The sequence below is a fragment of the Mustela erminea genome, chromosome 10, assembly GCF_009829155.1.
Source record: "Mustela erminea isolate mMusErm1 chromosome 10, mMusErm1.Pri, whole genome shotgun sequence".
Taxonomy (NCBI): domain Eukaryota; kingdom Metazoa; phylum Chordata; class Mammalia; order Carnivora; family Mustelidae; genus Mustela; species Mustela erminea.
In genome coordinates, this window is record NC_045623.1 from 100534717 (window position 1) to 100588339 (window position 53623).

The following is a 53623-nucleotide window of genomic DNA, read 5'->3' on the forward strand; positions in this document are numbered from 1 at the left end:
CCCAGGCTCCCTTTGGCAATGGGGTTGGCGCACGGGGAGCGCTCTTTGGCACCAGGAGGGCGCTGGGGTGCGGGGCAAGGCCCCCAACACGCCCTCTGGAAATCGCTGGCGTGGGGGGCGCTCGGTAACCGAACTTAGTCGTCGAGCCCTCCTGGCCAAGTCCATGCGACAGGTCTTATTACCCGGTCTCAGAAAAAAGCTGCCCGGGTGGGGCCGCTTTGGCGCTGGCCACTCGGCCACCTCTATCGCTCCCCGCCTCTCCCTGGGATTTTCCAGCGGGTTAATTTCCTGTCCCGGTAAGTCCTTCGCGAGTCCTCGCCCCTCCCTCCCCGACTCTTCCGTCTCGGTCCCTGCTGCCCCGGACTCCCCGAGTCCGTGCGCCTTGCGCTCGGTCGCCCCCGCGCGCCCGGGCGCACGCCGTCCCCCGCCGCCCTCCAGCTCCCAGCGCCTGGCAGCCGGGACCCCGCGCGCCGCCCCGCGCCAGGGTTCGCTCCGAGAGCCCGGTCCGTGTCGCCGCGGCTCGCTCAGGTTCCCCCGGCCATGCGTCCCCGCGCCGCCCCCCGCTCCCCCGCCGGCCGCGCCGCCGCCGCCGCCACGCTCGAGCTCTGCAGCCTCCTCCTGCTGCTGCTGCTCCGACCCGGACACGCGTGCCCCGCGGGCTGCGCCTGCACCGACCCGCACACCGTGGACTGCCGCGATCGCGGGCTGCCCAGCGTGCCCGACCCTTTCCCCCTGGACGTGCGCAAGCTGCTGGTGGCAGGCAACCGCATCCAGCACATCCCCGAGGATTTCTTCATTTTCTACGGCGACCTGGTGTACCTGGACTTCAGAAATAACTCGCTGCGCTCGCTGGAGGAGGGCACGTTCAGCGGCTCCGCCAAGCTGGCTTTCCTGGACCTCAGCTACAACAACCTGACCCAGCTGGGCGCTGGCGCCTTCCGCTCGGCGGGGAGGCTGGTCAAGCTGAGCCTGGCCAACAACAAGCTGGCGGGCGTGCACGAGGACGCCTTCGAGACCCTGGAGTCGCTGCAGGTGCTGGAACTCAACGACAACAATCTGCGCAGCCTCAACGTGGCCGCCCTGGCCGCGCTGCCCGCGCTGCGCACCCTGCGCCTAGACGGGAACCCCTGGCTCTGCGACTGCGACTTTGCCCACCTCTTCTCCTGGATCCAGGACAACGCGTCCAAGCTGCCGAAAGGTGAGCCTGCAGGCAGGCTGGGCTACACACCGGGCTGGGGATGGGAGGGTACGGGGATCAGGGAGCATGGGGGGGGGGGCAGGGGTCTTGGGTCAGGTCTGGAAGGCCAGCTCGGGTGCATAGGAGAAACTGCCCCAGGACGGTTGCTCAGGTATAAGCCTGGCAGATTTCCAGCCTGAACTTTGCCTGGGAGTCCTCCAGGGAAAGTGGGTGGGGAGGCTCACATCTGGATTCTCTGGAGTTTCTGAGCCCTGATGCCATGCTTCTCCACCTGTTTCTCCAGCAGCTCAGTTTCCGAAGTTAGGGACCTCCCTTTTTCTGTTACCCATGTCTGAGACCAACTCACTGGGCTTTGGGTCCCAGGACTGGTGGGTGCAGGTTATTTATGGGCCCCTCCTAAGTGGAAGACACCCTCCCGTGTGGGAAAGGCTGAGCGCTATTCTTGCTACATGGAACATCGAAAGATCCAGCCAATTCTAGGGGCTCTCCAGTAGCTTCCAGAGCCCGAGCAGGTCTGTTTCTGAGCTCCCAGGTTTGTTCTTCCATCCAAAAGTGATGAGAAATATTCCTGGTGAAGAATACTGGCAGCCCGCTAAAAGCCGGTGATGCAGTAAAGATTTGCAGCTCTGTGGTTTTTCAGCCCAGATGTGAAAAGCTGAACGCGAAAACCTTAGCAGGCTGGTGCACCCTTTGCTTTCCTGGTTGCTTTTCCAGTGGTGACACGGATGGACATACACATCCCTTTGGCAGATGGAAACACAGAGGGCACATCTGTTAAGGGGCCGTGGAAAGCCCAGCGGAGGGAAGCAGAGGCAGAGCCGAGAAGAGGGTACCCCAGCATCCATAGAGATGAGCCCAGGACGGGGAGCAGGCAGAATGTCCGTACTGTCCCGTGGATCCCAGGCTTCCAGGGGTAGGCATGTGGGCCTCAGTCCCAAGTGATCTTGTCCCCAAGGGTTTGACAGAATAGGACCCAGAGCTGTAAGGCACATGTTATAAAAAGTGACATAGATGTGGATTGAACTTTGCTATATCTTTTTTTTCACTTCCTGGATCTTGAGGATGTTGCTCCTCTATGCCCTGAATTCCTGTGGTCCCTTCTTCACTCCGCACTTTACTAAGCACGAACCCCAGGCATCGGGGCCATCACGCCCCTGAACTGGCATCGTCAGCCCGGGCTGCCTCTACCAGGGGAGCAAGTCCTAAAAAGGTCTGACCTGCCCTCATTCACCTTCCCTGCCCCAGTAGAAGACTGTTCTGGAGACAAGAGTGTCCAGATAAACACCTCACCGTGGAAGGGAGTGTGCCTTGGTTCTGATCTCTCCTGTCTTTGCTTTTGGGTGGAATGGGCATCATTAACCTCTGTCGTTAGTTGAGTGGGTCTCATTAGTTCCATGTGTTCTCGCTTGAGGGCAAGGTGCTATAGGGTTCAAAGCTGCAGACTTCATTCTCAGTTCTGCTACGGATGGATGGCTATGACCTTGAACAGGCCATATGTCCTGTCTGGGATTCTGACTTCTCATTTCTAAAATGCTTTGGTTGACTTCTGAGATCCCTACACAGTCCTGGTCGTAGAGTCGGAAGACAGAGGTTTGTGTCCTGGTGGAAAGACTGGGTGAGTCTGGCCAGGACCCTTAACTTTTCTGAGCCCCATCTTCTTCCTGTATGAAAATAGGACATGGGTAACACCAGGTGGTCCGTCTGACCTGGTGGTCGTCAGGATCAAAACCAGCCAACCCGGGTGAATGCAAAGACCAGTGAGACTGTACGATGTTATTCCTCAGACGGCCGGCCCATGATAGAGGGAAGAAAAGCGGACACCAGGTGGGGATGTGTGGCTGGGGGAAAGAATGGACAGGCTCAGAGCAAGGACCAGTGTCCTGACCCTGGTTGAGGGTTGGTCCGGTTCCGTGGGGAGAGACGGAGGCAGCGAGAAGGGAGCACGAGGACTTCAGGCACCTCGAGGGTGGTTGGAGTCTGTGTGTGCCAAGAGCAGCTGCGGCCTCACTGCGGGCTGCCACGTGTGCGGCCAGAGCAGTGTCCAGAGAACCATGAACCAGAGCCAGGTGGGCAGCGAGGGGACAAGCACGGGCCTTGACGCAAGACAGCTGAGTTCTGATTGCCGCTTACGCTTCTCTTGGAGCCTCAGTTTCCCTCCGACTTCAGCATGCCGGAACAGGATCCCACACCTTGTTTGCGGCGAGGTGTGAGTGAGATCAGCCCCGTCGGGGGTGCGGGATTGCTTAGCACAGCCTCGGCGCTTGCTGGACACCCGTCCCGTCGCCTCTTCCCTCCTCGTCCTGCCTTGCGCTCCTTCTATCTTCCGAGAGGCGCCGCGCAAAGTGGGTGAGGGCCCAGCCTTGGTTCAGATCCTGCCTCGGCCTCTTGCTAGCTGTGTCACCCCCTCCACACCCCCATTTCCTCATCTGTGAAATGGAGAGGATGCTGGTGCCCCCCTCCTAGGGTTGCTGGGAGGGTTAAAAAGGTATTATTTATGAGGTTCTTAGAACAGTGTCTGACACACCGCAGCACGGTCTAAGTGTTAGTGCTGCTGTTACGATCTTCTTCTGACTGGCAGGCCCAGAGGGGTGACAGCACAGAGGGTTAACAACAGCTGGCGGACACAGGTTCCTCCCCCTACCATGTGGCCACCCACTTCCTGCCAAGGAACATGGGGTTCCATGAGGCCTAAGCCCCAGGGTTTTCTAGGCAAGGGCCCTGCCTCTCCCAGGAGAGGGGACTCAAAGGCAGAAGCAAAGGGATCCCGTCCTGGTGGCCTTGTTCTCGCCTCCCCGTTCCCTCCTCCCCCAGAGAAGCAGGACGGAGCAGAGCAAGTGACCTTGACTGGCTCGGACAGTTACAGAAATGCCTTCGTCTGCCAGGCGAGCCTCCTGTGCGGTCTCCATGCTGATGGGAGCACTCCGTCACGGAACACACCCCGGCGGGGAGGAAGGGATGCCTTGGAGGCAACAGACCCCCTCCATCCAGGCTCGTTCGGGGGTTAAGCAGGGCCGGGTCTGGGGACTCGGGAGGATCTGTCTCCCTGGCGCTGGGGCTGAAGGAAGAGGGCAAGGGAACGCCTGCCGAAATGCCCCTCCGCCGACTTAGCACCAAACAAAGCAAACAAACCTAAAATAAGAAAACAAACTAGAAACACCAACCCCCCCCCAAGATGCCCAGTTAACTCTGAATTTCAGATGAACATCAAATCCTATTTTAGTATAAGTATGTCCCATGCAACATTTGGGATATACTTACACACAAAATTATTTGCCGTTTTCTGAGATTCAGCATAAAATATGCCATCCTATATTTTACCTGGTGGCCTGACCTTGTGATGGATGTCACTTGGTAATGGACAGGTGCCATCCCCTTTCATTCAGCTGTGCCTGGCAGGTAACATAACCCACTGGCAGGCAACTTAACCCACCGTTTATCCACCAAGGTGCCAAGAAGGGAAGTGGTTTGCACAAGGTCATGGTGTCATGCAGTCCCTGGCTGAGACGAGTGCACTCAGCAGTGTCTGACCCTACACCTAATTCTTTCTGATAGATCAGGAGGGAGGGAGAGGCTGTCCCCAACCCTGCCCCCTCCCAATCTCCGAGTGCCCCGGGTCGCAGCTGGCGGACCTCCTCCCAGCCCCAGATCCTTCACCTGGGCTGGTGGTTCTCCCGTGAGATAGTGGATTCCAGGCAATTTGCAACAGCGACCATCTCTCTTTAAGTAGTTAGGACTCCAGACTTGGAAGCAAGGGTCCTTGGAAATCACTCAGGTGAGCCGTGGAGTAGAGGGGGGAGGGTGGGGAGTGTTTGGGGGAGATGGGGAGCAGCTGGCTAACACCCTTGGGCTTTAAAGCTTTTCCCTGCAGGCCTAGTACCCAGTTTCCTTATAGGAGCCCGGGGGGGTGGGGGTTGGGGAATGAAGACACACAGGAACTAGGGTGAAATGCAGATTCTTGTGCTCCCCTCAGGCCTATTGAATGGGTTCTTGGGGGGTGAGGCCCAGGGTCTGCATTTTTAATCTCGACCCCGTCCCCACCCCGGGCTTGCAGTGTACCCTGAAGCTTGAGAACCGCTTGGAGGTGAGAGGGCCTTTTGGTTCATCTCTAGAAACCCAAGGTCTTGTCTTGGTTCAGAAGCTGAACCAAGAGAAACATCTCTGAGATTTTTTTATTTTGGCAAGCAAAGGAGTGTGGGTAGGAGGATTTCAAGGCTCCTTCTAACTCTAAAATTGTCTGGTTTCAAGGGAAGGGAATATTGTCATCATATTAAGGATTGGGAAGTTGAGGGCCTGGGGAGACCAGGTCCCTCTAGAGACCCCTCTGCAGGAATGTAGGGGGCCGTGTCTCGGTGCAGCAGAGTGAGGGCAGAGTGCCCAAACCATTCGGGACTCTGGGGTCATGGGACATCTCACCCATCCCCAGTGTCGCTACGGGAGCTACAAGAAGGCATGGCTACTGGGTTTGAGAAACCATAGCAACAGGCAAGGTGGGGCTGCCTCTGTGATGGGCTTCAGAGGTGCACAGAGTGAGTAGATGACCCAGGTGACAGCCTGCACCACGCCCCAGAGTGGGTCACAGGGGAGGCGTGTGCCGGTCCCAGTGGGAGGCCCAACTGCCCAGGCACCTTCCTTCCCTTCTCTCTCTAACCACGATGCACGTGGCCTGCACGTCAAAGCCCGCAGTACCACCGAAGAGACCTGACCTCATCTTGCACCCCAAGATTTGACACACGTAGCTATGGGGAAGGCTGGGCTGGGGGCCAGGAAGGAGTAACCGGAGGCCACAGCTCATGCTTTGGGTCTGTAGCCCTGGCCCCTTAGGGGACAGCCTCCTGGAGAAGGTCCCCTAGAGGGCCTGGAGCATTCAAGCATTTGAAGGCTCAACCCCTGTGGGTTCCTAAACCCCTCACTAAGAAGGGGTGTCCTGGCAGCGAGGTCCTGAAAGGGTTCCATGATGAACCCCTTCTTCCCGGCCCGACTGACCGCTCCCTGGGGGAGCTGCCCACCCCCCCCCGCCAGTAACCCCACTTCCTTTTCTCATGTCCAACACCATGAGGGCCTGGCTTAGTCGGACAAGTGGGGTCGTCTTGTCATACCGCCAAGTAACCAGTATTTCAGCCGAACGGACCAGTGCTGATGCTTGCTGGAGGTAACACGGGTCCTTTCTCCCAGGTGACTCCAAGGTGACTCTATTTCTTTCCCTTTAGAAATCAAAGCAGTTTTATTTCCCTAACTACAACATAACAGTCTCCTTGTATATGTGGGAAATGTAGAGAAGTATCGTGAAGGGAACAGAAACCACCCCGAATCCCACCGCTATTAAAGCTTTGCTGTGTTTTATTCCGGTTTTATTCTTACGTGCATATACATTTTTAAACAAATTGCTGTGGTACTGTAGATCTTATTACTGTTTTTTTTTTCTCTTATTGAGCCGCAAGAACTTCCTTCCATTACAGTTCTTTGAAAACGTAACCTTTCATGGCCACGTAATACGTCATTTTATGGGTCTCTTAGTTGAACCCCTCCTGTTGTCAGAAATGGGGCTTGTTTTCCTTTATTTATTTATTTTTGTACATAAACAATGCTAAACCAAACCTCCCATATGCGTAAAGCTTGGGGGTGCCTCTTGGTATTTTATTTCTCTGGGATGAATTCTTTGAAGTGGACCTGCGGGGTGAGGGTTGATGGTTATTTTAAACCCCTAGTAATGTGTTTGCCTAACTGCGCCCCGGGCAGCTGGTGCCGTTGGCGAATGGGGAAGACCTGTCTCGCCATCTCTTTCCCGGTGTGGTGTGCTATTACTTGGAAACATGTTTTCTATTTGGGAGGCAAAACAGCGACATCGTATTGCTTTAATCTGACCAGTCGGGTGGATGTTTAGGGTGTGTTTATACGCCTGAGAAAATCATGTTCGCAGCAGAGGCAGACAGGGGTCTTACGCCCTCTTGCGCGTGACCTCTCTCGTGCCTCTGACAGGTCTGTACCTGTCCTGCGTGCATGAGCTAATGCGTTTTAACACGTCTCTTAATTAGAGTGGAGTCACGGGGTGTCACCTTTCCCATCATTACCGGTGTCCGGGTCGAGTGTCGGCTTTGGCGGGCCCCAGGCTCTGGAGTCCCGGTGGAAAGTGAGCCGTGAACGTGACCTAAGGCAACCTCGTCTTGTCTTGTTGGCTCCCAGGGAGCCCAGCCGAGTCCTGCGACTCCGTCCCAAACACTGGATCTCTCTGAAAATGTCACATGCTTGAGCCGTACTGTCAGTTAACCCGAAGGGCGGCCTCGTTGCTGGGTGACGGGGTCCAGTGGACTCACTTTCCTGCCCATCCAGGGCAGCCCCCGGGGGACACAGCCGGGGATCTGTTTTGGAGAGGCCCGTGTCACTGCTGCATGACTCAGCCCCAGAGCAGGAGGCCCCACAGCCCGGGGTGGACCAGTTTCCGTTCTCCCAGAATCCTGCGGAATTCCGTGTGGTGTGGAAGGCTGGGCTGGGCAGGCCTGGTCACCTCCGGGCTGGCAGTGTCGATGACCTGGCAGCAGGAGCCGTGGGTACATCTGTCGTGAGGACCTGGATCGGGTGCCTTTGCGGGGTACCGTGTCTGTCCCGGGGGCATGATGCGGTCCTGGGGCTCTGTCCTGGGCTCCTGCTCTCAGGCCTCTGCCCGGGCTGTCACAGGTGCCCGGATTCTTGCCTCCCGCTCTCCCTCCCCGTCCCTACTTTTCCTTCTTTACCTTCCTGGTTTCTACTTAGCCTTCCAGCCTCCAAACCTCTGGGCCCCCAAGGCCAGGTGGGGAGCCTTTCCTGAGTGACCTTACTGGATCCCATAATATCGCTGTGACTGTGGCATGACGTGGCCAGGTCCCGGGTCTGTCAAGCCTGTGTGGAGGGCACAGAATGTGTCTTTTTCATCCTTCAATGCCCAGAGGCTGGTACGGTGTATGGCACATTTGGAAGCCTTCTGATGGCTTCCGCAGCCCCCGCTCAGCCCCACAAGCCTCCCCCACTTCCTTGTCCGTCCCTGCTTCACACCCTCCCCTGGCCACACGGACCCCCGTCTGTCCCTGCAGCATGCCAAGGTCCAGTGTCAACCAGGACCTCCGAACCTGCAGCTCCCTCTCCCACTAGGACATTTCCTTCTCCAGTGGACAGCCACACAGTCTCCCTCAGGCCTCCACTCAGATGTCCCCACCTCCGAGAAGCCTTCCCTGACCACCCTGCCTGGGCCGTCCCGCACCACCCCGAACACATCTTGGTGGAATGTATGTCACAGCACTCCCTGAGGGCCACGTTCCCTTGTCCACAAGATATCTGTGTCCCTGCGGAAACACACGCTCCCAGAGATCAGTCCGCTCGCGGCTGTGTCCCCAGCCCCTGGGGCCACACCCAGTGCGGAAGGAGCTCGGTGAGGCTGCGGGCGCACCCCTCTCTCCTGCTCTCCTCTCTGCCTCTCACACTTCTTCGTTCTCTTCTTTCTCTACGTTCTCACGCACGTGGCAAAACCACGCTGCTCCAACCAGGAGACCCACTGAGGCCCGGAGCGCTATTGGTCCCAGGAGGAGGCTGCATCTGGCTCCGCTGCACCCCTCTCGGTGCCGGCAGGGGAGGGGATGGCTGCGGTGACGCGTACACAGGGGCCGGGGCATGGGGCAGAGTTTAGGGAGGGGGCTGGGCAGGCCACCGCGAGGCATCCGTGACCATGGCTTTGCTGCCAGTGCACTGTCTGATGGCAGATACGTCCCCTAACGTTCCCGGGGCCCCTGGGAACAGCCCAGCGATGCTCACAGCCTCACAGGTCCCACTGGGTTTCAGCACTGACGGTCAGACCCCAAGTGTCCGAAGATCCACATAGACGGGGACCGTGTGCTCGCTGCTGGCTCGCAGCCTGGTCCCTGCGCTTCAGAGGCTGCTGATCAGGGACGGCCTGGGGCCCCATCTCCCCTATCCTTGGGGCTGGTTATGGGATAAGTGCCCAGGGCACGAGTCAGGACCTTGAGGGAGCTGGGGGCCCCTTGAGATTAAAGGGAAGGTTCTCAGAGGTGAACCTAAACCAAAGAGGCAGGAATCGGGTTCCTCGTCCTGACTCCGTCCATAGCTAGCAGTGGGGCCTGCGGGTCTCGTCCCTCTGTCAGTTGCTCTAGATCACCCCAGATGCCCCTCGGGGCAACAAGTAGGAGCCATGGGAGAAGGGTGGGTGGGAATGGAACCGACAGCATGTTTTTATGCTCCTCTCTCTCGCTGTGTCGCTCTCTGTTAAATCAATCAATCAATCAATCTTTAAAAAAAAAAAAAAAAGAAAAATGGCTGGAGGGACGCCTGGGTGGCTCAGTTGGTTAAGCAGCTGCCTTCGGCTCAGGTCATGATCCCAGGGTCCTGGGATCGAGTCCCACATCGGGCTCCTTGCTCGGCAGGGAGCCTGCTTCTCCCTCTGCCTCTGCCTGCCTCTCTGCCTGCCTGTGCTCGCTCATGCTCTCTCCCTCTGTCTCTGAAAAATAAATAAAATCTTTAAAAAAAAAAAATGGCTGGAAAGAGTAGGTAGTCAAGTGCCACTGGTGATTTTCTCTGGCTGAAAGAGTGGTTTTATTTTATTTTAAAAAATAGGCTACTTTTTATTTTTATTTTTTTTCAAGATTATATTTATTTATTTGACAGAACAATCACAAGTAGTCAGAGAGGCAGGCAGAGAGAGAGTAGGAGGCAGGCTCCCTGCTGAGCAGAGAATCCGATGCAGGGCCCGATCCCAGGATCCTGGGATCATGACCCGAGCCAAAGGCAGAGGCTTAATCCACTGAGCCACCCAGGCGCCTCAATAGGCTACTTTTTAGAGCAGTGTTAGGTTTCTGGAAAATTAAGCAGACAATGCAGAGAGTGCCCATAGGCCCCCTCACCCTCAGTTTCCCTATTACTGACCCTTGCCTTAGTGTGGTCCCTATGTTACAATTGAGGAGCTAGGATTGATAGTATTACGTTAGTATTAATGGAAGCCCACAGTTTATGCTTGACTTTCCTCTTGGTGATGTACAGATAGGTTTGGACAGGCGGTTAGTGTTGGGCATCCACCACCATGGTATCATACAGGTAATCTTACTGTTCTAAGAATGTCCTGCGCTCCACCTGTCTATTCCCCTCCCGTCCCTCCTGAGCCCCCTCTCTTGGAAGCTCTAACCTTTTTACTGCCTCCATGGTTGGCCTTTTCCAGAATGGCATAGAGTTTTTCACTTCTTCCTTTTCTTCCCTGTGCTCTTCTGTGTTGGTACAATGCCCAAGTATTATGTTCCTCCTCCCCGACCTTACCTCTATTAATATGACCCGCGACAGACAAACAGGTGCACACATCTACATTAGCCACACCTCTGTCTTCCTGCTTCTCCAGGTTCGGATAACTGCCCACTCCACTTATACCTTCAGGGAAGGCTGCCCCTCCCCAGTGGGAGAGCTCTGGGGACTGCACGCACTTTGTTGACTTCTGAAGGCCAGTCCACGCCTTTGTAAATAGCCCCTTTGTTGGACTCCCTTCAAATAACTGGGTTTGGGTGGGCTTGGGTGGGCCGTGCTCGCCGGCTGGGACCCGGACTTGAGGAGCTCTTAAAGACTCTTGAGCAAGGAATGATGGCAGGGGATGCTACGGGTTAAATGGTGTCTCCCCAAAATCATATGTACTCAGATCTGATTACTTCATATCTCAAGCCCTCGTATTTCAGATTACGACCTTATTTGGCGATAGGGTTATTTTAAATGTAGCTGGGGCTTGTTTTAATCAGATGTGGTGAGACATGCAGACACAGAAATGACTGTATGAAGGAAGATGTTTAATACAGATCTCTAGAAACAGGAAGTGTGCAAGCCAAGCAGGGAGACACCAAGGACCGTCAGGGGACAGAGGGACCGACGGGAAAGTGCAATCAAGAATCTTTATTGTGGGTTTTGCAGGAGGAAGGGGCAGGGTTGGCTTGTTTGAATAATTTGGGCAGGCTGTGGGTTGGGGTGGGGGGTCCCCTAGTGTCTAGTCCCTGGCCCTGGCGAGAATTCCAGACTGCAAGAATCTGACAAAAAAATGTGGATGGGGGTGTGGACTGGGACTGGATGGATTGCTTAGCAAAAATGTGCTTTCAGGCTGGTTGATTACTGTCTCTAGGAAGTGGCAGACCCTGGGAGGGGCCCAAAGATGTCAAAGCTAAATAAAACACAGAAAGTCAAAAACATGATTAAGACAAAGGTCACTGCAGATGTAATTACTTAGGATACGGGCCCAAGGGTGGGCCCTAAACCAGTAGGACTGATGTCCTTATAAATAGGGCCAATTGGGGCACACGCCAACAGGGAGAAGGCGGAGGTCACGGCGATGTGTCCACAGGTCAAGGAACACCAAGGATGGCCAGCAAACCCCCAGGAGCTGGGGTTCAGTAGCCTCCAAAATGGTGTCCAGCCGTCAGTCAGATTTTATGATGTCAAAGCGAATCCCTCCGCTGCGTTTGATTAAAGGGGAATAAGCACTAAAGGTAAAATCAGGCTCTTGTTTATTTGATCGGGTGTTCTCTGCTCCCTGCCTCGAGCAGGCTATTCCCATAGCTCATTAACAGAGTGTCTGACCATGTTCCAGGCCCTGAGCTAAGCAGCCCAGGGCAGCCCCACCCATTGGAAAGACTAAGTGAGCCACAAATGAACAGATGAAATTAATTTTAATATTTTATTGAACCAGCAGATCCGGAAGGTTAATTTTTTTCAACCTGTCGTCAGGGGAAAAGTCATTCATGAGATCTTTTCCCATTGTGTTTGCACACCGAGTTTTTACAGTCTGGGGTGTATTTGACACCTGCAGCACAACTCAGTCCAGACTGGACACATGTGACCTTGTCAGCATGTGACCAGGTGCTACCCCAGGGGACGGCAGAGCTCTAGGTCTGTTGGTGTTGTCCAAGGAGTACATTTCCAGCCAATATCTCCCCATTGGACAGGTGAGAAAGCCAAGGCACAGACAGGTTAATGTAGCTCTGCCCGGGTCACTGGCCAGAGTGGAGGTGTGACCCGGAGAGATTGGCTCCAGGATCTCCGTCCGTCACAGGCCCCTGCGCAGCTTCTCAACTCTCATATCGGAAGCCGGGGGTCCCCTCCCAGTGAGCCCAACCTCTCGGGTCCAGAGCCTCTGCTTTGGGCTCAGAACCAGACTTGGTCAGGGAGCTTTCCAGATTCGGAACCTGGCCTGAATCCAAAGATCACCTGAGTGTCTCCGCAGAAACCGGAACAGACGAAACACGTATGAAAACGAGTTCGGCTGCAAGCGGGAAGGCCGTGGCAGTGACCTGGACGAAAACTCCGCTCTCTTGGAGGGCGTGCTCCAGAAAACCCAAGCTCAGCTTATGGGGTGATCTAGTTTATCCTTCTTCATTTTCAGGTAGGAAACTTGCTCAGAGATCAAGTGACTTGTCCAAAGCCACGCAGCGAACTAGTGAAACACAGACAAAGGTCTAGTCCAGCCCCCCTCCCCAGTTCCTGGTTGCCGTACCCTCATATTGCTCACCAGTCACCAGATGGGCATGTGGCAGAGTGAGAACTCAGGCTTTGCATTTAGAGACCCCACCCCTTGAACCCTGCTCTTCTATATACTAGCTGTGTGAGCCAGGGCAGATAACTAACCTCTCTGTGCTTCAGTTGTCCCGTGTGTAAAATATGGACAATAATATTCATAGATTGGCACAGCTCCTGGCACACTGAAAGCCCCAAATGAACACCAGCTGTTATTATTATCAGCCGTAAATCTATGCCCGTGTTGCCTCCCCGAGGACCCCAGTTCCAGAGGCTCACGTTGAGCATCTAATATGTCTCAGTGTGATACCGCTGTGGGTCCTCGGGACTGAGGGTCCATTCCCAGGCGGGGCTCTGCCTCTGACAAGATCACTGTGTGATCTTGGGGGCTGTGTTATAGGAAACTATTCCTGTACCAGATTCCCACAAAATTAGGGCCTTAAGGTCATACAGATCTATGATCTTACAGTTCTGTGGGCCAGAAATTCAAAACAGGTCTTGCAGGCTGCATTCGAGGTGTCTGGGTTCCTTTGGCCTTTCCTGGTTTCCTGTTTCCCCACATGTGAAAACAGAGCCTTAGATAAAGGTGAGGGCCTCTCTGCCTGCCCAGGTTGTTTCCAATGACACCCCTGTCCCTCCCTCCACCCCCTGACCTGTGGTCACTTTCAAACATCCCACAACTCAGGACAGGTGCAGGACATCATGATGAAGATGATGGAACCAGGACAGGTTGGGGACATCATGGTGGAGAGGGTGGACATGGGACAGGTGGGGAACATCATGGTGGAGATGATGGAACCAGGACAGGTGGGGGACATCAGAGTGGAGATGGTAGAACCAGGACAGGTGGGGGACATTGTGGTGGAGATGATGGAACTAGGATGGTTGGGGGACATCATGGTGGAGATAGTGGAACCAGGATAGGTGGGGGACATTGTGGTGGAGATGGTGTACATGGGACAGGTGGGGGACATCATGGTGGAGATAGTGGAACCAGGCCAAGTGGTGGACATCATGGTGGAGATGGTGGACATGGGACAGGTGGTGGAAGTAATAATGGTGGTGATGGTCCAGGTGATGACAGTGACAGTGATGCTGGTGGTGGTAGTGGAGATGCATGCATGCCTTCGCAGAGAAAGATTTTCAGCCCTCAGTGATCATCCCTGCTCATTTCTTACCAGGAGGAGGACAGGCTGGGGAAATGGCACTGTGAGTCTATCGATGTTCTATCCTCGTGCAGTGACTAATGTGGGTGTCCTGAGGTCCAGGGCTGCCAGTCAGGCTGGAGGGTAGCATAGCGGAGTCCCAACCCTGGCGTAGGACTGACTGCTCTCTGCTGCCCATTCTACAGAACCTGGTCTGTGGAGACGGTCCCAAGCAGGAGCCCTTGACCTGATGCTGCGATGCCCCTTCCTCTGGTGGAAGCCAGCTGATTACTTAATCAGACAAAGTGTCTGCGGCTGAGACCGGGAGGACAATTGGGAATTTCCCTGATGCCGCAGCCCATATTTAATGAAAGTTATGGTGGAGAACAAGGGCCAGCACTATAGAAAATTAGAGCTGGTGTTCCCAGCACCCCGCACCCCCTGCAGTCCATGCAGGAGTGCCTCCTTGCGAAATCTTCTTCTGTGACACCAAGAGGCTGTAGCAAGGAGCCATGGGACCTGCACCTTCAGGTCCAATAAAAGGGAGATGTGGGGTGGGGTGACAGGTGCAGATACCTTTGGATCTAACCTTCTACAGGGCTGCAAAATCGGGAAGCCGTGTCTGGAAGTCTGTCCCGGCCTGTGAAAGAACACGCTGCTTCTTTCTGTCTCCTGCTTCTTTGGGTTTGGAGTTCTGGAAGCCAGCCCCTGGCCCACAGGGAGCCCTCGGACCCCAGAGTGTCGGAGAGGAGAGTGCTAGCAGGGTGAGCTCTGGTCACAAGCAGTGGGGCGAATGCCCAGGGGTCCCCAGAGGGCCTTCATGCTGGTCCCTTCTCCAGAGATGGGAGGGGAGGCTCCTTCCCTGGGAGCTGTTGCTCTGGCTAGTTTGGTTGAGAGAATCAGCCACACTCTCTCCCCAACGCTCCTTGACACTGGGGCCTTCTCACACCTTGAAGCATTTATTGTAGGTTTTGGGCAGGCCGTTTGCAGAAGAACCACTCCGAATGGCCCATGAGCCCATGATACAACATTGAGTTCTACTCGTCGTCAGGGAAATGCAGATTACATCAGCAGCTATGCTCTTTTATGGCTTACGAGATCAGCCAAGATGAACGAGTAACAAAATCCATTGTCGCCGCAAGGGCAGGGACGGTCCTCGGCTTGTGGGAATGCATCGTGGGGAGATAATTAAGAATGTGTATACAGATGCCCATAGCGGCCTTGCTTCTAGTAAGGAAAAAACAGGAAGGGCCCTAGAATTGCAGAAGGAAATCATGGCTCAGCTACACAGTACAGTGCCTGCAGCCATTTAAAATAATGTTTGGGGGCGGGAGCGCCTGGGTGGCTCAGTTGGTTAAGCGTCTGACTCTTGATCTCAGCTCAGGTCTCGATCTCAGGGTCGTGAATTCAAGCCGTGCCTGGGGCTCTGCACTGGGTGTGGAGTCTGCTTAAAAATCAATCAATCAATCAATCAATCAGTAAGACATTTGGCAATGACCTTGGTCGGATGGAAAGAGGTTCCCAGTGTGCTTACCCAACAGAGCGGCAGAGTATATTTCTACCTGGGTGATATCTGTATGCAGATGCACAGAAGAAATTGAGAAAGGTATAAGCCAGCGTGTTAATATGTATGTGTGGGTCCTTTCTGTTCTTCCTGTGAATTCGTAGGCTTTGCCTACGCGGAGTTGGGAAAACAAAAAAATATATTTTTAATGACAAAAGTGCTTGGAAGAGCTTGTCGTTGGTGTGGGTGAGGCAGGTCTGGGGTTGGGTGGGGAACGCTGGCTCAGCGGGGAGGGCCCCAGAGATCTCTGGCTGCTGGCCTGTTTGTTGGCAAGGGGCAAGAGATTAATCTCAATCTACCATCCGCTGTGTCACCGTCTATTTCGGGAGAGTGGCAGCTCTTCACCCTCTCCAGCAAAGGTGTCAGCTGCGGGGGAGGAGTCATCAGTCAAGGGGACAGAGCAGCAGCAGGCCGGGGGGCGGGGGGCCGAGCCATCCCGCTGAAGGAAGGAGGCCTGTCTCCAGGGGACGGTTCCCGCGGGGCAGGGCTGCGGGACGGAGCGCTCTGGCCCCCTTCGTGGTCAAGCCACTCAGGATTCAGTTTATCGAATCAGAGAGACTGTGGCCCAGTGTCAGTCATGTGCTGACCCCCCGGGCCAGGAAAGGGACACGCATTTTCATGAGGTCCTCAAGGAGTGGAAGGGATGGCCCAAAATTGCGATCTGGGAGCAGCCTCCAGATAAGGAGACGGGGGATGAGAGGCCCAAGGGCAGCAGGTGACTTATGTGTCACACATAAGACACCCGGAGTGGGTTGAGTTGTGTCCCCCCAAGAGATATGGCCAAGTCCTGTGAAGGGGAACTTATTGGGAAAGGGTCTTTGCTGAGGTAACTAAAGATCTCGAGATGAGCTCATCCTGGATTTCGGATGGGCCCTAAATCCAACGGCAGGTGTGTTTTTACAAGAGAGAGACGTGACAGAGGCAGAGGGTGGGGACATGCTGTCATAACCCGAGGAATCTCTGGGGCCACGAGAGCTGGAGGGGGCCACGCCGCATTCCCCCACCTCGAGGGAGGGAGCCTGGCCTTCCTGGCACTTCAGTTCCAGGCTCTGGTCTCCAGAACTGGGAGGGAATAAACTTGCTTGAAGCCACCCAGTGTGTGACAATTAGTTAGGGCAGCTGTAGGAGAGGAAGACAACACCCAGACCCTTAAGCAGGACCTTGGGTGTTCTTTCCACCAAGTACCCTGGGCAGGGGCTGCCGCTGGAGACAGCACGGGCTCCAGATCGGGTCTGCACATTCACTGTACAGCCTCGGCGTCCTGATATGAACCACTGGGGGCTTAATATCCCCTGAAGTAATTTGTGCAAGCCCTTTTAAGGTAATAAGGGTGGGTAACGGCCAACCGCCCAGGTCTGTAGTTAGACTGCCTGATCCCGAATTACGGTTCTACCATTTCTCCGCTGCAGAACCTTACGCAAGTAACGCAGTGGTTCGGTTTCCTTACCTGCAAGCCAGAGTCACCATCGTACTTGTCCCAGTGTCTGCTTTGTGGGTTAAAGCAGTATAGACAGTGCAGGATGCTTAGAAGGACACTTAGCATGTGGTAAGACTCCAGGGGGGTTAGCTGATGTGCCCCCACTACTTGTGGGGGGCTTTTTGTTCCCACAACATCTGTTCCTGAAGAGCACTGCAAGTTTCCACCCCTCAAGAGGGAAAAGCACGGGAAAAATACGTAAAGGTTCTCTTTCCTTGGAGGGAACAGAGAATTATCTGCTGATGAATTTGGGGAAAAGGACTTTGGTCCAGCATCATCAGTTAGGGGGAATGGCCTGTCTGTCAGCAGTGATGACTTAGGAAGCTCCTTGTGGTGCACCGCTAAGCCATTTTCCCATCCTATCTTTATTCATACATTCATTCAAAAATATATTTCGAAAGTTCTAGATACTGGGAATACAGCAGGGAACAAAACCAGTAGCCTGACCTCACAGAGCCAACACTGGAGTGGGGAGCGCCAGAGAAGCAAAAACAAACGAATACATATCTAGGCAATATGGCAGGTGTGGTTGGGTGTTTTGGAGAAAAATAAAGCCAGGTGGGGGGAGGTGGAGAATGATCGTGGGGGTGGTGAGAGCATCTCCAACAAAGTGACACCTGGGCAGGGGCCCTAAGAATGTGAAGGAATGAGCTGGGTAGAGGGAGCAGGTGCAAAGGCCCTGAGGTAGGCCGGTGCTTGGGGTGTTGAAGGAATGGCAAGAAAGGTAGAGTGAGGGGTTTGGAGGGAAGGCAGTAAGGATCTTGGGTTGCATTTTGAGAAGGATGAAGATGCTTGAGAGGGAGGGGTTCTGAGCTGAAGAGTGATGGGATGTAAGTTTTTCCGTAAAACACTTGTGGCTAATGAAGGGAGGATTGGGGGCTATCTGTGGAACCCCACATCTGTAAGAAGTAGGAGGAGTTCACATCTTTGAATGCACTTCACTGAAGAAGGGTGAAAAGTCATCAAAATTGGTAGCGCCCAACATTTTTGCCACTAAGAACCTATTAAGTTAATGTTTCCAGACCCCAGCCTTGAAAGGTGTTGTCCACCACACACCTGCGTGTTTGACTAACAGTCCCTATGGCCTCATCACAAACAAGTCAATGGCTTCTGATCGGTTTTCTGACAGATCCGCAGCCTGCCTTCCAGACCCTGGCTGGGCATCACACACTGGGACCCTTCCCACCTAGACATTTCTGACCTGTTCTGGATTTTCTTGGTTTTTGTGATATTTGTGCACCGTGTGCCAGGCTCTAAGCTGGGAGCTGTGCGTGCAGACATGGTGGGCAGGGCTCCCCACCCTGTGGAGGATGTATGAAGTTTCAGGAAGGAGAAGCCTGACTCAGGGAAAGGGGGAACGTAGGTAGCATTCAGGGCAGACTTCCCGTAGGAGGAGTTTCCTGAGTTTTGAACAGGAATTGACAAACTTCCTCAAAAGGGCCAGAGGGCAAATCTTTTGGGATTTGTAACTACTTGAATCTGCCATTATAGTGGAAAAGGCCCGCAAGCACGTGGAAACCAATGGGCCTGGCCGTCTTCCGGTATGACTTGACTCCCAAAAATATATGGGGCGGGGGCATAGCAAGAGCGGTGTGGCCCCAGAGCTGTTGTTCGCAGACATCTACTCTTGAGGAATAAGGACATGACCTCCCCCCAGGAATGGCTCCAGGCGGAATGGGAAGTACAGAGCACAGACAGCACCCCCCCGAGGCAGCCCCAGACCCGGGGTTGTCTGTCCAGGCATCCACAGGCCCTTCCAAAGGGAGGACAGTGAGCGCAGCGTCCTGAGTGGTTCTTAAGGGTTTCCCCTTCTCATCTTATCCTGCACGTCCTAACTTGGATGGCATACAGAAGTTTCTCTTATAAAATGTTGACGATGATATTGTGGTGATGATGATGGTGTATGTTTTGAATGTTCTTACGGGGCAAAGTTATAAGCTGTAGTCCTGTGTCAGTCTCTCTGTTTCTTTTCCTCCCCTCCCCTCCCCTCCCCTCCCCTCCCCTCCCCTCCCCTCCCCCTCCCACCGTCTCTCGCTTTCCCTTTCTTTCTTGTTTTTCTTTCTTTCTCTCTCTCTTTTTTCTTTACCAGCATATAACATCCCGAGGACCACAGCTCTAGACTGTAGGCTCTCACGAGATCTCTGTCACGGGTAGGGAATCTTGGCCCCAACTCTGGCCATGCCCCTCACTCTGGGCTGCGTCTGGGACGCGGGACAGGCAGAAACCACCGCCCAGAGGCTGCACACTCCGACGGTTGCACAGGAGTCGGGGGGGACGATGAGTGTGGGGGCTCACGGCATGTGTCCTGTCTCATTACAGCGGCCGGACAGTTGTGTCCGTGTGAAAACGCTGCTTCAGCTCCTGATTTAAATGGGATTTTTTTTTTTTTTTTAGATTTTATTTGTTTATTTGACAGAGATCACAAGTAGGCAGAGAGGCAGGCAGAGAGAGAGGGGGAAGCAGGCTTCGTGTTGAGCAGAGAGCCCGATGTGGAGCTCGATCCCAGGACCCTGGGGTCATGATCCCAGCCGAAGGCAGAGGCTTTAACCCACTGAGCCAATGAGGTGCCCCTTAAATGGGATGTTAAAAGATTCTTTAAAGACTACCACATCGCACTGACCAAAAAAACAACAAAAAAATTTTTTTAATGTCTTAATTCAAATTCTCAGTTCCTGGTCATGATTCTCCCGTGACCCCACACTCAGCCCACAGGAAATCTTCCAGGGACCATCCTTTGGGATGATACCGTCGCTAGGGGGCGCTGTCTACCACCCACCCTCGCTTTCGGATTCCACCTGTGCCCCTCGCCTGCAAGGCCTTTCTCATTCCACCCAAATAATCCTTCAAACTTAGAGCTGTTCATTCGTTCCATAAGTGTTGTTGAGAACGCACTAGACCTTCCAGACACCCTCGCTCTTCATTCTCTACATTTGTGAAGCCCTGTAGATCCCCAGGGGTGAATTATCTTCCTTTCCAGTGGCCTCATGTATTTTCGGTTTGGTTCCTCTGCTGGATTATAAACGTCCTGGGGCCAGGGATGTCACTTCCTTCGGTGCTACAGACAACACGGGCAGACGGAGGAAACACAGGCTTCAGAGTAAAACAGACTGAGTTGAGTGCAGCTTGAATTCTGGCTTTCCCATTGAATAGCATGTGAATTGCCAAAGATTTCTGAGGCCCGTTTTTTCAGCTAGGCGTTGAGCATCTCCCAGATGACGTAGGTGATAAATGGCGGGCACTAAGGGGCGCACACTGTATCCGAACACAGCAGGTGCTTGGTACACGGTCCCCACACGGGCGTGTCCACGTTTCCCACTTTAGGGCATGGGTGAGGGCTCAGGACGTCGTAGGTGAATTATACTGAGTTGGGAGATTTGCATATTCATTCTTGTCAGAAACCTGCCCAGTGTGTCTCCCCTGGGCTCTTCCAGCCCTGTTCTCCTCCCAAGTGTTGAATCACCAGGGAGCAGCCCTTTGCAATGTGGCTGCAAATCCCTGAAGAAAGGTCACATGCCGGCTTTTTAGGAGATGATGGCTTTTATTTAAAAAGAAGGAGCAAGCCAGTAAACACATGAAAAAATGCTTGAGTCACTATTCATTAGAGAAATGCAAATCAAAATCACAGGCCCCCCAAAAATGAGATACTACTTTGCACCCCTTAGGATGAGTCTTATTATTATCTTTTTAATATGACCTAACAAGCATGGGCAAAGATGTGGAGAGACCCGATCCCTTGTGTGGAGCTGACAGGAACGTAAAATGGGGCGCAGCCACTGCAGAACACAGTAGGGAGGTCCCTCCAAAAGTTAAACATAGAATCACCATATGACTGAGTAGTTCTGCCTCTGGGTATATATCCAGAACTGCAGGTGGAGAGTTCAACAGATACTTACATGCCAATGTTTATAACAGAAGTATTCACAATAGCCGTGGTGGAAACAACCCAAGGGTTGCATCAGCCAACAAAGGGAGATGTAAAATGTGGTGTACCCACTCCATGGAGTATTATTCAGCTTAAAAAAAGAGGGAAATTTCAATACATGCTACAGCCATGGAGGGGCCTTCAAAACATCGTGCCTGGTGAAATAAGCCAGTCACAAAAGGATACAGAGCATGTGGTTTCACCTCTCTGAGTAGCCAAGTTCATAGAGACAGAAAGTAGGACAGTGGTTAGCAGAGGCTCGGGATGGGGGAAGGGAAGTTATTCTTTAACGGGTACAGAGTTGAGGGGATGAGAACGTTCTGGAAACGAGAGTGGTGATGTCTGTACCACGTTGTCACTATACTTCACGACACCAAATCCCACACTTAAAAACAAGTAAGGCAGTACGCGCTATGTCCTGTATGTTTTACCGCAACAGAAAGTACACGGAGGCGGGTCCTCTGGGTGGCTCAGTCGGTTGGGCAGCGGACTCGATTTCAGCTCTCGTCAGGGTCTCAGGGTCAAGAGACGAAGCCCCTGCATCAGGCTCTGTGCTCACGGGGGGCGTCTGCGGGAAGATTCTCTCTCCCTCTCCCTCAGCCCCTTCTTTGGCATGCTTCCTCTCTCTCTCTCTTTCTTTCCCTAAAATAAATAAATAAATCTTAAAAAAAAAAAAAGGGACGCAGAGGAAGAAAGAGAAGGAGAGAGAGGAGGAAGAGGAGGAGAACGGAGGGAAGATGGAGGAGAAGGGGGAGAAGCAGAAGCCGCCTCCTCTGCGGTCGGAGAATGGCCCTCAGCATGCAGATCGTCCATTTTCCACACTGCTGAATCCTGCTTTGACGCTGAGCTCTTTCTGCCTCTCTTCGGCATTCCAAATAAGTAGAGGAAAGAAGACCGTTTCTTTTGAGTTCTCGCGCTAGACCCATAGAATTAAAAAATGCCCCTCTCGCTGCTGCAGAAAAGCACGAAGAGCACGGTGACGGTGGATTTTTGACTGCCCGGGCATTTAGGCAGACATTGTCCGCCTCTGAGGGTGTCTTGGGATGAGATGAACATTTGAATCTGTAGGCTGGGCGGAGCAGAGTGCCCTTCCCAGTATGGGTGGGGCTCATCTAATCAGTTGATTAGAACGAACCAAAACTGACTTTCCTGTGAGTAAGGGAGAACTCCTCCTGTCTGAGGGCCTTGAGCTGGGATATGGGTTCTTGCCTTTGGACCCAAACTGGAACATTGGCTTCCTGGGTGTTGAGCCTGCCAGTATTCAGCCAGGAAGTACCCCACCAGCTCTTGGGATCTCCAGCTTACTGGGTGCGGACCTTGGGACTTACCCTCCATAATCGTGTGAGCCGATTCCTTATGATACATCTCTTTCCTTACACACACACACACACACACACACACACTCTATTGGTTGTGTCTCTGGAGAACCTTGACTAATACAGGGAGCCTCCTCAGATATCTGGAGTCAGGTGTGGGTATAATTTGAAACCTTAAAAATCTGAATAAAAATGAGCACTGTATTTTAAGCGTGAATGGTGGCCAGGCGCCACGGTAAGTTTCCAGATGTCTCCTTATGTCATGTTCACAACACCATCACCAGGCCACTGGGGGGAGCGGGGGGGCATCCCTGCGCATCTGCATTGAGAGCTATGCTCCTGACAAGGGAGACCTCTGCGGTCCATCTAGGTCAGGGCTGGAGAAGACAGGAGAGTTTTGGGAAAGTTCTGAGCATCTCTTTAAAAGACAGTCTGCATGAAAGGAGCTTGTTGTGAGATTCTGGGTGAGGCTGGGCAGCCCTGGGAGTCCAGGTGGGCCGGGTGGTGGTCGGAGTATGGACTCGAGCCAGGCTGGCTGGGTTCAGTCTCAGCTTGGCCATTCCCCAGCTGTGTGACCTTGGGCAAGTCACTTAATGTCTCTGTTCCTTGTTTGGATCATCTGCTAAAGGGGGATAGTTGTAGCAGGCTTGTCATTGGGCTAGCGTGAGGATCAAATTACCTAATATATGTAAAGACCTAAGAGCAGTGCCCAGCACACTCAAAATGCTGTATCAGTGTGGGCTTTTGTTCACTGATCTTAACTCAGACAGCTGAGGACATGGGGGTCAGGAGGGGAGGGAGAACATTCCAAATCAAGCAGGGACATCCCAGGGACTCACTCCCTCCCCTCATGGGCCCATGCCCTATCCCCCCTTTCCACTGGCCCTGCCCTAGTGCCCCTGCCGTTAGACGGAAGGTTCTCAGGCCAGAACTGTGTCTTTCTCTTCTTCCTTCCCTCTCTCCGTCTTTCTGTCCTCGGCTTCCTTTTTTGCATCCATCACAGCCTCTAGCATAAAACCTTACCTGTTGTGTGTAATGCACAAATCAAAGAAAGCCATTGAATAGCTAAGCTCAGTCACCAAGAGTGGTCCTGGCATAGAAGATAACTTCCTTTGCCGGGCACTTTCCCCTAAAGTTCTCAACCAGAAGGACTTTATTGTCCTTGCCCCCACATGGCACTGTTGGGAGACATTTATGATGGTCCTACTGGGTGCAGGAATGCTGGTAAACCTTCTACCCCACATTGGATCGCCCTCCCACAACACTTAACTGACGCAAGACGTCAGTACTGGCAAGGGTGAGAAACTCTAGTCTCGAGTAAGATCGTGCAGGGGAGAAGATACACCCAAGGTCAGATTGTCCTGACTCTGGAGTTCTGCAGCCAGCCTGGGACAGGAGCAGCAGCGCCCTGCCCCCTCTGCTGAGCCTTGTCTGCCGGGATGACACTCTTTGTCCGACTCTTCTTATCTCTCTGCCTTTTGTGAGCTAGGAAAACCCATTAAGACAGTGTATCTCATCATGCTCGCTCCAGGTGTGGTTCTAGAGTCTCCCACGATGGGTGGGTTGGTGTGCAGTGGTTTGCAAACAAGCCTGTTTCTTCTAGGTACAGAGAAATGTGGAATGATATTCTCCAAAAGTGTCACTTTGTAAATATGTTTAAAAAAATAAAAAAGACCATTGTGGAAATCGGAATGGACTCAAGGAGTTTTGAAGAGCAGAGATTGGATTTAAATGGCAGGCTCTGTGGGCATGTGTTGTTGCGTTGTGGGTGTTTTCCAGTGACTACAGCTTATCAAAGGCAAGAACTGCTAGGAACGTTCTCCGGGCAATAGTAGTGACTTGGTACAGATCTGAAGATTGCAAATATCTTGCAATTAGGAACGGCCTGTGCTTCATTGGAGTTCATCTTGTTTATGTTCATAACAACCCTGGCTGTGAGCAGGGGATTGTTTAGAGGAGGCTGGCCAATTGATTTGTCCACTTTCCATTGAAGAAAACAAGGGAAGCCCAAAGGAACCTCAATATGACTCTGTCTTCAAGTTCTCCTAATTCTGTTCAGATGCATTTAAAAGGCTCATAAGTAGTCAATGAAAGTTGGGCTTCTTTATGAAAAAGAAAGTCAAAAGCGAGCCCAGCATAAACTAGAGAACCATGCAGAGCTCTCGTCCAGCTCTTTCCCGGGGTATGTGAGGTGGGCGCGGGATCAGGGAGAGGAGGAACTTGGAGTCTGGTTGCCATGGCAACGGCTTCCACAGGGAGGACAGCATCAGTGGGTTTGGCTGTACATCACAGAAAAGACAGGCCAGGACAGAAGGAAGGAGGAAGCCTCTTCTTCTGAGCTGGAGGAGGAAAGACATACAAACAAACACCTGAAGGGTGGTTGCAGGTTTGCTGGGCAATTAGCGAGGCTGCTCTATGCTCCACGGAAGCCAACTCCCTTGTGAGGTGTGAAGAGATCATTCTGACTTTCATATAATTCTGGAGATGGATTGAGGGCCAGCTCTTTGAAATGGAAGCCCTGACAAAGAGAGCAATTGTGGGTTTTCCTAAAAGTTGAAAGGAAGCCAGGGGAAGCGGAGATTGTAGGCAGCTGAGCTACATGTCAAAATGGTGTCCTCACGTTTCCGGGAAGCTGAAGGCAAGTTATGAAAACTCTCTGCGCTTCAGTTTTCTCATCCATAAAATGGGCATGCTCGTACTACCTACCTCGTGAAATTGTGGCAAGAATGAGGAGTTGGTATGTTTGTAGCACTTGGAATAGAGTTTGCACGTACTGAGTGCAATACGGATGCTAGTTTCTACTGCTTTGTCTTTCTCTCCTCTTCCAGATCAGAAACAGAAGACCTGATCTCTTTATGCATTTTAAAGTGACACATTTTCTTGTATGTGAAGTTTGTGAAATCATGGAAGTAACTTGACTTTGTATACAGTTCATATTGTGTATCAGTCAGAGTATGTAGATTACACTTGGTAACAAATAGCCTTTGGGGGCTGACTGCTCACACAAGTCTCTCTTTTGTTTGTGTCCTGGAGTCCTCACATGGCCTCACCTCTGTGCACATGCAGAGAAAGAGAGAGAGAGAGATATCTTTGGGCTGTTTCTTCCTCTTCTTAGAAGGACACCAGTCCTATGAGATTAGGGCCCCACTCTTCTGACTTTCTTTAACCTAATTATCCCATTATTATCTCTAATTACACTCACACTGGGGGTTAGATCTTCAACAAATGTGGGGGTGAGGGGGACACAATTCAGTCCATAACAGGCTTGGTGCTGGAGGTGGGGTCTCTGTTCAGGATATTCATTTGGAGACCCTGGCAAGTCTGGGCTTCATCTCAACCCACGTCCACGTGTCCCACCTCAGTTCATACTAAACACTCCTTTGCCCACTCTGCTGCCCCTGGCTACACAGTGTTGCTGAACACTGAGCTCTTTGCCAACTTCCTGCCTCCTCTGCCTCAACTGTTCTTCTGGGACTGGTTCTGTTTCATTCTCAGGATCTTTGCTCAAACTGTACCTCCTGAACACCCCATCTAAAGATGACCCTCTTTCCCAGACACCCCTCGTTTTACCCTAGTGGGTCATCTTCACACTTATGTATTTCTTTTTTTTTTTTTAAGATTTATTTATTTGAGAGAGAGGGGGAGAGAGAGAGAGAGAGAGAGAGAGGAACACGTGTGCGTGCATGCAGTGGGAGGGGCAGAGAGAGAGGGAGAGAAGCAGAATCCCGCTGACCACGGAGCCCAATGAGGGGCTCGATCTCCTGACCCCGAGATCACAAACTGAGCTGAAATCAAGAGTCGGATGTTTAACCGACTGGGGCACTCAGGCGCCCCAACATTTATGTATTTCTTGATCTACTCATCAGTTGTCTACACCTAAGCTGCATTAGGGCAAGGATTTTGTTGAGCTCACTGCTGTATTCCCAGGGCCTAATGTGTGGGAGATACTCAATAAACACGTGTTGAAGGCACGAATGTGTGTCTGTCTTCCAGGATTTATACTCTTTGAGATTAAGGGCCCTTTTTTTTTTGCCACCAATCCCTTGGCCCAAGATAAAGTGTCCACTAAATGTGTGTTGAATGAGTGCGTGGAAAACCATTGGCATGGTGCTTGGATCTTCATGCCTCGGGCAAGTTTTCCTTTAGGCTCCCTAGAAAGCAGGAGGGTGTGGACCCCTCCTCCCTGCAGTCCTCCGAGCTGTCCCTGTACTTCACTGGCTGGCAGATGAAATGCTTTATTGTACGTGAAGTGCTTAGACCAGTGTCTGGCCTCTGGTAAGTTCAAGTTAGTGTTTCTCATGACTGTTGTTTTAAAGCACTTTCTCACATGCACTCAGCAGTCAGATTTTCCTGGACTGGAGGGGGGAAACTTCTTTTCAGATCAGCCACACTCCAAGTGAAATCTTAAAGGGAACCTCAGTACATAAAACAGAAGTTACCAGGCTCCTCTGGGCATCGTGGGAGACAGCATCCCAGAAGCTTGCCAACTCTCCAGGGAACCTGCATTTTAAAGCTCTCTTCAGGTGATTCTGAAGCTCACAGAAGCTTCACAGCTTTGGTAACTGCTGTTGGAAGGCCATTTTCAGAGAGAGACCATTTTCCCCGCTCCCGTGGAGGGAAAACCCTTGTAGAGTAGTGGTGTGTTCACTTTTGTCCTGAGGACAAGGGGAACGGCATATGGCCCAGAAGGTGGCACTCCAAAATGGAGTGAATTTCATCCGTGGGCACTTCCCCCCGCCCCTTCCATTGACACCCCCACCCCGCCCCCCACTTCCCGGGAGGCCAGGTGGTACCCAGGTCTGGATCAAGGTCTACAGATGCTCTGACCCTAAATCTCCTTTTGCGTGGCCATGGGGTGGTTCAAAACCCAGTTCCATATCTTAGAGCGGGGCGAGGGAGACCAAGGCCTTCTGTTTTTCCCATGGGGATTCCTCTGGGGCTTTTTAAAAAGTTAAATTCCATTTTAATCAACTCCCCCCTCCCCTTTTGCTCTTGGGGTGTGGGGGGACGCTCCCACTCTGCGCTTGGCAAACCCTCGCCCTGCCAACTTTTAGGCTGGCCCGCAGATGTTTCTCTCACCCCGCCTACTTTTTCCACAGGCCGCGAGGAAATCCAGTGCTCCCTGCCCCTGGGGAACAGGAGGATATTCCTGCATGAGCTGTCCGAGGCCAGCTTCAGCGAGTGCAGGTTCAGCCTGTCGCTCACGGACCTGTTCATCATCATCTTCTCCGGGGTGGCCGTGTCCATTGCTGCCATCATCTCCAGCTTCTTCTTGGCCACCGTGGTGCAGTGTTTCCAGAGATGCGCGCCCAACAAGGACACGGAAGACGAGGACGAGGATGAGGACGACTGAGGCGCCCCCTCCCTTCCTGGCTTGCCGGAGCCCAGGCCGGGCTCCTCTCCACGAGGAGAGGGAAGAGGGGAAGGGGGAAGCTAGAAGGAGTCAACCTTCGGCAGGGCCCAGAGAAGCCCCTGCCCCTGGCCATGCACCTGGAGTGCCCGTAGCCACGCCCCGGCCACGCCCCCGGCACGCCTAGGCCACGCCCCCGGCCGCCCTCTGGGACCTCCTATCTCAGAGTTTAGAACCTGCCAGGAGGAGCTGATTTCAGGGGGGACCTGCCTCCCCGCCCCGCGGGAGATGCGAGAATGGGGGAGGAGACGGCTGGTCAGGCTTCCCCGCTGATGGCTGAACACCAAGTCAGGCGGTGTGGACGCTTGCAGTTCCCGCCGCCAAGCTGGTTTGTGCACCTGTTCTGGGCCTGGACTCGCAGACGGAGCAGCGGCCCCCTCCACCCCGCGGGATGCAGCGGCTCGGATGGGGACCCGTGTCCAGGGCCCTGTCCCTGGAGCCGGGTTTCTCCTGCTGTAATGGGTTTCAGCAGCCTCGGGAGGTGCGGAGGACAAACCCCCATTTGGCTACAGGGGCACGGAGGGAAAAGCTCAGGCCAAGCGGTGTTTGTTGCCGTATTTGGGTAGGCAGGTGAGGAAGACTGACCGGCAGGACTCACCCTCATCCTCGGGCTCAGGAAGCAACTCCTAGAGGAAGGACGGTGGGTCATACAGTCTGGAGGGCCTCTATGCCCCCTCACTCTGCCCCCCGAAATACGACCAATTGTCCTCCTTCCTTGGCCCCCCAGTTCCAGTCCCTCCTCGGCCCATTAATGCCTGACCCCATCTCTGTGCTGGCCTCGGTCTGGACTTGTCATCTCCAGAACTTGCAGCAAACTGTCTTCCAGGCCAGGATTCCAAAAAGCAGGTTGTACCCGACCAACAAAATGTTAAAAACAAAACCAAACCAAAAAAAGCAACCAAACCCGGGACTTGGCCTCTGAGAAACGTCCCTCCCTCCGTGGCCTTAGGGTGTGTGTGATATTTCTTGGGAGCACACATTGTGACAGGCACGGCTTTGCTGGATGTGCAAGATGGCACTGTGGGGCAGAGATAATACGAAACCATGTCACGAGCCCGGCGGGTTGATACCAGGTGACAGCGTCTGCAGCCTCAGACCCTGCTGGAGACTGAGACATAGCTGGGGCTCGAGAGAAGCCCCTGGGGTGTTGCTGGGAAACACCTCTCCATTGTGTCTCACAATATATTCCTTCTGTGTCCTGTTCCCTTGCTCCCTGCCATCTCTGTGACCACATATACCGACTGAGCGCTTGCAAAGGGCCAAGCACTGGTCTGGGTGGTGTGTGTGTGGGGGGTGTGTTGAGTAAGAAAACAGAGCCCCCAGCTCTCTTGGCCTCGATTCTTACCGGGGCGGGGTAGGGCGCACAAAACAAACAAGGAGACCGAACTGTAATTGCAGGTAGAGACAAGCACTGTGAAAGATATCAATGAGATCCCGTGGAAGAGTAGTGGTTAAACTCCAGAATGGAGAGTTCGGTGTATTAGCCAGGGCTCTGCAGAGAAACAGAACCCACAGGACATATGTATTCTATATATCTATTACTTATCTATTACTGTCTGTCCGCCTGTCCACCATCCATCCATCCATCTAGATTACAAAGGATTGCCTCACAGAAGTATGGAAGCCGAGAAGTCCCACTACGTACAGGTGACCAGCTGGAGACCCAAGGCCAGCCGGTGGTGTAGCTCCAGTCTGAGTCCAAAGGCCTGAGAACCAAGACAGTTGCTAGTCTAGGTTCCAGACGGAGGGCAGGAAAAGACTCAGCTCAAGCACTCAGGCAGACAGTGAACGGACAGTGGTGGTGGGGGGGGGGGAGTAATTCTCCCTTCCTAAACCTTTTTATTCTGTTCAGAACCCCAAAACAGACTGGATGCTGCCCACCCACCCTGGGGACCACCCTCTGCTTCACTCAGTCTGCAGACGTAATCTGTTCCCATCGGGAGACACCCTTCCGGTCACACCCGGAAATCATGTTTAACCACATTTCCGGGCACCCTGGACCCAGGCAAGTTGATGCGTAAAATTAACTGCCCTATCAGGGAAGGTCTCGGCGGGTGGCTTCAAGCGGAGTCCTGCCTCTTTCTCTACCCTCCTTCCCTCTTCCCCCCTCTTGAGGAGACTTGCGGCCCTCAGCATTGTTGCCTCAAGGGGAGGAGACCCCTCGCCCAGGGAGCTGTCCTGTCACAGAGTCACTGGGCAGGTGAGGAGGGGGGCAGCATCTTTGTCACACGCTGTGGCCCCTCAGCCACCTGGGGTCTACCAGGTGGGATCTACCAGGAGGGAGCCACCTCTGGGGTCTACCCCTCAATGCAGGTACCACTTCCCTTGAGAAAATAGAATGAGCTGCCTGAAAGTTGTCGTCACCAACGTGAGGTGCTATGTGAATGTCAGGCCTGAGGTTCCAGCCACCGTGTGCCCCTCACTGTGAATGAAGGCTCGTGCAGAAGGTTTTCAGTCGGGAGAGGGGCACTCTGCTGATAGTGAGCTTCGGGAGGGACTGAGGAAAAGACTGTGGTAGAGGGTGTGCGTCAAGGGCTCAGAGGTTGAGAATTGGAGGCACAACACAATCTCCCATTGGCCCCTCCCCAACCTGGCCACAGACTCACTGGGACTTGTGTGGGGTCAGATTCTCTGCCCGTGGTCACAGTGTCTGATGCCCACCCCCAGGGGCACCGTCAGAGGGACACCATTAAAGACCCTCCATCCAATGGGGCCCCCGCCAAAGTTACAACTTGTTTCTCCCGGAATCCTAGGGAGATGGTGGTGCCCCAAACTGGGATATTCCTACCCCAGCCTTGTTCTATGGGGCTCCAAGGGATGAATTCCCACCTCCTGAGTCTATGCTATTCCTTATAGTGTGACCCCTAGAAACGCAAGCCCTGCACAGCGTGGAACTGTTCACTGAGGGAACAAGTGAGTGGGGGAGGGGCGACCCGGAGCCGGAGGTGGGCGCTCGAAGGGCGTCAATCAACCCCCACGTCTGCCAGCTGCACCCGAGAGTTTTCGAAGAACCATGACTCTGGGGAAGAAGAGGTTTAAATCATTGCCAGCTGAAACCGTCACTGTCTGGATATAAAACTTGCGAACCACTTGGGTGGTTGGGGACAGGAAGGACATCCACGCCCAAGAAAATACACTGGCCAGGAGCCCTGGCTCAACTGGGGAAATGCCTGTCGAGAAGTGGGGTGTCAGCAGGGGTTTAGTGATCCCTGACTTGCTCTGGGGTCTCAAGTTGTCACTGGCAACAAGGATGATGCAACACCACCTCTCAGCTCTCCACAAGTGTCCCTGAGTCTTCTGTGTCCCCTCCTCAGCGTCTCCCCATCACAGCACCCCGTACTGTGTGCTGCACAGCCCCTGCCCAGGATGTGAGGTTATCCTACCCATTTGTCTACATGCTTCTGGTCTACCTCTCTGGCCTGGAACATGAGCTCCCCAAGCACCGGGACGTAGGTCATTGGTGTCCCCAGGTTTAGAGCCATGCTTGGCACACTGTGGTGGCACAACCAACATACATATTGGGTAAAGAAAAAATAAAGAGGAAATGAATGAATTCTATGCACTATACCAGAATCTCTACAAACACAAGCTCTTTTCAAGCATTCTCGTAACTCCAGGTGAAAGTCACTATTAAACCCATTTTATAGATAAGGAAACTGAAGCCTAGAGAAGGTGGGCAGGTGACAGGACATGGCAGAGCTAGAGCCCACTCATAGTTGGACTAAGAAGCCTGTGCTCCTGCTTATTGTAATAGTTCATGCGCCTTGAGGACGCTGTCTGCGAGGTGCTGGGCCACACCCATTACACGGCTCAGAAGCCCTGGAAGGGGGTGTGTTGGTCTGGCTTCCCCCAAGAAAGAGAACCAAAAGGATGTCATAGAGAAAGAGATTTATTCTAAGTAGTTGGTTCGTGTGACTGTGGAGGCTCCCCGGTCCAGAATTGTCAGGGCTGGCCGGCCGGCCAGAGACCCAGGGAGGAGCCAGTCTCGCGATTCAAGTCCGGACACTGTCCCCAGCACAATTCTCTCCTGCTTGGTGGAGGTCGGTCTTTTGTTCCATTAGAACCTTCTGCTGATTCCATGAGGCTGTATCATGACTAGGCTATCTGCTTTACCCAGAGTCCACCGATTTAAATAATCTCCTCTAAAAACACCCTTGTAGAGACACCCAGCATGTGTGACCGCACGTCCGGGCGCTGTAGTCCAGCTGACTTGACCCATGAGGCAAACCATCACAGACAAGGTACCACGATCACCTCCCCTTTACAGATGCATCGCCTCCACGTGGCCATTGAGAGAACTGTTCGGTCCTGGGAGTACCTTGCTTGCCCGGACATAGCCAGTAGGCAGAGGGATTTGGCCACAGGTGCTCTGGCCACGGCATCTCTCTCCACCGGGCTGCATTCCCCGCTCAGGCCAGTGGGGCGGGCTGGGCAGGGACGGTGCGGGGCGGCCCTTTTCTTGGATCTGTGTCCTGGGCTCCAGGAAAAGCAGGTGGGTGCTCCCGGGATGAATTTCTTTTGAGTCTCCCATCCAGTGTCTCAGACTTCTTCGGGACAATCAAAACCACCAAAATATTTCGCCTTGTCTCGCTCTCCTTAATGTCTGATGCCATGTAAAGATGACAGAGGATTCTGGTAGCAACACAGATGAATTCGTCTTTTATTAGGCTGGCAGTGGGTAAGACCCTATAGCCCATGAACCCAGACAAGGGGGCCTCTGGTTGGGTCTGGCACTTTAGAGGACCCTATCCTAGCCTTTGTCTAGCTGTGCTCTTCCCCCCTCGGATGAAGAATCTATGGGGCCCAGGGTGCATAACCGCTCAGAACGGGCATCCTCTTCTAGAACATTCTCTGGGTACTTAGGACTCCAGAACTCGCCGCACAAATGACATCAAAGGATAGGGACCCACCATCCCTCCTCCAGGACGGAATAAGTGGTCAGGCAGTAGAGACTGGGGGCATGGGAATAGAAATCGGATGTTACTTAAGTGTGCGTAAGACCCCTAGAGGCGCGGGATGGAGGCAGAGCTGGGAAGAGAAACGGGGAGGTCTTAGAGGCTCAGTTCTCCCCACGTGCACATTCTGGTGCAGAAGGTCTGGGAACGTAAGAACCATTTGAAGCTGGCCTTCCGTTCATTAGGAGGTATTTTGTCAAGGTTGCTGGTGGAATATTTTCTTTAGCACTTTATCTTCATTGATGACTTAGGATGGTTCGATGTGCATATGCGAAGTGTATTTTTAACCCTTGTCCCGGCTTCATGAGCTGTCACAGCTGGGCCTGGGTACCACAGCTGGGGTCAAGAGGCGGCCACAGGCCCTGGCTCTGGCCTTAGGGCCCAACACTGCTTCTGCTCCACGGGGCTTTGTACAGAAAGCATGAAAACTGCACACACACGTCGCCAGCCACAGAGAAGCCTTCGCAGGGAACATCTATGTTTCAACCTCCCCATTCTGCCCCTCCTTCGCCCCCTCCCCTCCTCCCTGCAAAGTCCCGCTTCAGGCTCAGATGGCCAAAGTTACAGGCACAGATTCTACCTTCCGACAGTGGTGGGGCACGGGTGTTTTTCCTAAGCTATTAAATTTAACTGGACCCTGGAGCACATCAAGTCTCTAAGCCTCCTTCATGTACAATCCCACACCCACCAGCCGAGTCAGCCGCCAGCCCTGGCCTTGGCCATAAACTTCTTTTTAGTAGCCTGAGGGTTAAGGAACTCATTCATCACAAAAGTGGTCTGTTGAATCCTGTCTGGTAAAACCACCCCAAAGCAGACCCCTGCGGCTTTCATTTGCCTGCGGCCAACAAGGTAGCTTTGTTCTTTCAGACTCCAGGCTAATAAACACGCATCCAAACTCTAAATTGTTTTTTTCTGGGGAAGGATTTCTAAAAAAATGAACACGAACACTCTTCTATTTACCAGTGGGATCTATTTTTTGGAAAACGCACATTTCCAGGGTGCGAGTTACTGTGTTATGGTCTTGGGAAAAATACAATGTGCTTTTTGGTAAGACCTCACACCCGTGTTCAGGACCATTCCTCAAGAGCGTATCTGCTGCCTGGAGCTTCGTTGGTATCTGAGCTAGGAGTGGGTTGACCAGGAATCGTTGTTCCCAGGTGTGTCACCCAGTACAATAGAGCGAAGCCACCATGCGTCCACCAGCCTCCAGCAGAGTCCTGGGTAGCGGACGGCTGGCCCTCCAACAGGGGGTCTGTCCACTCTGTCTTTACAGCCAGGTGCCCTTGGCCATGCCAAGGACCCTCTCGAGCCACGACCCCCCACAACGAATAGAGTAATACTTCTTGGCAGAGTCGATGAGAAAGGATGAAATAATGGCCCCTGCAAACGTGGACCCTTCCCTCCCCACTCAGAATCCCAGTGGTGCCTCCCTGAACACTCACAGGTGCACAGAAGAGGGACCGTCTCAAGAGAACTGTGGAATCAGCAGCCAGATCCCAGGCTCCGATCACAGGAGCCAAGGGCCAGCCGCCCGAAGACCTCTGGAGCGTAATGAAGGAGCTCAGCCATCCTTTTCACCCTTTTGGGACCAGCCCCAGCCCACAGCTCACGAGCCTGCATAGATGTCAGAGGCCATGTTCACACGTGTAACCCGCACACCCCCGGGGTCCACTCTCCAGAGGTACAGATGAGGCCACGTGAAGATTCGTTCATTGTTGTTGTCCTGGTGGCTCCCACCTGCCTGACTGCAAGTCAGGGACCGGGTCCCCCTGCCCACTCCCCTGCCCACAGACAAGAGGACGGAGAGTCTCTCTGAGGCTTAAGACCCATCCTGAACTCATGTCCACAAAGTGCCCTTCCTGTCTGCTGTGGGTTCATCCTCATCGTGGGGAGCGTGGCCTCCACCTGCCCTGCTGGGGCTCCTTGGGGGACCCCTCCCTCACTGTCAGTGCCCTGCCCGGGTACGTATTCCCACATCACCCTCCCTGATCCCTGGCTCAGCCCACAGAGCCACAGTGTGTTCCTCAAGGAAATGGGGACAATGTCCTCTCTACAGGGTCAGATGGGGGAGGCTTTGAGGATCTGCTGAGGCATGGAGAGCTGAGGGCTCTCTCCACCCTTGCAAGCTGCCTAGGAAGACAAGAAATGCAGGGCAAAGCGTGCCCACCACCCGGCTCCACACTGGCATACATGGACATCTTCCTCTGCCCCATGGGGTCCCCTGCCCCCAGAGATGCCCGTGAGATCGCGAGCTCCCTGAGGTCAGACGCAGATGGTCCCCATCACTAAACACTGACTCTTGAGCAGGCCTAGCAGATAGGAGCCCCCAAACGTCACACGAACAGGGAACGCACACTCTTTCTCATCTGAAGAGGCCACACCAGGTGGCCTCCCTTAAGAAAGGAAGTGCGAGGGAGTGAGGGGGCAGAGCAGGGTCCAGACTGGGTCCAAGCTAGCTTATTGCACTTGACCCATGGCCACTGAGATGGTCCTACCAGAATATTCGGGGGTAGTATTCCTGGAGCATTGAAAGAGAGTAATAAAATATTCTGGTATAGGATTCGCATCCACCTGAGTATTTGAAAGGCCCTTGGTCTGTGTGATGCTGCCGTGGGTGGTCCTGTCTTTGGCAGCCTTCTTCTACCCCTCTCCCCACTGCTCATGCCGGCGGCCCCTTGGCATGCAGGCCTCGCTTGTTCCAGCCTGAGAGCCCTTGCAGCCAGCTGTCCTCTCTGCCTGGGATGTTCCTCCTCCAGATCTTTGCTCCTTCTCGTCCTTCTGGTCTCAGGCCAAAGGTCACCTTCTCAGCGAGGCCTGCCCTTCCCATCCCAGCTAAAGGACCATCCCCTGTCCGCTCTACTGCATGTCACTCTGTTTCATCCACTTCAGAGCACTCCTCGCTGTGCGGGCTTCTTGGGTTTTGCCTGCCTCTCTGTTTGCTCTGTTTTCCTCCTCCCTTGATTGTAAACTGTGAGAGCAAGGTCCATGCTTACCGTGTTTATGCCCAGAGCCTAGACCTGTCGTGAGGTTGGCAGGAGCCTGATAAATATTTGTGAGGTGGATGGGTAGGTGGGTGGAAGGGGAGATGGATGATGAATAGGTGGATGGGTTGGTGGAGGGATGGGTAGGCAGGTGGATGGACGAGTGAGTGGATGGATGGATGGATGGATGGAGGGATGGATGGATGGATAGATGGACAGATGGATGGATGGATGGAGGGATGGACGGATGGATGGATAGATGGACGGATGGATGGAAGGAGGGATGGACGGATGGATGGATGGACGGATGGATGGATGGACGGATGGATGGAGGGATGGACGGATGGATGGATAGATGGACGGATGGATGGATAGATGGATGGATGGATGGATGGACGGATGGATGGATAGATGGACGGATGGATGGATGGATGGAGGGATGGATGGACGGATGGATGGATGGAGGGATGGACGGATGGAGGGAGGGATGGATGAATGGATGGACGGATGGATGGTTGGATGGATGGTTGGATGGATGGATGGACGGATGGATGGATAGATGGACGGATGGATGGATGGATGGAGGGATGGACGGATGGATGGATGGATGGATGGATGGAGGGATGGACGGATGGATGGATAGATGGACGGATGGATGGATAGATGGATGGATGGATGGATGGATGGATGGATGGATGGATAGATGGACGGATGGATGGATGGATGGAGGGATGGATGGACGGATGGATGGATGGAGGGATGGACGGATGGAGGGAGGGATGGATGAATGGATGGACGGATGGATGGTTGGATGGATGGACGGACGGATGGATGGATAGATGGACGGATGGATGGATGGATGGACGGACGGACGGATGGATGGTTGGATGGGTGGGTGGATGGATGGATGGGTGCATGGATAAGCAGGTGGATGGATGGGTGAGTAGGTGAGTGGGTGGATGGGTGGCTGAATGGATAGGCAGGTGGATTAGTGAGTGAGTAAGTGAATGGCTGGATGGTTGGGTCAATGGAGGGGTGGATGGATGGGTTGGTGGATGGATGGGTGAGTAGGTGAGTGGGTAGATGGGTGGATGGGTGGGTGAATGGATAGGTGAGTAAATGTATGGATAGGCAGGTGGATTAGTGAGTGAGTAAGTGAATGGGTTGGTGGATGGATGGATGGATGGATGGATGGATGGGTGGATGGGTGGATAGCAAATTTTCTACCCTTTCCAAGGACTTGAAAGCCACACATAATGTGTGCAAGAAAGGATTTACAAGCCATATAGTGTGTGTTAAAGGAACAAGACTCTTCACCTTGCAGGGGGCAGGGTTCCAAGTCCAGGGATGCAACCATGTCAGGGACCACTTGTCGTATTTCCTTCCTTAGCAGTTGCCCATCTGGTGGCTCAGGAGCCTTCCTCCCCTACCCCAGGGTGGACTTTTGATTATGGATGCAACCCCCAGACTTTGCACCTTACCTTTTGTCTGAGAGCCCCAGGAAAACAAGCCCGGTCAGATCGTCAGATTGCCATGTCCTGTTAGGTGGTGGGGCCGCCTCTGCCTCCCTCCCATCCTCTCTGAGTCCCCCTCCCCCTTGCTCTCCTCTCCTTGGCCCTGCCAGCCTTGGCATCAGCGGCTGGATACTGAGTGATCTCCATCCGTGACCATCTGACCCCTAATTACTTCCGTTAATTACTTGGACAGGCTTTCCCTGCAAGAAGGACTTAAAACCCAGCGACGGCGAGAGGGCGATGTTCTTCACCTGTCCTTGTCTACCACCTGCCTCTAGAGGGAGGAGACTGCACCAGTCAGGGTATTTGATTTTCCAAAGATTTGCTCTCCCTGGAGGTCAGTCTGTACCTTTGATGAGCTCCCTCCCTCTAACAGCTTATTCTCTTGCTAATCCTGAATCTTTCAAAGTGCCTGAAGGCTTGTTGGGAGAAATAAGTGTGAGAGCAGGAGGGGGAGAGCTCTCCTCATGGGTCCAGCATGGGATTAAGCCCCTGGATGATTTCTGGTCCCTGTTCTGACTCTCCCCTGGAGCTTCCCCACTACACCCCCCAGCCCGGAGCACAGAAGCCCAAGCAGGGCATAGACACCCCTCAAACCAGTCTTAGGGAGACTGTGTGGGTCTGCACTTTCTGCTCATTTTCTCCATCCTGTGTAAACCTCCTTGTCCTAGATGCTCCTAGATGCGGGGACTTGATCATTCATTCATTCGTTCATGCATGGGTGCACGCATTCAGTGTCTGAGTATATACCCCAGGAGGGCACTGTCCTACGGTGCCAAACAGGACAGACACAGCCTCTGACGTCAAGCACTTTCCTACCAGAGAAAATAAGAATCAAAACAAAGATAAGGAGTTAGCCTGCCGCTCCCTGAGGAGCCCAGAGCAGGAGCCAGCCCAGGGTGAGGGGCCAGGAGAAGGGTCCCCAGGGACAATGGGCCCTGACTTCCCCTTCTTAGAACATTTACTAAACAGGGCTTTCAGTTAAGAAAGCTTCCTCTGTCCCTTTGAGATGTAGCCCTACGTCCTGTAACTCAGGAGTTTTTCTCTAGGGCTTGAGAGTCATTCCTCTGAAATGCAATCATTAGGAAATCGGGGCCCCAGGCTCCCAGTCCCTCGGGGAGGACAGACTCCTAACTGCCATAACTGCCTAACAGCCTGTGCACTGTCCTTGCCTACCACCTGCCTGTAGAGGGAGGAGACTGCACCAGTCAGGGTGCAGCCTGGCTGCACCCTCTGTGGTTTTTCTGCCCCCATCCCGCGGCCCCCACCCATTCTCCCCCTGCCTCATTCCCCCTTTCAAATGCCCAGTCATCTCTGGTAAGTCTGCCCTCCCCCTACTGTTGGCCTCTCCAGAAGAATCTGTGCTCACTGCTTTTGTTTGCATCGTGCTGTGTTTACCTTGGACACTGCAGAAGGGGTGTTTCATCTAGAATGAGAAAGTTCACCAGGCGAAGGGGCTGGCTCTAGGGCAAGGAGGTGGGGGAGAATGTTCTAGAATGTTCTAGACAGAGAATAAGGGAGGAACTTGAGGAGGTGTAGGGTCAGGATATGGGAAGGATGAGGTCTCTGGTGCGTGTCAGGCTGCTGCTTCTCACCCTGCCTCCTTCCCTTTCCTAGTCACCCCTGCCCAGCCCTCTCTGCAGCTGCCCCATGGCTTCCTTCTTTCTTATTAAAAACAAAACTCCAGATAGGACACACCGTCCAGCCCCGCCTTGAAGGGGACAGCCAGTGGCGTGAGTGCCCTCACAAGCCTGTACAATGGTCACTGCGATCTGACTTTGGAATATCCCATCGCAGGAAGAAAAGCCCCATACCGCGCAGCGGACGCTCCCCATACCCCTTCCCTCACCCGTGCGACCACTGATCCACTTGCTGTGCCCATAGATTCGCCCATTCTGGACATTCTGTGCAACAGAATCGTACAAACGTGGCCTTCGGTGTCCAGCTTCTGTCGCTCAGCATCTTCGTCTCCAGGCTCATCCCCTAGGTAGTGAGGGGCGGTGGCCGTGCTCCCCCTGCACGGCGCGGTTACGTTCCACCGCTGGGCCCATCTGCTCTGCCTGCTCAGGGCGTAGACGTTTGCATGGCTCTGCTCTTCCCCTACAGTGAATGATGCGGCCGGGAACAGTCACGTACGCATGTGGGATTTTTTATTGAACAAAATGTTTCGGCTTCTTTCGGATGTGGACATGGGGGTGCGATGCCGGGGTCGTAGGTGACTTTAACTTTGGAGGAACCGCCTGTTTTCCAAAGCAATCGCACCGTTGTCTGTCCCAACAGCAGCTTCCATGTGTCCTAATTCCCCACAACCTCGGCAACACATGTTATTGCTCGTCTGAGAGTAGCCGTCCCCGTGGGAGTGGAGGGGCACAGGCTTCACTTCCCGCCGCCCCCCCCCACCCCGTTTCCACTGTGGCTTTGCGTGCAGAGTGGCACCAAGGGTCTGGCGAGAACATTTCAAACGTGGACAGGGCTCTGACTTATGTTTTTCTTAAAATTTAATTTTAGTTTTTAATTTTTTTTTTTTACTTGAGAGCACACAAGCAGGGGGGAGGGGCAGAGGGAGAGAGACAGGGAATCCCGAAGCAGACTCCCCACTGAGCCAGAAGCCCCTACACAGGGCTCCAGCCCAGGACCCCGAGATCACGACCCGAACTGAAGGCCGGCCCTTACCCAGCTGAGCCATCCAGGCACCCCCTTTCCTGCTCGTTACCCTGCTCTTGCCCGCATCAGCACGGAGAATCCCCTCCACCGGGGCAGGTAGCTGAGAACAGTCCCGGGTTCTTCCCGGTAAAACACGCTCCGTGAGTTTCATGAGTTTCGGCTAAAGAAGCCTCCAGCCCTAGCACTTCCATCCTCGGCTTCATCACCTGCCTCTGCACCGGACCACGCCCCGCGGGGAGGCCCGAGTCCGGGGAAAGGAAGGAAAGCTCTCAGAAAACCTGCTCTGACCCAATCGGGGTGAAGGCGGATTGTTTCCAGGAGGGCAGGGCTTGGGCAAGGGGCAGGCTGGTGCCGGCCGGAGCCTGTGAGCGGGAGGCCGTCCAGACCCTGCAGGGCTTGCTGCTCTCAGCAGATGGCATAGGCTCTTGCCAGAATTGCAGCTCCAACTGCTGATTTGGAGCCAACGTTCACTCTAATTCACAGTCCCTGTTTTAGAAAGGTGTACGCTTGCCTCCCCAGAGGGCAGCTGAGTCACTTGGCAAAAGCAGATCAGCCCTCACTGAAATGGCCGGGACAGGACGTGTGCTGTGCGTTCACTGGATGCCCGAGAAGCTGGGAGGCAGTGTCCAGTTAGGCTTTGACCAAAACTCCCCCAGGGGCTTTGCTAATGGCACCTTCTAGAACCTTCTCTGGCACTTGCCTTGGGTGGTTGAAGCCACCCCGGTGGGAGGTAGACGTCCCTCCCCGCAGTGGAGGGCTGGGACAGTGGCTCACAGAAAAAAAGGCTTGCCAGTTTCTGGGGTGTAAATATCACCCTGATGGCCAACATAGAGTCTCCAACCTGAGGTCCCTGAGCTCGGAGTTGGGAAGAGATGCATACAGTTGGTCTCACCAGCTGATAGAAGCAGGCAAGAACACACCACCACTCCCTTCCCACAGCCTCCCAGGCCAAAGGCAAGCAACTGATGGGAGGTAGGATATCAGAGGTACAAAAGCCCCTCCCCTTTGTCTTAAGATGGGAATGGCCCTGGGGGACCAGTCATGCTTAGGGGCTCCCTAGAGGACTGGCTAAAGCCAGACTTCAGAAACCAGTCTTACGCTGTTCCTTCCCCTGGGGTCTTCTGCTTCTCTCAACCCTTACGGGAATCTTCCAAAGGCTCTCACTCGGTAAGTCACATGCCCACAGATCCGAGTCTCAGGGTTGGCTTCCAGGGCACCCGACCTGAGACGGGCCTCTCTGCCAAGTGGTGCCCCAGCAAGCTCTGTCCTGAGGTGCACTTGGGATTTCTTGATGGTGGCGGGAGGGAGGGCATGGCCATCCCCCGACTTTTTCGGGTGGTCAGAGCTGCCTGTACTTCCAGGAAGCAGGAAATCGGCCCCGACTCCACAGCTAACCAGGGCCAAGGCCCTTCCTCTTGGTCTCTCCCAAGCCCAGCAAGGAGAATCACGGGCACGGACTCTGTCACCTCTGGAAGCTTTGAAATCCTTGGTCAGGCCCCATTCCTGGAAACTCAGATTCCTCATACCCATGTTGGGAAACTTGTGGTTTAAAAATGCCTGGGGAGGGCCTGCTGATCAGGTGAGGATGGAAATCATGGTTCAAGGGCAGGCTTCTTAGCCTCTGCACCATTGACATTTGGGCCCAATTATTCTTTGTCCCGGGGAGAGCATGGGTGGGGGTGGGGGTGGGGGATGGGCAGGGACCATCTTGAGCAGCATCTCTGGCCTCTTCCCATGGGATGCCGCTATCCCCCACCCCAGCTGGGACAATGAAAAATAGCTCCAGGCTCTACCAGCTGTCTGCTGCTGGGCAAACTCACCCCTGTCCCCACCCCCGACTCAAGACCTACACCCATGAACCTTGAAATGTCATGGCCACACATCGAACTGCGGTAAGGAGACCGTACAGATAGGACTGCCCACAAACCCTCCTACTTTAAAAAATCTGTTGACATTTTATTTTCCAACTATATTTGCATAGAGTTTACAAATCCACTTGCTCTTTTCTTTTTTTTTTTTTTAATTTCCTGTTCTCATGACCGTTCTTCTAATTGTCAGTGAGCGGAAGGAAAATGACTTCGAGTTCTGTCCGTGCGGACACATTCCTTTAGCTCTGCCACCCTCCACCTCAGACTTGAGACCCCTCCCCGCCACTGTCTTTAAATTCAGGCTGTCCCCTCTGAGTTCTTCTGTCCTCCACGCTGTCAGCACAAGCTCCTGCAAGATCTTAGGGAGATTCTGGGACCCAGGATGGACTAAGGGGCTTGGGAGACAAGTAGAAAGTAACAGGGATGTGTGTATGTGGGGAGCAGGGAGCAAGCCACTGCCACTGGGAGAGGGGCTCAGAACCAAACCGAATCAGGGGCACAGCACTCTCATAGCTCCTAGTAAGGGGTAGGGTCTACAGCATTCTTCTAACTGGGGAGTGGGTGGAACCCCAGAGGTGGGCATATTCAGCAACCCTCAAAAGGTGGTGGGTTATAAGCAGTCACTTTACATCCCAGTAGGGTCCTTGATAGACAGACAGAGGCATTTAGGTCCACCATGTTGGGCCCTGGGGAGCCACTGAATGTTCTTGAGCAAGGGCATGGTGGCTCCAGGTAAGACTCCACAAAGCAGCAAGGATCCTGACATTTGCTGAACCTCCTGACATTTTCTGATGTCTCTGCAGCTTACAGCAAGCCGTCCGAGAATAATGGGGTGGTTAGGGAATGGAGAAGGCCATTGGAGGAGGAAGAGATCCCGGCTGTCCATCAATTAGGCAGAAATCATTGAGTAGCCAATTCGTGGGAATTCCCGGAGGTCACATCTGGATTGTGAAGTCCTTCCCTGTCCAGAGGAGGCAGAGTTTAGGGAAGCAGTGTGCCCTTGGCAATGGGGTGCTAAGGGAGCAGGTGGCTTGTTACAGGGCAAGCATTGATGGGCACCTGTGGTCATGGCCCATCTGGACGATGCGGGTTGGCCCCTCCCCACTGTGAACCGCACCAGCTTTTAACCCAGGCTTTGACATTCCAACCAGCGCCTTCCAAACGCCCGGATATACGGCGCCTGCCCAGGGATTTTCTCTAGTGTAAGGGAAGGATTTTCTCAGATTAAGCGAACCCAGACAGGCAGACGTAAAGCACTGGGCGAGGCTTTGGAAAGGAAACCTTGGCCTTTTGAGGCATATTCTCAATTTTCCTGGATCCTCATGAGTGATGGGGATCTTTCTTCAAGCCATCTTGGGATGAAAGACTGAACAAGGAACATGACTCATAAGTCCTTCCCTTTTCTTTCCTCATGATCTGAGTCTCTAAATCCAAAGAAATAAAGGCATGTAAATACGGTCCTCCCAGGACGGGTTTACACAGGTCCACAGGCCCTGGCTGGCGGATTTCTTTTTGAAAATCAGGAACTCAAAAACGTAGTGGAAACTGTCATTTTCAACCCCTGATGTGGCAATCCCTGAGAGGGTGTGAGATGAACCCTGCCTTCCCCATTGCCGGAGGGTGGGCTCACATGCCTTAAAGCGGGCTGATTGCCCACCCTCTCCCAGCACCCAGAGCAGCCCCAGAAGGCATATGGGGTGATGAAAATGTTTGGGGGTCATTCATAGTGAACTTGAGCCACACTGTGAAAGTACTAAGTACCCCTGGATTACAGGACTCTACACTTTCTTTCTTTGTTTAGAGAAGGGGGGGGGTAGGGAGGGGCAGAGGGACAGGGAGAGGGAGAATCTCCAGCAGGCTGCGTGCCCGCCCAGAGCCTGATGCGGGGCTCGATCTCACAACCCTGAGACCACGACCTGAGCAGAAATGAAAAGTTGGATGCTTAACCGACTGAGCCACCCAGATGCCCCTCAATGCCACTGGATTATACAGATTCAATGCTTAATTTTATGGTGTGTGAATTTCAACAACACTGACAATAGGGCAGGGCATAAAACCCCCTGCCCACTTGTGCTTTTCTACCTCTTTGACCCCAAACAAGCTCCTCGGTCTTATTTCCCTGGCTTCAAACTCGAAGCTCCTTATTTTAAAACCCCAGCCTCACCCCCTGGCTTCCTTTGATATTTATAGTCATTGTTTCCCAGAAATATGATCTTATGTTCCAGCTTTGACCTGCCTCCTGGGTCTCCTTATCTCCTGTCTAGGTGAAAGTTCCAAGAGTTACTCCAAGCCAGCTGAGGGGACTGGGGCCCCCCAATGATGGTCGTGATCTTTAATACAGAAGCTCATTAGAATGTTGAACCAGGAGGGAGTAAAAAGCAAGCAGGGTGTGGGAGTGGGATTGAGGGTGACACCAGATGGTGACTCCAAGCTGCTTGGCCCTTCCCTCTGAAGCGTGTCTATATGTCTTCCTTTTTTTTTTTTTTAAAGATTTTATTTATTTATTTGACAGCGAGAGAGAGAGAGCAAGAAAGGGAACAGGAGCGGGGGCAGTGGGAGAGGGAGAAGCAGGCTTCCTGCTGAGCGGGGAGCCGGTTGCAGGGCTCGATCCCAGGACCCTGGGATCATGACCTGAGCCGAAGGCAGACACTTAACAACGGAGCCACCCAGGTGCCCCTGTACTTCTTCCTTACTGGTTTGCTTGGGCATTGCTGGACAGAGATACAGCAGACAGACAGGGTTCTCAGATGGCCCCCAAGTTTTCCACCCCTGGTGGGCAGACCCTGTACAACCCTTCCCTTTGAGTGCAGGCAAGACTGAAAAACTGTTGGGATTTTAAGGGTGTGATTAGGTTACACCTGAAGACTAAAGGTGACAGGATTTTGCAGTTGTCGACTTTGGGTTAATCACAAGGGAGGGTGTTTTAAAGGAGGAGGATCTTGGGAGACTATCCTGCCAGCGGAAGGAAGCAGAGCCATGAATTCTGCCCCAGGAGCTCGGGGTAGGACCCTGGGCCTCAGAGGAGACCCCAGTCCTGGCTGACATCTTTTTTTTTTTTTTTTTTTTAAGATTTTATTTACTTGAGAGAGAGCTCAAGTAGGTGGAGAGGCAGGCAGAGAGAGAGAGGGGGAAGCAGGCTTCCCGCTGAGCAGAGAGCCCAATGCGGGGCTCGATCCCAGGACCCTGGGATCATGACCTGAGTCAAAGGCAGAGGCTTTAACCCCCTGAGCCACCCAGGTGCCCCCCCCAACTGACACCTTGACAGCAGACTTGTGAGTCCCTGAGCTAAACCACATAGGGACTCTCACAGAACCCACAGAAACCCACGGAGGATGCATGGGGTTATTTTTTTGTTGTTTTAGGCTGTTAAGGTCTGTGGTGACTTGCTCTTCTACATAGCACATTAATATACATTGACCAAGAAAGACGTCTTGGCCAGAAAAGCCCTCAGTATCAAGAGATTGGAGTCAACTCTTAGATCTGCTCTCTGAATGTGATGGGGTCGGGGGGCAGTGCGTCTATCATGAAAGAGCTTTTTGCGAACAACTTTACTGGTGTATGATTGACATGTAATAAATGGCACCCTTAAAGAATACAATTGGTAAGTTTTTATCGATCTGTCCATCCCTATGCAATCCTCACCACGATCAAGATCGTGAACATGGCTTTCATCCCTCATACCTCCTGCCCCCATCCCCAGGCAGCCATGATCTGCTTTGTCACTATAGATTAACTTGCATTTTCTAAAGTTTTAATAATTGGAACGGTTACCAATGCATCCAGCACAGCCTCTGATTCAGGGAAGGAACCGGTAAGCTCTGGCTCAATGGTGCAGCCGATGGCTCCATCCTGGGGAATCCCAACAAATCGAGAGCTTAGCCCCCGGCTGGCTTTGCCAACACTGTTGCTGAAGAAACTCGGATCAGCTCATGGCAAGAGAAGCCAATAACTCAGGGGACGAGGGTTTAGAAAAGAGGAAGGGAGAAATTTATCTCAGGGGCTGGCATCTGGGGACAATGACCGGCTTGAGCCTTAACAACTGACCCCTCCGCCCACCAGATGGACATTTAGAATTTTCTAGAAAGAGGTCCAGTGGGGTACACACGAGAGAGCAGTTGGAGAGTGTGGGGTCACGGGTGGGGGTTTGTCTGTGTTCAGCACATGTTCGTGGGCAGGAAAGGGGGTGTGTGCAGTGTGGTCTTCTAGGCATTCCCTTGCTATCAGGGCTTTTCTGGGCTGGCGACTGGGATATTCTGGTCATTGCAAAACATCGTCAGTGTCTTCACAAGGTGTGATGAGACATAAGAACATAAGAACAATGGACTTGACGTAAAGCATGAGTAAAGTGGTCTTGTCTATTTCTGGTGTTAACTCTTGGGGTCTGGAGTGGAGCCAGAGAGCTCGCCTGCAGAACCAGAGACTAGGAATTCTTTTTGGTTGGGCTTCCCCTCCGCTCTGCACGACCATTTGGAGACTGGTCCATTGTGGCCATAGGCTGTTGCATACATCGGAGGTCATGCCTTTTGCTTGCTCAGTGCTCCTGAATGCCCTGTGATCGGAAGCAGGACACGCAGTGGCTCGGGGCTTCAGTTTCTTCTGTGGGTAAACAAACACCAGATCCCTGGGAGCTACCACCTGGCTAACTCCACGTCTTCTCTTCTGGGATTTTGGACACAGCACCCCTCTTCTGGTACCTTCCTGCCTGTGTCCTAGATGCCTGGGGATTTTCTAAGGATGGCAACGGTCTCTTAAGTCTGAAAAATCTGTCTCTCTTGGTTCCTAACTTACAGAAAGAGAGACCTTTGCGACTCCAGTATTCTAGGGACCCTCTGTGACACTGAGTGAGCCCACAGACGTGGACCGGCCAGTGTTCTCACGACCCTGATCGCCCAAGAGTTCCAGAAAGAGACTCCCACTTCAGTCTTAAAGACACAGAAACTATCAATCGAAATCTCACGGTCGATTTGTTGTCAGCCTGCCCTCCTTTCTGCTAGGATTCTGGGGAAGGAATATAAATAGTGTGGTGGGTAATCAGAGAGGCAGCAAGGTGCAGGCTCTGCCCTAGAAAACACATGAAATATATTTAAAGGAAAAAAAAAAAAAAAGGAAAGTAAGTAAAGGAGAGAGAGAAACAAACAAAAACAGGAATGCTTTTGTATCTCCTTGGCAGCGCTAACCTCAAATCCTGTTTCTGATGGTTCCTTGGCCCTCTGTCGAAACAGCAGGCAGCTTACTTGCCAAGTCATGGATAAACATTGTCTTTAAAAAGTGAGAGCTGAGGGGCACCAGGGTGGTTCTGTGGGTTAACCGTCTGCCTTCGGCTCAGGTCATGATCTTGGGGTCCTGGGATCAAGCCCTGCGTTGGGCTCCCTGTTCAGTGGGGAGTCTGCTTCTCCCTCTGCCCCCCCCCCACCAAATAAATAAAACCCCTAAAGATTTTTAAAAATTTAAAGTTAGAGTCGAAGTTTTCTTTCTTTTTAAAGAGAGCAAAAGAGAGAGAGAGAGAGAGAGAGTGTGTGTGTGTGTGTGTGTGTGTGTGTGAGCAAGCAGTGGGAGGAGTGGGGGGAGTTTAGTACAAAGCCCAATGCCACCACCCTGAGATCATGACCTGAGCCAAAATCAAGAGTCAGATGGTCAACTGACTGAGCCACCCAGGTGCCCCGGAGCTGAAACTTTTAAAACAGAGAGGACATGTCTCTATGGGTAAGGCAGCTCCTGGGTCTAGACCCACCTGAACAAAGAAGCCCTTAGCTTGGTCTGAAATTCCATCATCAGGGGGCTATGGCTTTGGCTTTGGCTGGGCTCTGCTTAGGGTCAGTTTCTCCCGGTGCTCCCGACTGCAGTCTCCCACACATCTCTGCCTGGTCCAGAGGGGGCCATCTCTGGTTTATTCACTTAAACTCCTGCTTCCACCACCCACTGGGTTTGGTCCCGTGGTTCCGGAGGCTGGGCAAGAACAGTGGCTTCCTTGGGTCATGGCAAGGCTGCCAGCCTCCAGATTGAGTGGAAAGCCTACCAGGGACCTCCCCACTACAAGCTGGGGCTCCCTCCTGGCACAGGTTCCTCTGGTCAATGGAGAAACATCTTCTCCATTGTTGGTTGGCACTGGGTAGCATTGCTGGGGTGTCTCCATGACAACCACATCTCCACTTCCACCTCCCTTAGGAAAATTACCCAGTGAATGCATGTATTTCAGACTGATTAGAATCAGATAAGTTTAGAACAAGAAAGTTACTTAATTTCTCCTGATTTCTTCCTCTGCTGCTTTGTGGATATACTGAGTCACAAAGAGGTGAAGTGACCCCAGTGAAATTACAGAGGTGGTCAACGGGGAAGACAGATGGTAACCTTCCTGTGTCACTTAGGATTAGGTCTGGGGACGAGGTTTGGCTGTACATGACAACAAACGAGCGAACAACAACAACAATGAAACAGATAACAATAGCTTGAACAAGAGAGTGGCGTATTTCTCTCTCCGATCAGGCAGCTGGTCAGTTGAGGATTGTCTGACCATTCCACAATTCCAGGAATCCAAGCTCCTTCTCACTGTGGCTCTGCCATCTGCAGGACCCGGCTTCCACCTCATGGCCCAAGATGTCTGCTTGAGCACCTGCCATCACTTCAGCATCCTAGCCAACAAGAAGGAGGAACAGAGGGGAAGGACGTGCCACTGCCTCCAAAGGGGACCTCCTGGAAGTTCCACCAACATTTCTGCTTATTCCTTATTGGGTGGAACTTGGTCACCAGGCAGGCCAGGGCTGTTTTAAGGGAGTCTGGGAAATGAAAGGGGAGGGGACCACAAGACCAGCTAAAATGCTTTTTGGGGATGAATGAAAGGGAGAATAAGTGTGGGAAGCAAATGGAAAGTTCCCTGCCCCCTCCAGCCCCCCAGCTTCTGCCTCAGTTGTCACCTGGGGCTGCAGATCTGAGCAGGGAACGCCTAGGTTCAGTGGATCCATATTTTCAAGTTTTCTGCTTGTTAAAATTCATCTGCAACCCCCAAATCAGTACTTAGAGCACTTTTGTGGTCATTCACAGACATGCCTGCACTCAGTGACTATGATATTCAAGTCCCCCGATGTGAGGGTTCCCAGCTGATGTGGGCCAGGTGACGCTCTGCCCTGCTGTCTCACGCTCTCACAGCCCAACCTTCCCATGGCCTATGGAGTGCCACTTTTTCTTTCTTTCTTTCTTTTTTTTTTTTTTTTTTTTGCACTTTTGTGCATTTTGTTGGTGCTTTTGCTATTTAAAATGGTCCCTAAGCCATTTTAGTGTTGACGTGCAGTCTGGTGTTCCTAGATGCTAGGGTTTGGGATGGACCTCAGAAAAGATAACATGCGTTGGACAAGCTTTGTTCCGGCCTGAGTTATAGAGCGGCGGGCCGTGAGGCTGATATTATGAATCTATGGTATTTAGCAGATAAGGTGTCTGGAGACAGAAACACACATAAAACAAGGTTACATGTTGATAAGTTGGCACAAATGTCGTGACCGGAAGCCTCAAAGAAACTGACCATACATTTCCGCTGGAGGTGATGATTCAGTACGGACCTGGTCAGCATCTCGTGGACTTTATGGAATGTAAATGTCAGAAATAATGAGAATTGACACCACACCTCCCCACACACACACACATTATTTAATCCTTAAAGGCCATTTGGCTCACTTCACAGACAAGAAAGCCAGCTCAGAGAGGTTAAGCGGCTTCCCCTACATTGCACAGCCAGAAGGTAGACTTGAACTCACTTCTGTCCAACCTGAGTTCTTTTTCTTGCTCCCGTCACGCAGAATAAGAGAGAGCTGGAGTAAATTCGAGAGCAGGATGAAGGTTGCAAGGCAGAGCGTGATGCTCAGGGAGGTCAAGCCTCCATCCATCTCCACTGGGCAGAGGAGCCCAGGGCTCCCTCTCCTCCCCTCTTTGGGCCCCGCCTCTGCTGCGAGGCCCAGGGCAGGGAGAACTGGGCAGGGCCTGGACCCCCAGGCGTGAGCCGCAGAGTGGACATTTGGGCTGGGGTGGGGGCAGGTGTGGGGCCATTGGTGGGCGACAGTTACATGTCACCAAGGATTGACTGCGGCCACCTGCCCTCCCTTCTCTGCCCTGAAGACCGCCATCCTTGACCTTTACACAAAGCAGGCAGCCAGCACCTCCTCACCTCCCGCCCTGGGGTCGGTCCGCGGGTTCCTTCACATGCAGGCCCCAGTGGAAAGAACAGAAAAACATCTGCCTTTGGAAAAATGGAAAACAGCAGACAGCGAATGCAGAAGGAGCTTCTGTTGTTTGGCGTAGGAAAGAAGACTCAGAGAAAATATTGAAATAGAAGCAAAATTAGAGAGGCACGGGCAGCGCAGAGCCAGCAAGCAGAAAATGGTGGCTCTGAATGATCTTCACTATCTCTCATCTTTGGGATTTTGCTTCCAACGTGGAATGGGCTGCCTGGCCCCCCAGATTTCCTCTGGGGCTTGTCCATGGGGGATCCAAGGGGGTGTCACAGACTGGGAATTCACATTGCTCAGATCCCTTCCAACCCTGGGATCCTTCAAGTCAAATGCCTACAAAGATATGTCCTGGGGAGATAGGGTGAGGTGATTAGGTTTTGAGCTCGGTACTTTGTATATGTTTCCCAAACTGCCATGCCGCACAGGTCCCAGTATCCTTGTTTTTCCTTTGGAGACACTGACTGGGAAGCCACGTGCCCAGTGAGACACCTGTCAGTGGCTGTATCTTTCCCATTATGCCACCCCACCCCACCATCAGTGCCCAGAACCATCCAGAAGCCAAGAGCTCTGGAGGGGATGGACAGGAAGACATAATTCCTCCATACCAGCGAGTTCTTTCTCCAAAACGGTTCCTTGGGTTTCCTGGGTTGGAAAGACCATGTTCTCTCTAACGATGATTTCCAACTATATCCATTTTTAGCAAAATAAAAATCATTAAAAAAAGATCTTCAGATAGAACTTGATGCAGAACTCTTGACACAGGTGGAGCATCAGCCATCCCCTATTTCTGGGGTGGGTGCACCATCCTTCAACCCCTGATACTGAAGAAGTCAACAGTATCAGCCATGGAGGAGGAATCATCACCAGGTGCTGGGGGCTTGTCTTCTCCCCCACAAGAGCTGTCTCTTCTGGGCACCTGGCTGACCAGTGTAGCCTCTCACCTGGCTCCCTCAAATGCCACTTCCTCCATGAAGCTTTCTGGATTCTCCTCCACAGGGCATGTTCCATCATATGGTGCATGTCCTCTACTAGAATTATGCAGTGCACGACTTGCACAACCAAATATGGCAGCCTGTCCTGGCTCTAGAAGCAAATAATCTCTCCTTCCTCTGAAGTTGAAATAAAATATTTTTATGAAGTATTACTACCTAGATTGAGTTTTCCACACATGCATGTTCAAATCTCCAACTCTTCTACCTCCCCCCCCCAAAAAAAAACAAAAAAACAAAAACCTTCGTGGATTTGGATTTGTCTTCTTCTCTCTTCTCCATTTTATATGCGGCAGACTGGAGTTTCCGAAAATGGCTTCGGTGGTATCTCCCACAGCTTATACCCCTCAGCAATATGACTTTGCCATATCCCCATCAAGAGATGGAGTCAGTGGGGAGTGTTGGGAACCCCGAGACTGTTCTGAGGAATAGAATATGAGGGAGTGATGCTATGGCCAATTCCAGGGGCCTGACAGACCCTACTTCATGCCCCTACAAAGCAAGGGTCATATTGGAAGGTCAGTTTCCCCGAAACCACCATGCTGTGGGATGCTCAGTCATGAGGGATGGGCTCTGGTGGGTGACAGACCACATGAGAGAGGGTGAGGAAGAGTCCGGGGCACCACAGGGCCAACACCAAGGTAGCCAGGAGCTACCTGGACATTCCTGCATGGTGGACACCTCACGGAGAGAACAAGTCACAGACCCATGGCCCCCGTAGGACTGGTCAAGACTCCCCGGTGAGATATCAGAGAGAGGACAGTGGACCCTGCTGCACCCACCCCAATCCTGAACCATGAACATCCCAAAATGGCTGTTGATTTACACCACTGAGTTTTAGTTTGGTACAGAACCACAGACAGCTAGCGTGTCCTACATCCCAACCCACACCAGCATCACCCCTTGGCCGTCATCTTTGTCTTCACCACCGCCTCCTCCTCCTCCTGCTCCTCCTCCTTCTTCTTCTCCTTCTCCTAGAAAGGAATTTTTTTTTAAAAGACTTTATTTATTTAGAGAAAGTACAAGCAGGGGGAAGAGCAGAGAGAGAGAGAAAGAAGCAGGCTCCAGCAGAGGAGGGATTCCAATACCGGGCTCGATCCCAGGACCTTGGGATCATGACCTGAGCTGAAGGCAGATGTTTAACCGGCTGAGCCCCCTGGGCACTGCTGCCCCTTGGCCTTCTCAAGAACTGATTACCTGGATGCCTCCTGGTCCGTATTTCACCCAGGGGTCAGAGTCCTGTAAATAATCAATCTCATGGCTTCCTGCATAAAGACCTCAAAACCTATCAAGTCTCCTCCTCTCTCTGGCTTACCTACCTTGTGCCAGGAACACCTTCCATCAGGTTCTGGAATGTGCCAGGTCTGCCCTGGGAGGGTGATCTGTACATGATCTTCGCCAGCCTGGACTGCTTTTTCGCGGGGGTGGGGAGGGCTGGTTTCTCATCAGTCGGCTTGAACAGCACCTCCTCAGAGAGGTCTTCCTGGCCTCCAGATCCAAAGGCTCCCCCTCGCCCTGCCCACCCTGCATGTCCTCTGCCTTCATTCTCCATCTAACCCCCTGCCCTCCCTGGAGCTCTTTCTCATGGCTCTGAATGTTATCTATTTGCCAGACTGTCTCCCTTCTTTAGACCATGAACTGTGGGTACAGACACGTTTGTCTGGAAAACCTCATAGCCCCAGCTCCAGCCCAGTGCTGGACAAATGGTAGATGCTTAGTTTGTGGAATGAATGAAGCTCCCAAGGCTGGGCTTAGAGCTCATACCTCTCTGAAATCCCGCAGCGCTCAGCCAGGGACCCGACTGCCAGCTGATATTCGCTGGACAAATGTGGCGATGCCGTCTGTAGATTCCATGTGTGTCCCTACAGTGGGAGCAGGTGGGGTTTGGGGGGCGTGTTCAAGACCAGCCTCGTTTTCCCTCCCCTGAGGGTCACCTGAGAGGGTCCCTCACCCTCTCTGGTAGGGTCCCAGTAAGGGAGTTGAAAATTGAAAGTCATACTGCTTGCACCCCATGCATCCAGGGGAAATGAATGAATGAGCAAATGGGTGGATGAATGAATGAATGAATGAATGATCAGGCCACTCCTGGAACCTGCGGCGTGACAAGAGGAAGGCTGACCGAAGACTCCAGCCCCAGGGAGATCCTCGAGAATTGAGGACCATGAACCGTTGTGTGTCTAGCATCCCCTCCCCAGAGAGCCCCGGGCAGGGGGGATTCACCTGCTGCCCACTCCTCAGGTTTCCCGGAGGACGCCGGCCCTCCCCTTTCTCCCGCCCCTCCGCCCTTTCTTGTCTCCTTCCCTTCTTCCTCCTTCACCTCCACCCCATCCTCAAAGCCCGCAGCCCAGCCCCGTGGCCAGTTCAAGCAGGGCTGAGCATCTCTGGTCCTGGAGTTTTGGGCACCACACTGACATTTGGACCTGCACACACTTACCTCGGACGTCTTCTCGCTCGGGCGTGAGCATGGAGGCAGGGGGAAGAGGGATGACCGGCCTTTACCCCTCTAGAATCAGTATCAACAATATGTATTGAGTTCCTACACGGAGCAGACATTGGGTCCGTGTGGGGTCAACGCTGATAAACGAGATAGTGAGGTCTTATGCTGCCTGGATCTGGTCATCTAGAAAGAACAAGAATGTAGAACATCATTATAGATCGTGCTGTGTTTCTTCCGTGGGGGAAACCAGCATCAAGAGTGATGGGGAGGGGGCGCCTGGGTGGCTCAGTGGGTTAAGCCTCTGCCTTCAGCTCAGGTCATGGTCTCCGGGTCCTGGGATCGAGCCCCGCATCGGGCTCTGCTCGGCAGGGAGCCTGCTTCCCCTTCCCCCGCCTGCCTCTCTGCCTACTTGTGATCTCTCTCTCAAATAAATAAGCAAAATCTTAAAAA

At 53.0% G+C, this 53623-nt stretch overlaps 1 protein-coding gene across 2 annotated transcripts; it reads left to right on the forward strand.

Annotated features, from left to right (window-relative positions):
- Positions 1 to 409: 409 nt before the first annotated feature.
- Positions 410 to 28751, forward strand: LRRC38 (leucine rich repeat containing 38). Of its 2 annotated transcripts, XM_032303121.1 has the most exons (3): positions 410 to 1198; positions 26133 to 26269; positions 27239 to 28751. In XM_032303121.1, exons 1-3 carry the CDS (start codon positions 541 to 543, stop codon positions 27674 to 27676), a joined length of 1233 nt encoding a protein of 410 aa, XP_032159012.1. In that variant the 5' UTR covers positions 410 to 540; the 3' UTR covers positions 27677 to 28751. The 2 variants fall into 2 exon arrangements, with proteins under 2 accessions (XP_032159012.1, XP_032159013.1); XM_032303122.1 differs by lacking the exon at positions 26133 to 26269 and having other exon boundaries at positions 27239 to 27608.
- The last annotated feature ends 24872 nt before the right edge of the window (positions 28752 to 53623 follow it).

Excerpts from the sequence above, each read along its gene's own strand:
- LRRC38 (XM_032303121.1), top strand. The coding sequence starts at position 541 with ATGCGTCCCCGCGCCGCCCCCCGCTCCCCCGCCGGCCGCGCCGCCGCC. Across the intron at positions 1,199-26,132 it reads CGCGTCCAAGCTGCCGAAAG|GATTTATACTCTTTGAGATT; the intron begins GTGAGCCTGCAG and ends TCTGTCTTCCAG. Across the intron at positions 26,270-27,238 it reads CTTGGATCTTCATGCCTCGG|GCCGCGAGGAAATCCAGTGC; the intron begins GCAAGTTTTCCT and ends CTTTTTCCACAG.